This window comes from Gossypium hirsutum, chromosome A01 (assembly GCF_007990345.1).
Source record: "Gossypium hirsutum isolate 1008001.06 chromosome A01, Gossypium_hirsutum_v2.1, whole genome shotgun sequence".
NCBI classification, from domain to species: Eukaryota; Viridiplantae; Streptophyta; class Magnoliopsida; order Malvales; family Malvaceae; genus Gossypium; species Gossypium hirsutum.
The window spans coordinates 117617803-117689891 of NC_053424.1; the positions used below are offsets into that span (position 1 = coordinate 117617803).

The following is a 72089-nucleotide window of genomic DNA, read 5'->3' on the forward strand; positions in this document are numbered from 1 at the left end:
CTAAAAACCCATATATGATTTGCATAAGGAGATGCTCATGTACGTAATCTTAAATTTCTCTTGATTTCGATATTGTCATCATGGCTATTAGAACCAGACTGAATTGACTAATTAAGCCAGAAATTAGTTGTCCAATTGATATCGTAAAACAGCAAAAAAACGATTGAATCGTTAAAAAAATCAACCGAATTAATTAAAAAAACCAATTCAATCAAATTAAAAGTTTTTTTTGAAGGTAATTAAGTTAAAATTAATATTTAATTTTATCGCTATAATTTATAAAATAGAGATTTGTGTTTATATTATTATTTATTTGTGTTTATTATTTTTTTTAGAAATGCTTAATTCTTATAACATTACTTCCCATTAAGCTAAAGATTGATAAATATTATTTATTTTATTCAACTATTAATAAATTGTATAATTTTATAATTTAAAGAGAAATAATATAATATCTCCATTAGCAATTAAAAAAAATAAAAATATGATAAGGACAAAGACATGAGAGTGGGAAAATAACTCAACTTATAGGAAAAGTGGTCCTCGATTAAATCCAAATAAATCTTTTTATTTTTGTGAGAAATTATTTTTTTTCTTCAAATAATTGTTCGCTATTTTATTTTTATTGCTTAGATAAACATGTGAAAAATATATACTATTTTTGTTATTTGACCACATATATATATATATCTGAAAAAGATCTCAATTGATACTAAAAATACTATCTATTTAGAATTTTTTTTCCTCACAAAATAACTCCATGAAACTGTAATTATTAGATTTGTCAATACGTCGAGTTATCTGGCTTAGCCTGGAGACTTGTCTGAAAAGTGGGAGGGTTTGGAGAAAAATATATGCTTGAAAAATAGTTTGAACAAAAAAAAATGCATGTTTTCTAAATAGGTCAGGCCTCGGGTAAGTTTTTTTGGCTAGAACTTAGCCTGCCCGACCCAAATTTGAAGAAAAAAATATTGCTTCTATTTTTTTACTGTTTTTTTGTTGTTGGTATTTTTACTCTTTTTTTTCGTTGTTTTGCTATTATTTCGCTATTATAATGTTACTATTTTATTGTTATTGTTTGGATATTGTATTACTCTTATTTTATTATTATTTTACTATTATTTTAAAGGTATTTGCACTTATTTAAGTATATATTTTTATTTTTTTCATTTGTTGGGAAATATTTATTTTAATATTTTTAGTATATTTGATGTATTATATTTTTTAAATTTATTTTTATATAAAAAAATTAATATGGGTGAGCCGAGCTCAGGTTTTAGTATTTTTATTTGGGCCAAGCTTGAGCAAAACTTTATGCCCATTTTTATGGTTAAGCCAGGCTCGAGCCTAAAAATCATGCTTAAATTTTTTTACTTGGCACAATCCATGGAAAACTCTAGTAATTACAATATATTTTAATTTTTTAAATGTGTTTGACTGATATAGTGTAATTACATTATAATTTCTTATGTCATATTTGCAGTATAGATGGTAAATACAACCATGTAATTTTAAATTCTAAAAATTATTATAAAAAAAATCATCAATATGACTTGAAAAAATAGTTCTCTAAACAATTAACAAAACTTAAAATCAAATTATGATATGTAAAATTTTAGTCGAAGAAAGTATTCAAAAATATGGTTACTAATAAAATTAACAAGAAAAATAAATATCTTATTCAATTGTATCTAATTACTCTAGCATTTCGTATTTATTGGGCTATTTTTGCCACCATAGATTAATCCTTAGCCAAATATAAATAATTAATAATAAATATCATACAATTTAATTAAAATTAGTATAAATAATTTTATAATAAATATTGTGTAATTTATTATATATTTCATAGGTTAAAATGTATGCTAAATTATCTTTGGTCAAACAAAACTAATAAAATAACATATAATAATATTTTAAAAATAAAATTTATATCATTATTTAAATTACTATTATTATTGTGTAAAATTAACTTTTTAAAATAAACAAGTGTTGAGTGTAATGGTAAGATGCATTGCACTCCAAAGAGAGATGTAGGTTCAACGTTTGGAGATAACATTGTTTCGAGGGGCAACCTCGAATCTTGAACATGGATTATAAAACATTCTTAAACTTAAATCTTACGTGGATGTGTTTAAAAAAGCTATATGATAATTAAATTAAATTTGTATATTGGATTTTATATAAAAATATAAGCACCAACTCCGACAATCTCCCTTTTTAATTTATACTTGTGTTTTATTTCCATCTGAAGGTGGGGAGTTATTGCATATTCATATTGATTTACCAAATTTTTATATATTTTAATATTTGAATCGAACAAATCAAAAATTGATGATCTAAACAGTTAAACCATCAATCTAGTGTTGAAAACATCAATCCTCATGAAAGCATTAATTCAATTATATCTTCGTTAAACTATTCTGTAACTATAAAAATATTTTGTATTATGATCTCAATAATTAAACCATTGACATCTCGATTTCTGTTAATAGTATTGTAGCGACGTAAAAATTTCTCTTTCGGTCGTTAATTGAGGCGATTATTTGAAAATTTAAAAATCGACTTTCGATTTTATTAAAAAAGAGAGTCGCCACCGATCTTTTTTCTAGGTGTGACCGGACACCTAATAAATCATCCTTTTTTAGAAAAGAAAACTTATTCTTGCACAAAAATGAGGGTTGAATTTAGGTCTACGTCAAAAGCCAGAGTAACATTGGGTTCGGGAGTCGGTTACGCGCGAGGAATGTATTAGCACCCTCGCGACGCCCAAAATTGGTATCTTATTAAACACGTGTTGTCTTGATTTTTAAAAATACAAATTCAATTTGACATTTAAGTGTGATCCGATTGAAGGAAATGAGAAGTTGTAAGTTTTTGGTTTTTTAGAAGAATATCCTGTTTTTAACACGAGCCGACTAATTTCACCCAACATAGCGATGAAATCAATGACTTAATGTTAAAATCGGTACATTGCCTTATTCTTAAAATTAAAATGTAAAAAGTTTCTAAAATGATAGTAAAAAAAATCTAAGAATATTATTGTAAAAAATGTGAATAGTGATGTCAATAATATAAAATATTAAAATATAAAAATATTAGAATAATAATAATTAATATTGACAAATAAAAAATAAAATAGAAATAAAAAGGTGTACATAATATATATATTAGAAATAACAATGATGTTTAAAAATAATACTATTAATAATACTACATAAATATGTACATATATAAAAAATAAATACGTGATAATATTAAAAATATGTACATAATATAGTGTAAAAAATACATACATAATATAATTAAAATATATACATAAGATAACATGTAAAATATATATATAAATAATATAGTATTAAAGATATATACATAAAATAGTATAATATATATATACGTAATATAGAATTTAGAATATACCTAATATATTAAAAGAATATATATAATATAATATTAAGAAATATAATAATAACAAAAAGAGAGAGAGAGGGAGAGAGTGGGTGATTTCCGGCCACAAGGCCGGCCACCGTCCGGTCACCGGACCGCCGCTGGCCGCCATCGGTGCCACCGTACACGGCAGATGGACCTCAAAAAGAACTTTTTCGGTAAAAATGGATAAGCTTCCTCCTTTTATTTTTACTTTCGGATAAAAGAAACAAAAAATGATTGAAAGAAAAAATGATAAGCAAACAAAGAACTTAAAACGAGAATAGACTAAGAAACCTCTTTTGCTTTGATCTTTGATTAATCTCCAAAAAAACTACTTTCTCCAAAAACTAGCCTTTACAATAACTCTTCTCCTTGATTACTCTCAAAAAACCTCTCAAAAATCCTTTACAATAACTTTCTCCCCCAAAACTTCTTCCTCCTCTAAATACAAAATATGAGAAGGCTTATATAGCCATTTACAAAATATTTTTTATTGTTTATATCTTCATTTGTAGGTACAAGTGGTGGTGGAGCAAGTGTGGCTAGTGGAGTAGGTAGTGGAGCAAGTGTGGCTAGTGGAGTTGGTGGTGGAGCAAGTGTGGCTAGTGGAGTTGGTGGTGGCAAAGGCTAAGATTTAGTTGAGAAAGTTTAGGTTGTGGGCTAGGGTTTTTTTATTTTGATTTGGGCTTAGAGTTTGGGCCATTGGGGTTTTGATATAAATTGGGCTTTGGGTAGTTAAGATTTTGGGTTTTGGGTTTAATTTTGGTAGGTTAGGTAAGGCTAAATTGGGTTTTGATGTAAATGGGTTAAAATTGGCCTATAAGGCTAAATTGGGTTTTAATGTAAATGGGTTAAAATTGGCCTACAACAGCTGCCCCTCTTTGCTTATTATCGTGTAACGGGAATAAAGAAAAGACACAAAGAAAGGCCAATTTTGCCCGGTCTTACTAAGTATGGACTTTTTTGGTACTCTTCTCATCCAGGTAGTCTCTTTCCAGTCCACCGCATCTTGTAGCTTTGGTTCAATCCACTGCAAATTCGGAGATATGCCTTGTAGCTTCAATCTGTTCCAATGTAACTTCAAGGATATGAGATTTGTGGCTTTGATCCGCTTCACTGTAACTTCAGAAAGATAAGATCTACAACTTCAATATGCTCTTCTATTGCTTCAGTGAGATAAGGTTTTGGTCTTCTCTTCTGCCACTTTAGAAAGGCAAGATCTGATATCCTCAATCAACTCCACTGTAACTTCATGGAGACAAAATCTGGTGTCTTTAATCAGCTCTAATATTGATTCTTTACTCGGCATGTGATCCTGAGCTCAACTCATTTCTCGCAATATGAATTGACTCTTTAAAACTAGACATTAAAAATAGAAATTAAAAATAGCTCAGCACGTGAGCCAAGGCTCAACTCACTTCTCGCAATATGAGTTGATTTTTAAAACAAAATTTGTAAAACAGATTTTGAAAATACCTCGGTATGTGACCTGAGGCTCAACTCATTTATCGTAATATGAGTTGATTCTTAAAAAGCATAAATTGAAAAAACATTAATTGAAAATAGCTCAGCGTGCCCCGAGGCTCAATTCACCTCTCGCAATATGAGTTGATTTTTTTGAAAAAACATAAATTGAAAACACCTCAGAGTGTGACCCGAGGCTCAACTCACCTCTCGCAATATGAGTTGATTTTTTGATGAACAGAAATTAAAACTACCTTAACGTGTCCTGAGGCTCAACTCACCTCTCGCAACATGAGTTGATTTTTTTGAAAAATAGAAGTTGAAAACACCTCAGCGTGTAACCTGAGGCTCAACTCACCTCTCGCAATATGAGTTGATTTTTTTGACAAACAGAAATTGAAAAATACCTCAGCGTGTAAGCCAAGGCTCAACTCACCTCTTGCAATATGAGTTGATTTTTTGAAAAACAGAAATTGAAAACACCTCAGCATGTGAGGCTCAACTCGCCTCTCGCAATATGAGTTGATTTTTGAAAAACATAAATTGAGCAGAAATTGAAAATACCTCAACGGGTCTTGAAGCTCAACTCACCTCTCGCAATATGAGTTGATTTTTTGATGATAAATTGAAAATACCTCAATGTGACTTGAGGTTCAACTCACCTCTCGCAATATGAGTTGATTTTTTGAATTAAAACAGAAATTGAAAATAGAAATGGAAAACACCTCAGCGTCTTGAGGTTCAACTCACCTTTCGCAATATGAGCTGATTTTTTTGAAACACATAAATTAAAAAAAAAAGAAATTAAAAACAGAATTTGAAAGGACCTCGACATGTGGCCCGAGACTCAATCACCTCTTGCAATATGAGTTGATTCTTTTGAAAAGCAGAAATTGAAAATACCTCAGTGTGTCCCGAGGCTTAATTTTTTTGATAAAAATAGAATTTGAAAATATCTCAGCGTGTCCTGAGGCTCAACTCATCTCTCGCAATATGAGTTGATTTTTGACAAACAAAAATTGAAATTACCTCAGCGTCTTGAGGCTCAACTCACTTCTCGCAATATGAGTTGATTTTTTTTGAAACATAAATTAAATAAACGAAAATTGAAAATACCTCAGCGTGTCCTGAGGCTCAACTCACCTCTCGCAATATGAGTTGATTTGAAAAGCAGAATTTGTAAGGCAAAAATTGAAAAACAGAAATTGAAAATACCTCAGCGTGCCCTGAGGCTCAACTCACCTCTCGCAATATGAGTTGATTTTTGAAAAACAGAAATTAAAAATACCTCGGCGTGCCCCGAGGCTCAGCTCACCTCTCGCAATATGAGTTGATTTTTGAAAAGCATAAATTGAAATTACCTCAGCGTGTCCTGAGGCTCAACTCACCTCTCGCAATATGAGTTGATTTTTTGAAAAGCATAAATTGAAAAAACGAAAATTGAAAATACCTCAGCATGTGACCTGAGGCCCAACTCACCTCTCGCAATATGAGTTGATTTTTTTGAAAGACAGAAATAAAAACATCAAAATACCAAAAGATGTCATCTGGTAGAACTCAAGTGTCCTTTCCTTTGATTCAGTACAGCTATCATCGAAACCTCTTGTTCTGCTGAAATAAATGTATATGTCATGCATGATGTTATCATGATATGCACATGTTTGCCTTAAATGCCTTTATGCCTACATGATCATGCTATGCGCCTTGGGCTTGCTTGTCATATGTCCCTTTCCGTCATGATTTTTGATGATCTGCGTTTATTGCTTTGACTCTTGACTTTCTCTTTAGGCCCTGTACCCGTCCTCTAGCTTCACGACTAATCCGCGTTTCTCAGATATCGCTCTTTTGCCCCTGGTTGAACTTTGTCCTTACTTTGAGGCTCTTGTACTTATCAAATTCTTATTCGGGTAATGCTTAGCACTTCTTTCGTTTAGAGTATGTCATTTCACTATTTATCATGTAAATGAACCACATAATGAGATGCATGAAAATGGTCAGGTAGGGGACAAAAGGATACCTCACATTTATTCATTTCAAATGTAGCAAACAAAGAAAGTTAATCAATGATAGGAAAAAAAATGCCATAAAGAGAAAGGGGGTCGCATTTCAACAAATACAAATGCTCTAGATATTCAACGCATGAACTCTTCCACGTTCCTCAATCAAGAATCTTTTCGAGCATGGCTTACTTGCGTAAGAGATTTCGAGTTTTCAGAAATGCTTCAAATACTGTAGTCTCTCTGTTTGACCCACCGTTCAAAACGCTTTGCTTTTTATGCCAGTGCTTGCTTCATTAGAACGCCCTTTTGGGTTTTCATCCTAATCTTTTGTGTTAATCAAGACGCCCTTTTCGGGTTTTCACCTTGATCCCTCTCTCTTTTTCTTTTTTCTTTTTTTTTAAGATGCCTTTTTTCGGGTTTTCATCTTGATTTTCCTTTTTTTTAAGCATAATATTTCTTCACAGCATCTGAATTCACTGGATTTGGTAACTCCTTCCCATCCATCCTAATCAAAGCTCCACCCGATAATGATTTTTTTACGGCGTATGGTCCTTCCCAATTTGGGGCCTATTTTCCTCGGAAGTCCTTTTGTATTGGGAGAATCTTTCTCAGCACAAGTTCTCCTTCGTGGAATTTTCATGGCCGTACTTTCTTGTCATGGACCGCGATCATTCTCTTCTGGTACATCTGTCTGTGACAAATTACCTTTAGACGTTTTTCTTCGATGAGGTTTAATTGATCATATCGAGCTCGAACCCATTCTGCTTCTTCTAGTTTCGATTCCATTAAGACTCGTAGAGAGGGGATCTCAACCTCGATAGGTAGCACAGCTTTCATTCCATATACCAGAGAGAAAGGGGTTGCTCCCGTAGATGTCCGCACAGATGTACGATATGCATACAAAGCAAATGGTAGCTTCTCGTGCCAATCTTTATATGTCTCGGTCATTTTCCCAATAATCTTCTTAATATTCTTGTTGGCCGCTTCAACAGCTCCATTCATTTTCGGGCGATAGGGTGATGAATTATGATGCTTTATTTGAAATTGTTCACGCATCTCCTTCATCATCTTGTTGTACAGATTCATGGCGTTATCTGAAATGATTCTTTCAGGCAAACCATATCGATAAATGATTTCCTTTTTCAAAAACTTGCAAACTGTAGTCTTCGTCACGTTGGCAAACAAAGCGGCTTCTATCCATTTTGTGAAATAATCAATGACCACAAAAATAAATCGGTGTCCATTAGAAGCTTTTGGGGAAATTGGCCCTATAACATCCATGCCCCATATAGAAAAAGGCCACGGAAAAGTCATGACGTGAAGGGGCGAAGGGGCGAAGGGGCGCATGAATTTTATCACCATAAATTTGACATTTATGGCATTTTCGTGCAAAATTAATGCAGTCGCTTTCCATCGTCAGCCAGTAATATCCGAGTCTCATAATCTTCCTGGCCATAGTGAAACTATTGGCATGTGTCCCGCAAATTCCCTAATGGACATCTTTAAGTATTTTTCTGGCTTCAACAACATTTACGCATCTCAAGAGCACCTGATCATTTCCTCTTTTGTACAGGATGTCCCCATCAATAACGAATCCCGCGGCCATTCTTCTAATTGTTCTTTTGTCGTTCTCGTTTGCTTGTTCGGGATACTTTTGATTCTTGATATATTCTAAGACATCATGGAACCATTGCCATCCATCTGGCTCTTTTTCAATGCTGAAACAATGTGCAGGAACTTCATATATGCTCATTTGAAGAGGCATTATTTCTGTTTCTCTGTTTGCTTTGAACATTAAAGCCAAAGTAGCCAGGACATCAGCCAATTAGTTTTCTTCTCGTGGGAGGTAATTAAAAGTTATTTCTTCGAATTCTTTAATCAATTCTGCCACTAGATCACTGTATTTAACCAGTTTCGAGTCTCTCACTTCCCAATCTCTACGGATTTGGTAAATCACTAAGGCTGAGTCTCCGTATACCTCTAAAGTTTTGATGTTTCGTTCAATAGCTGTACGAAGTCCCATGATACATGCCTCATATTCCGCTATATTATTAGTACAGAAGAAGTTCAGCCTGGCAGTGACTGGCTAATGGTTCCCTTCTGGCGATACTAAGACTGCTCCAACCCCATGCCCCAATGCGTTCGATGCACCATCAAAGCTCATCTTCCATGACTTCTCTTTTGGTGACTTGCATTTTTTTCTGTAATGCACACCAAGTCTTCATCTGGGAAATCAAATCTCAATGGCTCGTAATCCTCCGTTGTTCAAGTTGCTAAGAAGTCAGCTATTGCACTTCCTTTTATCGACTTTTGGCTCACATAGACGATGTCATACTCTGACAGTAAAATCTGCCATAGTGCCATTCTTCCTGAGAGTGCAGGTGATTCCATCATGTACTTTATTGGGTCCAGCTTTGAAATTAACCATGTTGTATGATACAACATATATTACCTAAGTCTCCGAGCTACCCAAACCAGAGCGCAACAGTATTTTTCAATAGACGAATACTTTGCCTCGTATTCAGTGAACTTTTTACTGAGGTAGTAGATCGCCTTTTCTTTCTTTCCTGACTTGTCGTATTGCCACAGTACGCAACCCATTGAATTTTCGAACACAGTCAAATACAATATCAATGGTCTTCCCGGAATTGGCGGTACTAGCACTGGAGGACTAGACAAATATTATTTTATCTTATCAAAGGCCACCTGGTATTCCTCATTCCATTCTCCCGGGTCATGTTTTCGAAGGAGCTAAAAGATTGGGTCACATTGGTTGGTAAGTTGAGCGATGAATCGGGCGATGTAGTTTAACCTCCCTAAAAACCCTCTGACTTCCTTTTGCGTGCGCAGAGGTGGTAACTCTTGAATGGCTTTTATTTTATCTGGATCAACCTCGATACCTCTTTCACTGACAATAAAGCCCAACAATTTTCCCGAGGTAGCCCCAAACGTACATTTGGCCGGATTGAGTTTTAGCTAGAACTTTATCAGTCTATCGAACAACTTCTTCAGGTTCACTACATGCTCTTCTTCCCCTCGAGATTTAACAATCATATCGTCAACGTAGACCTCTATTTCTTTATGCATCATGTCATGGAATAACGTCACCATAGCCCTCTGATATGTTGCCCCAGCATTCTTTAGCCCAAATGGTATCACCTTGTAGCAGAATGTTCCCCACATTGTTACAAAGGTAGTTTTCTCCATGTCCTCAGGGGCCATCTTGATCTGATTATACCCCGAGAATCCATCCATGAAAGAAAACAATTAATTTTTTGCTGTGTTATCCACCAACGTATCAATGTGTGGTAAGGGAAAATTATCTTTAGGACTTGCTCGATTCAGGTCATGGTAATCCACGCACATTCGTACTTTACCGTCTTTCTTTAGTACCGGAACTATGTTAGCCACCCATTCTAGGTATTTGGAAGCTTGTAAGAAACCCGCATCAAATTACTTTTTGACCTTTTCTTTTATCTTTAACAACATCTCAGGTCTCATCCGTCTTAGCTTTTGCTGAATGGGTTTGCATTCTGGTTTCAGTGGGAGTCTATGGACTGCTACATCTTCATCCAATCCTGGCATGTCTTGATATGAACATGGGAATACATCTTTGTACGAGCAAAGCAATCAAATTATGCCTGGTGTCCTCTGAAATAAAGGTCCCAATTTTCACTTCTTGCTTCTTTTCTTCAGTTCCCAAGTTTATTGTTTCAACAGATTCTTGATAAGGCAAAATCTGTTTATCCTCTTGTTCCACCATTCTTAGCAAGTCAGGAGACGAAACATAGTCTTCAGCATTTTCTTCGGCTTCGAATTCTCCTAAACAAACAGCCTTCTCAAAATCGATTTCAGGACTCGTAATGGGTTTGTTCATGCAATTGATATCTGAGCACCTGAAAGTTGAATGGAAAAGGAAACTATAGAGGGGCATCTAAGTATTGAAACCAACAAACTGAATGTTATGGTATGGCATGAGGCAAATGTAAAGATAGGCTATGAAATGATTATGGAATTAGTGATAATGCAAAAAATTGTGACAAAATGCATCTTCATTGATATTCATTTAAATGATAAAGAGCGAATGCAAGCTCTTACAAAAGAATTCTATTATATCTAAGGACATAACAGAATGTTAACGTTTGAGCATTACTCTGAAGACTTATAAACTACAAGAAGATCCTCTGTAGTCCAATTGTTCAACATGAAACCCGGGAGACAATGGCGTATCTTTGAGACGTCTTTACTCGCGTTAGCTCATTTGTCAATGACATTTATACTAATATTCTGAAAACCCTCTTCGATCATTAACATTGTGCTTTGTGCACTATACTGCCCTGGGTATATCATTCCCGCAGACGTAAATGTTTTTGACAAAGGAGGGTACGTTATAAGCTCCCATTCTAATTCTCGGCCTAAGGCTCTTACAATCTGCCTTTCTTGATCTTTCTGTAACTATTTTCTTCTTTGTTGCATGTCTAGCTGGAACCCCAAACCGTATCGGACCTTGTGGTGGGTTTTAGAGCCCTGACTATTCCTTGCAGATACCTTTCCAAACCTTTCCTTACTCGGGCTCCTTTTCCTTTGACCAAAGCAGTCATCATCTCCATCATTTTAGCCATTTGATCCCTTTGCTCAAGCGATTCCTCTCGAGATCTCACCATTAAGTCTCTTATCTCTTGCTGTGACTTAGCCAGTTGTTCTTGTAATTCCCTTTGGACTATTTCCATTCTTTCGATTCTTTCATTGAACTCAACCTCAATTGTTCTAGCTTGTCGACGCGTTCTATACGAATGGCGTGATTCCAGATTTGAAGTGTTTTGACTGCGAATTAATATGATTTTAACCTTAGCGAATGATCATGGGATAGATATATGCAATGAATGAATGAGTGCATAAATGAACATCAATCATAAAAGATATGCAAGAAATGGGTGTTGATTTCAAGATAGCCCCTATTTAGGCATTTCATTCATCAAAAGAGTCTATTACACAATGCTTTGGTCACTCGTATAATTGACTCCTCCATTAGAAACCCGTTTTTGGCAACCATTCTCTAATCAACACATTCCTAACAAGATGCTATAATACATGATGAAAATAAAGCAAAGACGAACAACCCTGGTTTGTAGTCAAATATAGGCAAAAAAAATCATGGAAAATTTATCAAATTATGCTACCCGATCTAGTTTATTAAACCAACCCAATTCCCTTGCATACAAAGTGAAAGTGCAAAAGGTAAGAGGCGTTTCTCCCGTGTACTTATTTTGGTGACTATGGAACAAGCGGAGGTTCGGCATGGCTCTAGTTAGGGGGCTCATACGGTTCACTATATGCGGTTTTGGTCCTAGATAGGTACTCGAATTGTTCGTACTATCGTCTACTAAGACTAGTACGGAGCCTAGGTCATGGCCCATCATAGGCTTACGAGATCAATTCGAGGGATTACATTTACTTATGCCTATGCGGAGGGACGAGTTAACTCACGAAAGCATAAGTCATATGTAACCTGAAAGTATTCACTAGCCTGTGCAGAGGAACGAGTTAACTCACGAAGGCGTAGCGTTTACTTTCACCTAACAGGGACGGTGCCTGGGTATAGAGCTCATGTTATGCAACAAAAATACATGTGCACGGTGTGTGGGGAGAAACTTGCAAACCTTTCATTTATTTTAAAACTACAAATCTAAAACCATAAAACTTAAAGCTGAAAAACGAAAGATAAAATAAATTAGGAGATATGTATGTATGATTTTTTTCGAAAACAAAACTTAAGGATCATGATTAAATATTAATTTGAACAAGGAACTTTGAAAATTTTGACAACACGCGTTTAATTCAACTCGACTCTCAAAAATCGGTCCCCAGTGGAGTCGCCAGCTGTAGCGACGTAAAAATTTCTCTTTCGGTCACTAATTGAGGCGATTATTTGAAAATATAAAAATCGACTTTCGATTTTATTAAAAAAGGGAGTCGCCACCGATCTTTTTTCTAGGTGTGACCGGACACCTAATAAATCATCCTTTTTTAGAAAAGAAAACTTATTCTTGCACAAAAATGAAGGTCGAATTTAGGTCTACGTCAAAAGCCAGAGTAACGTTGGGTTCGGGAGTCGGTTACGCGCGAGGAAGGTATTAGCACCCTCGCGACGCCCAAAATTGGTATCTTATTAAACACGTGTTGTCTTGATTTTCAAAAATACGAATTCAATTTGACATTTAAGTGTGATCTGATTGAAGGAAATGAGAAGTTGTAAGTTTTTGGTTTTTTAGAAGAATATCCCGTTTTTAACACGAGCCGACTAACTTCACCCAACATAGCGATGAAATCAATGACTTAATGTTAAAATCGGTACATTGCCTTATTCTTAAAATTAAAATGTAAAAAGTTTTTAAAATGATAGTGAAAAAAATCTAAGAATATTATTGTAAAAAATGCGAATAGTGATGTGAATAATATAAAATATTAAAATATCAAAATATTAGAATAATAATAATTAATTTTAAAATAAAAAAATAAAATAGAAATAAAAAGGTGTACATAATATATATATTAGAAATAACAATGATGTTTAAAAATAATACTATTAATAATACTACATAAATATGTACATATATAAAAAATAAATATGTGATAATATTAAAAATATGTACATAATATAGTGTAAAAAATACATACATAATATAATTAAAATATATACATAAGATAACATGTAATATATATATATAAATAATATAGTATTAAAGATATATACATAAAATAGTATAATATATATACGTAATATAGAATTTAGAATATACCTAATATATTAAAAGAATATATATATAATATAATATTAAGAAATATAATAATAACAAAAAAAGAGGGAGAGAGTGGGTGATTTCCAGCCACAAGGTCGGCCACCGTCCGGTCACCGGACCGCCGCTGGCCGCCATCGGTGCCACCGTACACGGCAGCCGGACCTCAAAAAAAACTTTTTTGGTAAAAATGGATAAGCTTCCTCCTTTTATTTTTACTTCCGGATAAAAGAAACAAAAAAAGATTGAAAGAAAAAATGATAAGCAAACAAAGAACTTAAAACGAGAATAGACGAAGAAACCTCTTTTGCTTTGATCTTTGATTAATCTCCAAAAAAACTACTCTCTCCAAAAACTAGCCTTTATAATAACTCTTCTCCTTGATTACTCTAAAAAAACTTCTCAAAAATCCTTTACAATAATTTTCTCCCCCAAAACTTCTTCCTCCTCTAAATACAAAATATGAGAAGGCTTATATAGCCATTTACAAAATATTTTTTATTGTTTATGTCTTCATTTGTAGGTACAAGTGGTGGTGGAGCAAGTGTGGCTAGTGGAGTAGGTAGTGGAGCAAGTGTGGCTAGTGGAGTTGGTGGTGGCAAAGGCTAAGATTTAGTTGAGAAAAGTTTAGGTTGTGGGCTAGGGTTTTTTTATTTTGATTTGGGCTTAGAGTTTGGGCCATTGGGGTTTTGATGTAAATTGGGCTTTGGGTAGTTAAGATTTTAAGTTTTGGGTTTAATTTTGGTAAGTTAGGTAATGCTAAATTGAGTTTTGATGTAAATGAGTTAAAATTAGCCTACAACAAGTATTTTGTATCATAATTAAATGAATTAACACAATAAATTCTCTAATTATAGTTTTTAGATTGTGATATTTATATTGGTGATAGAGAAATAGAACCACTTTAATTAAACAAAAAATGTGGTCAAGACAATGAAATGATACTTATATTAACTAAATAAATATATATATTGATAGATATTTTCATAAATAAAAAATTAATTAAAAAATTATATATTTAGATAGTTGCAATTAAAAAAATATGAAATTAATTAAGAAGTAGACAAAAATTAGAAACAACCAATTAATTTCAACACTATGGAAATGGTCGGTCGCCGGCATCAAACAAGAGGGGTCACCAAGTTGGCAATGGAAAATTGGAAAATATTTCAAAAAATGACAAAAAAATATATAAACTAATTAATTACCGACTTTCTTTTTATTCTTTATTTTAATAGAAATATATATAGGTAAATATTATTTTAATCACTATTATAAATTTTATTTTAGTCATTAATTAACAACGAAATGATGACAGGCCAAATGATTAGTAAATTCGCATTATTTAAAAAATGTCGTTTTGGGGGTTTTTTAAATAATATTAAAAAATAATTAAATATAAAAATAATAGAAAAATAGATTAAATACGAAAATAGATATTTTTTGATACTGTTTGGTTGATTGGTGGCACCACTCTATTTTTTAGAAAAAGAATTTTTTGCAATTCAGGATGAAGTATGATCAATCAATATGTTCAGGGATCTAATATGAAACTTTTCATAAGAAAAAAAAATTAAGGGTGCTTCATAAACTCTACCTTATTATTTTTTTAAGGTAATTCCATTTAAAGAATTTTGTAAGTTCTATATTTTGGAGGTTACAATTAATAAAAAAACATATTCTAAAAAAATTATATATATTTATTTGATGCTAAAATTTTGAATATAAAATTATTAATTATAAAATTTATATCCGATATTTATATCCGTATTCTTAGTATTGGTTAAATAGGTCATATATACCAACAAAATTATTAATTGGCCAAATAAATTAGTTTTTTTGAAAATTTAAGGAAATAGGTTGTTTTTAAAGAGAGTGTGTGAAAGTTCGTTTAACTGAGCGAACTTTCTGTTGACATGTCAAGAAAGCGCGCCCTGCTGAAAGCGTTTTCTAAAAATTCAAAAGTAAACGCATCCAGTTGAGCACGCTTTCTTTAACATGTCAGTAGAAAGTTCAACCAGCTGGACAAACTTTCTTGCAAACTGTGCAGAAAACACACCTAACTAGATACATTTTTGCTCTCTCTCTAAAAATAATTTATTTCCCTAAAATTTTAAAATATTAATCTATTTGATTAATTAACTTTTTTTTTCGGACATATATAACTAACTTAGCCCTAAGTATTATATATAATGGAGTAAAATGTTTGGAATTGGAGGGTTGATTTGACCCCATTAATTAACATTTTTATCTGAATGGGAGTCGCACCAGTCTTAATCATTAGCTTTACCGACCCAATTTGTTCCATGTTTCATATTCGTCCCATGTGCTTTTGCCACATTATTATTTTATTGAAAATAAAGGAAAAAAATATCACAATAAAAAAAGAAGGTATAATCCTTTTGATAGCCACTTATCAATTAAACTTGTTTTAAGGGTCACGTAATAATATGATATATATATATATTAAAAATTCTTAAATTTTGATTAGATGGATCAATTTTATTAAAATTAAAATAATAAAATATCTATGATAATTTAATTTTTTTTAAATGATTTATTTTATAATTTTAACTATTATTAATATAAATTTAAATATTATAATTTGAATATTCAATTTAAAAATAAAAATTTTCAATACTTTAATTAAAATATTATTTTATAATTGAACTCATTTATTGATATTTAATTAAATTAAATGTTGAATAATGCATCCTATGAAGTTAAAATGTGGTGGGTATTGATTTGAAAATTCAAGGTTGGTCACTAGGAATAGGGTTTAGTCCCCCATGCAAATTAGTCAACATGATTGGTTTTATTTTATTTTATTTATTTAAAATGTTTTTGAGATACCGACACCAATATTTTAATTAAAAATTTAATTAAATACATAATAGATATGTAGAGTATGCCTCGTATTTCAGACAAAATAGGATTGACGTCGGAATAAGGAAGATTCAATGTCTTGATGACACGACGCTGACGTCACGGCGTGGCAACATGTTCCCACCTCAATCGAATTTATTCTCTTAGTTAAACTCTGCTATATTTTCTCAGTCTAACTTGATTACTTTAGGGATATTTTAGTAATTTTTGTACACGAAATTTAGTCTATAAATAGGTCTCTTAACAACTCTAGATAGTTTAGAGTAACAATAGGTTGAGAGAGAGTTTGTGAGAATTTTGGAAAATTTTTTTATTTCGAGTTCAGAGTTTATTTCTCCATCTTGTACTCTTTTTTCGATTTTTACCATTTTAATAAAATTTTCTTTACCTGTGATCTTTTATCCTCTTCGGAAAAAATTTTCTACTTAAATTTTTATATTCAATTTTCTCGATTTTCGTTGTATAATTTAGGTTGCACCGAACAATATTAATTTTCAAATTAAAGAATCTAATTTTTGAATTTCCTCTATTATTTATTAAAAAACAAATGCTATAGAAGATTTCTCAGTTTCCGTAAGCAAATTTGCATCAATATTATATATTCTCTACTTTATTTTTAGATAAATTTATATATATTCTCAACTTAGAACCACGTTATCTTGAACATGAAATAGACATTATAACATATGATTGGGGCAGCGGCAAACCTTTTTTATTTTTTTAAATTTAAGTATAATTACAATGAAGTTTTAATTCAATTGGTAAAAATTTACGATCCGAATTTTAAAAATTCGAGTTAAAGATGTAAAAGAAACTCTAATTTAATGGTTTCAACTCATCAATCCATTAGGGTTGATTTTCTTTTAAAAAATCGAAATTAAAAAAATAGTCAGATCGCGGTCAAGTTTGAAGTAAATATGCCCATCCCAAAATATTTACAAAAGTGTCCCTCATATATATATATAAATATATATATATATTAAATTTTAAGTCTAAACTAAAAAACTAATCTTATTGATTCAAAATAAAAAAAAATAAAAAAATTAAAACAAATTCGAATCTAAGTCAAGTTTCTTATTAAATTTCAGGTTTGGGTTCAGTGTGAATTTTTTCTTAAGAGTCAAAGTCGGAGTAAGGCAAACAAAAATCCACTCCGTTGCCATCCCTAGTTTGAATTTCAGTCTCATCATCCAACAATTGCAATGTATGAATTTCACTCTCACCGTATGCGTAATCTATACGTGAGTTTTATCCGATTCTTTTTAAATTGATCCAACTTTATCTAATTCTTCATCCTTTATATTTTGTACTATCTGGATTTTACATTGTAGTTGATCATACATATATTGTACCGGTAACTATACAATATTTATATTTGTGAAACTTTAAAAAAATACAATTTAAACAATAATATTTTTTTTTGAGCAAATTTGTGTTACGTGGATTGCATTGATCAAATCAAGAGACCAAAATTGACATGCACTATATATAGTATCTAAAGTGCCTTTCCACTTTATATTATATATTTATTTCCTCATGCATTCAATTTTTTTTCCTCTAAAAACTTGAAATTATTGTTCACTACTTTTTAGGATTTGGCCATTTCTCAAAAAGATATTATGTGTAACACAAATTAAAAGAAACCTACATAATATGTCTGCTCTTTTTCCTTCCTTTTTGTCCATAAATTTTCAAAGCCTTTCTTCTTCTTTTTTTTTTAAATTGTTATTTAAATTTAAATCTAGAGGTTTATATAGATTTTATATATAAAGAGAAACACAAAATAACATCATATATAATTGAATTAAAAAGATATAAATTTGCATTTCTTATTTTTCATCATATAATGATTTTACCAATTTAGCTATTCATAATCGCGGGTGAAGTTAGAAATTTTATAAGGACTAAAACTAAATTTTAATTTTTAACGATAATGAAAATGTAATTTTTAAAAGGATTAAATCAAAATTGTATCATTTTTAGGGGGCCAAAGTATAATTTTATCTCTACTAATTTAAAATTTTAAAGGGTTAAAATAAAAAAAATTTCCATTTTAAGAGGGTCGGGCCGTTATTCATAGGGTTTATGTGTGGGATTGATTTAATATTAAAAATACTAATTTTAATAAATAATTTTAATAAAAATTATTTTTGGTTAAATTGTAAAAAGTTATGAGATAAAAGTATCATGGAAACCTTTGTACTAGGGGTCAGATTATATTTTATCTATTTATTGAAAATAGGCAAATTAGTCCCTATACATTAGATCAAAAAGCAAATTGACCATTTCTATTAAAAATTTCATTCATTTGTACTGTTAAAAGCTGGCGCGACTAACAAAATAAACCTTATGTTAACGCATAGGAACCAATTTTTAACAATAGAAATAAATAGAATTTTTACTAGAAAGACCAATTCAATATTTGATTAAACATATATGAACTAATTTGTTTATTTTCCGAATAGAGGGGAAAAATATAATTTGACTTCTAGTATAAGGACTTTGGTGAAAATTTTACTAAAGCTATGATATAAAAGTGAACATTGGAATTTTACTGTTTAAGAACACTAACACCCACTGTACCAACGGACAAGTACCAAATCCACTACAAAACTTTATTCCTAGTTGTCATTAACTATTTTTTGACTAATATATTATAACCAATTATGATAGGTCCTATTTTGTTGGTTAAAATAAAATATGGTTGTTGACCAACAAATTTTTTTTCAAGTTTCCACCAACCGAACCCCTTTATATTATTATTATTTTAATGATTTCGTTATAAGTTTCGATCATATTCTTTTTTATAATGTTTAGAACTACTCAGAGTTCATCCTCAACTCATAAATAAGAGAATAATGTGTTTCAGTATACTCGAACCCACATTATCTTATATTGATAATAATACTCATATCAATCTAATTAAACCTCAATCAACAACCCTTTATATTATTATTATTCACATCCCCTGTTCTTTACTAGCTTTTATATAACTAATGCCTAGTTTTTTTTTAAATAAAAATTATTTTATATATTTCTTTAGAACTTTTCTCAAAGTTTGAGATTTGTACTATTATAATCAAATCAATTGGTAATAACAAAAATTTTATCTACCATAATTTATTTAAATCAAAATAGCTCCGAACAAAGACCTACGTATGCTTTACACAATGTGATATTTGAACTCAAGTTTTCAAGGTTCGAGATCTCAACCTTTACAACTGTGGCAAAACTTCATTGGCAATATTTATATTATTTAATCTTAAAAATATTTCACTATCAAGATACCGAATATTAACCCTTAGGTTAATTACATTATTTAATGTATAAACACACAAAAAAAAACTTAATTATTACGTAAGTATTAAAATAGTTTGTCGTAATATAAAGAATAATTAGTGTAAATTAAAACTTGAAATTGAAAAAGAAAGAGGAAAACTCTAGTGAATTAAAGGGCAAAGCTAGGAACTTTTTTTGGGGGTCAGATTTTAGTTGTATATTTTTACGAGAGTTAAAATGAAATTTTACTATTTTAATAGTTTACATCTTTATAATTTTAAAAAGATTAAATCAAAATTTTAACATTTTTAGGGTCAACATGTAATTTTAATATATACTAATTTAAAAGATCAAAAAGTAAAAAATTTTATTTTAGAGGATCGGAGCTCTTGCTATCCCCCTTAACACCACTCCTATAAATAATTTTCTTCCCTTTACTGAAAATAAATCATGTAAGTAGTAAAAAAATTATTAAATAAAATTAATTTATTGTTGACTTATGTACTAAGATGTGTTGAAAATATAATATTGTTAAATTAATTAATGAATTGTGTAAGAGAGTAAAGGTGGATTTAGGGAGGGTTGGTAAGGGCCAGGGGTTCCCTAAAATAAAAATTTTACCATTTTGACCCTTTAAATTTTTTAAAAAAAATTTAAATTAATAAAGTTAAAATTACACTTTTAACTTTTTAAAATGATAAAAAATTGATTTAATCTTTTAAATATTATAAAGATATAAATAATTTAATTTTAATGCCTAAAATTTTTTCTTGACTTCCCCTGTATAAGGGGGAATCCATCAAGGCCCCTAATTGGCTAATATGGATTACATCAAATTTCCACCTAATAATCCAATTATGATTGTCTAATTATAGTTAGCAGCCCTAATATTCAAAATTTCCCCTACAAATACAATCTAGTGTTAGATTTATCAAATTTATAATAAATATGACATGTTTTGACAAGATTACCCCAATGGGTTTAATATACATTAATAATATATAATTTATAATAATTCATGTTGTATATATATATATTTAAATGAGTGATTAAAAAACATGAAACCCTACATGCATGCATGAATTATTAGATGTATCTATCTATGAGTTTATTCTATTTTATTTTATAACAACATTATTATAATAAGAGAAGATTTGTCTTCACATAATTTTAATCCTATTATTTGTTTATTATTATTTAGTACATTATAGTTTTTTTTATAGGGTATTAAGTTACATTTTAGTCACTTTTATTTGAGATGTTATATTTTAATCACTAAACAATTAATTTCTATTAATAGTGTAACGGTAAGCTAATGTGGCACGTTAAATCATCATTTAAAAAAAGGGCTAATTTATACAATTGGTCTCCATATTTTTTTTGAGCAATTTAATTTTTTTCTTTTATGTTCTTTTAACTTTTCTCCCCTTTTTTTTTCATTCTCTTCTGCTTCTCCCTTTGTTTTCCTCCCTCCTCCATTTTTTTAACATAATTTTCTATGTTTTCCATTTGTTAAAACTAGTCCCTATACTTTTATTATTTTCAACAATTTATTTTTTTCGAGTGAGGCAAGCTTGTGGACTAGTTTTACCAAATGGAAAACATGGAAAAACTAAGTTAGAAGAAATGAAGAATGGAGTAAAATAGAGAGAGAAGCACAAGAGAATTCTAGTGTTAATTTTTTTTAATATTACAACTTCTAATATATATATAATTTTTTTTTAATTTATCAAACCAAATCAATATATTGAATATTTAGGGTTCATTACAGAATTTTTTTTGAATAATTTCATTATAGGTTCTAATTATATCTGTTTTTTTTACACAATGACTAGAACTGCTCATAGCCTTTTCCCAACTAATAAATAAAAAGATCATGCGTTTCAGTGTACTCGAAATACAACTTTTAAGTATTTTTTTAAATGTATCATTTTGACTGAAAATTATGCATCCCATTGTTTTGTGTGAAAATTTAGCTAAACGGATTCGCAAATTATGTTAACATTTAGCATTTCAAAAAAGGAATTTGAATGGTGAAGTGATTCAAATGGCTTATAAAATCAAATAGGTAATTTCTAGTTTTTTTAAATAATGGTTAATATACTAATTGGTATTTAAGTTTAGTTTTAATATTAATTTGATATCTGAGTTTGTCTTTAATATTCATTTTGGTACCTAAAATTTTTTGTTTAATTTGATCATTGTGTTTTTTTATCTAATTAAGTGTTTAAATTTGACTTTAATATTTAATTTGATACTCAACTTTTTTTTCCCAATAAAATACCTCTATTTTTTTACTAACACACATGCGCCAATCATTTATTGGGGGACATATTATTATTTGATCTTAATACTAAATTGAATATAAAAACCAATTCAGATATCAAATTAGAAAAATACCAAATTAACAGCGAAAAATCAATTAAAAATTATTAAAGAAAAACCGTTAAAAGAAGTCCCTAACCAATTAAAAACTTGCGATGTCTAATCCATCTTTGTCTAATCAAATTAATTTAAAATTAAAATAAGTGTACTCTTCTCATCTTAATTTAATAATAATAATAATAATAATAATAGTACAATCATCTTCCACAACACACATTTCTATAATATTTTAAATATATTTTAGAATTCCTTTTACCAAAGATAAAAAGGTGTCATCATTAACTAATTTTCATGTTCAGTATAGTTTATTTAATTTTCTTTTCATTTCACTTTATAATATTATTATAATATTTAATTTTATTACTATCATTATTTTTATATTAATTGTAAATAAACGTAGACTTAATTCTTATTGATTAAGATATAATATAATTATATTTTATTATTTTAAAATATGTTTCATGGATATTATTTACTAATAATATTATTTTAAATCATATTGGGTAAAAATAAAAAATAAAAAGGAATCGGATCTGAAGCTCACTTTTCTCGGGAAAAAAGATGGGATATAAGCAAGAGTAGGTTCTCTTCACACGTCAGCTAAAAAAAGATCACTAGCTTTACGAGTATCCCATAAATATATGGTAGTTCAGAGGTAAAAAATTTATAATTTAATGGTTTTATTAATTAATTTTATATTTTAATTTTCTATTAAAAGAATTTTACAGTTGGTTGATATGAAGTTTTTAAAAAAATTTAAAACTCGTAATTTTTTATATATTATAATTATTAAAAATAATTGTATTTTTTTCTGATTTATCATTTAAAAAAATAAGTTAATTCTCATGAATCAATTAATAATTTTTTTAAATATGACGTGGATTAATATATAAAATTAATGAGCTACCTATAATAAATGAGGATTTGACTTACTGGTAAAGTATAAATATTGAAAAGTATAAAAATTTGGACTCAAATTTTATTATCTTTATATATTTTACTAACTTTTTATATAAAAGATATAAAATGATAAAAATATTTTTAAAATAATATAACTTTTTTGACAAAATAAAATAAAGTAATACAATTTATTTTATAAAATAAGGGTACTTTTATCATTACTCAACTAAATTAATGTCTAGATAATCAGTGACATTAAATTTAGTAAATAATTACTAACATAAAAACAAAAAATGTTATGGAAATTATGCTCACATTATTAGTGGATTATATAGTAATACCTAAATCTAAAGTATAAATATAAGTATGAGAGAAGTATAAATATATGTCCAACCAATTACAACGTGGAATTTAATTAATACAATGCACAAAGTAAAAACCAGGCTAATCTGGGAAGAATCGGACAAAACCCATACAAAATATACGCATATGGTGACAGGGAGATCTATATATCATAATTGCAAGTGGTGAGATTTGAATTTGAATCTTCAAAGTTTGGAACCTCAACAATTGCCAATAATATTAACGGCGATAAAAGTATCATGGAGGTCCTTGTAGTAAGAGTTAGATTGTATTTTGCCCATCTACTAAAAGTGACAAATTAATCCCTGAACGTTTGATCAAATAGCAAATTGGTCATCCTATAAATTCCATCCGTTGCTACCATTAAAAATTGGTTCATATACATCAACATGAGGTACACATGACACGTCATGCGTAACTATTTGATTATTCAATTAGCCGCACTAGTTTTTAACAATAGAAATAAAAGAATTTTTTATTAGAAAAGATTAGTTTACATTTTAATTTAACTATAAAGGCTAATTTACTTGTTTTTTAAGTAAAAGGAACCTCCATGATATTTTTGCCTAACGATTACTACAGACTGTCAAATTTTTTTAAATCTAAAAGCTTTTTTTCATACAAGAAAACTAAATTAAAACTTAACTTAAAATAAGGTAAATTCTCAAAATAGTCACTTTTTTTTACCTCAAATTACATTTTAGTCACTTATGTTAACGTGTTGTAACATTTGAGTCACGGAGCTGTTAATTGTCATTAACAGTGTAACGGTAAGTTGACATGGCACATTAAATCATCATTTCAAACAAATTTTAGGTTAAATTATACAATTAGTCCCCATATTTTTTTTGTTTTGAGCAATTTAATTTTTTTTATGTTCTTTTAACTTTCTTTTTTTTTTCTCCTTTATTTTCCATTCTCTTCTGCTTCTCCCTTTTGTTTTCCTTCCTTCTCCATATCTTTTAACGGAGTTATTCTATATTTTCCATTTGTTAAAAGTAGTCCCTATACTTTTATCTTTTTGAACAATTTAAATTTTTTCTTTTCATTTCTTTATTTTCCTTTTCTTCTTCCCCTTTGGTTTTAACAAATGGAAAACATAAAAAAACTATATTAAAAGAGAGGAAGAAGCAAAAGAGAATTTTTTAAAAAAAGAAAAAAAAAAGAAAAGTTAAAAAGAACATAAAAGGAAAAAATTAAATTCTTCAAAATGAAAAAATATTAGGATCAATTGTATAATTTAACCTAAAATTTTTATTTGAAATGATGATTTAACATGTTACGTCAGCTTACCGCTACACCATTAACAACAATTGACGGCTCAGTGACTAAAATGTAACATTTCGAACATAAGTGACTAAAATATAATTTGAGGTAAATAAAAGTGACTATTTTGATAATTTACTTTTTAATATATTATGGCACTCACTTAAATGGTGTTACCATCAAACGGCAGCCATCCCCAAGTCAACCCCCCCGCGGCTGTAAACCTCAATTCACACGCGAGCTACAGCAGATCCGCAAGCGATGTTTTTCATCGTCTTCTTTAATTAAAACTAAACTAATTTTCCATGTAAATCCTAATGTTAGTCTTAATTAATTAAGATTAACTAAACAAATGAAGATTAATCAACCAATTAATTATTACCGTTAACTGTCAAAAAATTTCAAAAAGGGCAAGTAATTGGGTAAACTCGTCTTTTCAGTATGTCGTACTCGCATGCTTAAGATTTCATTTTTATTTAAAATATTTATTTGCATTTTGTTTTTTTTTATACTGAATTTTTTTTTAAGTTTTTTTGGTTCTTGTATGTTTTAGCTTTGGATATTCCTTTCAAAAGAAAAAAAAAATCGTCACCATCGAGAAGATTGATTTTCAAAAAAGCGAAACGCCAGAGATAAAGCACAATACACACACAGAGGAATAGCGGTTTCGATTGTCAGCTTTTTTAAAACTGCAACGAAACTTCTTCTTCTTGTTCGTCTTCAGGTTTTTTTTTTTGCAGCGACGACTTCTGCTTTTCGTCGCTGATTCACACAGTGTTTAAAGATACTCTCTGTCTTATCTTTTCATCACTTTTTGTACGTATATGTTGAGTATACTGCATAGAGATATTGTTATTTACAATGATGCTTCAATGTTTGAGTTTCAGTTGAGTTGATTTATGTACGGTAGAAAAAAACTGGTGAGATTTGTTGATTTCTGGATATATGCTTGTTTTCGTCTTGTTGTTTAAGTAGTTTTAGTTTTTATTTGATTTTTTTTTCTTTGCTGTGTGATAGATTTTGAAAGAACAGTAACTGGATTTAGAAGATTTATTATTCAATTTAAAAGAGTGGAGAAGAAAAATGAGCTAAAAGATCAGGTAGTGTTTTGAAGATTCTAAGCTAGGAATTTGTTTTTTTTCGTTGGATTAATTTTGCGGTTAATGAATTGAAGAATTTATAAGCTTCGTTTTTGTTGAAATATACTGCATAGAGATATTGATATTGATAATGATGCTTCAATGTTTGAGTTTCAGTTGAGTTGATTTATATACGGTTGAAAAAAACTGGTGAAATTTGTTGATTTCTGTATATATGTTTGTTTTCGTCTTGACGTTTAAGTAGTTTTAGTTTTTATTTTACTTTTTTTCTATGTGAGAGATTTTGAAAGAATAGTAACTGGATTTAGAAGGATTTATTATTCGATTTAAATCATTGGAGAAGAAAAATGAGCTAAAAGATCAGGTAGTGATTTGAAGATATTGTGCTAGGAATTTGTTTTTTTCATTGGATTTATTTCGCGGTTAATGAATCGAAGAATTTATAAGCTTCGTATGTGTGGAAATTTAGTTAATTTGAATTTATCATGTTTTATTTTGTGTATTTATTTGATTTTAGAGTTTAATTTCCACGAAGAATGTGCTATAGTATGATAGATGCTGCAATCAAGCACTCGGTTTTTGTTTCTAATGTTTTTATGATGCGAAGGCATTTTACAGTGTTGAGATAAGTTTTTTCTGATACTAATGAATAGTCTGGATTCATGATTCGATTTGTAGACAAAAGGAAAGAGAGTTTCAAGAGGAATTATCATCGGATCTCATTGTAAGAAGTCTTTTCATAGTATTCTATATTGTGGAAGCACCTTGGAATTGGCTTAATTTGATCTTGTAAGAAACTGTAACCTTTTGGGGCATTATGCATGTCTGGCCTTGTGGTCACTGTTGGTAACGTGGAAGAAGTACTTTCTCGCGCAGAAAGAACTAAATCTCTTGATGCCATCATTGACAAGGACAACGGATGTATACTAACTAATGGTGATGCTAACCATAGTTCCGAAACAGCTGGATTTAGAGTTGGAGAACTCTTGCTGCCGAATGGGGACTCTTATTCCGGGTCATTGCTCGGAAACATGCCAGAGGGTCAAGGGAAATATGTTTGGCAAGGTGGTTGTGTGTATGAAGGAGAATGGAGACGTGGGATGAGGCAAGGGATTGGCAAAATACAATGGCCTTCTGGAACTGTTTATGATGGTGAATTCTCAGGTGGATATATGCATGGTACTGGGACATATATTGGCTCTAATAAATTGACTTATAAGGGGAGATGGAAATTGAGTCTCAAACATGGTTTAGGATACCAAGTTTATCCTAATGGAGATGTGTTTGAAGGCTCCTGGATGCAGGGAACACCGGAAGGTCCTGGAAAATATACTTGGGCCAATGGAAATGTTTATCTAGGGAATATGAAGGGTGGAAAAATGTCAGGCAAAGGAACTCTCACTTGGACAAATGGAGACTCCTTTGAAGGAAGCTGGTTAAATGGAATGATACACGGATTTGGAGTGTATACTTGGAGAGATGGTGGTTGCTATGTAGGAACTTGGACACGGGGTTTAAAGGATGGAAAAGGATCATTTTATCCCCAAGGCAACCGGCTTCCAGCCTCACAAGAAGTTTACCTCAATGCTCTCAGAAAAAGAGGATTGTTACCAGATTTGAGAAAACAGAATCATTCTCATATCCACCATGCTGCTTCTGTGGACATGGGAAGTGTCAAGGTTGGTGGCAACCGGGTATCTGATCGTAATTCTGATAAGCTATCAGAAGGAAACTTATTAAATCTACAACAGTCTCGCAACAGAAATGTTTCCTTGGAAAGACGTTGGAGTCTGGAGGTATCCATTGAGAAAGTGATTGGGCACGATTCGTCATTAGAGTTATCTGATTCTTTTAAGGAAGGGAGAGAAAACGGAAGTGAAACAAATGCTCCAATCTTAGAACGTGAATACATGCAAGGTGTCTTAATTAGTGAGCTTGTGTTGAATAATAGTTTTTCACCACCATCTAGAAGAGCGAAGCGGAGACACAAAAAGTTAGCAAAAGAGGTTAAGAGGCCTGGAGAAGCAATCATTAAAGGTCACAGGAGTTATGATTTAATGCTTAGTTTGCAGCTTGGAATCAGGTCTGTCCTTTGTTTCTAACTCTAATGCTTATTTACCTTTCTCCTTATATCAGCCAATTAATTTTCCCTTCTGTATGTAAGTATTGCTTTTGTTTAGCATTGTATGGAATTTTCAGACTGGAGTCTGGAAAGCTATTGTAATCTAATCCTGATAGATAGTATTAGAAAAATGGAAGATAAGTCTGAAATGTTGACAAAATCAGTATTAACAACGCATCTAAATGGTCTTCTCTCTTTGGGATAGTAGATTAACTATTTATGTTTACTTGCTATTTTGAAATCCTCTGTAAAGAATGCATAGAAAGATACACTCATTTATCATGATAAAGAATCCATATCTGGTCCGCTAAATTTGCAGTTATGTTGTTTTTGGAAATGTAACGCTGAACATAGCTAGATATTGCCAGATACACTGTGGGGAAAATTACACCTGTGCAACGACGAGAGGTTAGAGCATCAGACTTTGGCCCCCGAGCAAGCTTTTGGATGAATTTTCCTAAAGTGGGATCACAATTGACACCTACCCATCAGTCTGATGATTTTAAGTGGAAAGATTACTGCCCAATGGTTTTCAGGTTAGGATACTTCCACTTTTATGTAATATGGAGAATTTCTGTGCGCTATATATGTTTCTAATATAGTCACTAGGAATTTCTTAAGACCTTCCTAGTTTCAGTGAGGTCCTATGATTCAGTTTGAAGGTTCAGTCGATCTACTATTTAAAACTCCATGGCCCAATGTATCTTGGATGATATTGTACTATGTTTTTATTTCCCATGTTGAAACAAGTATAACTTCTTGTAGGAATCTAAGGGAGATGTTCAAGATTGATGCTGCCGACTACATGATGTCCATTTGTGGAAATGATGCTCTCAGGGAACTTTCTTCTCCTGGGAAAAGTGGTAGTATCTTCTTTCTGTCTCAAGATGATCGTTTCATGATTAAGACACTCCGGAAATCTGAAGTAAAGGTGGGGAGTCTCCGTTTTTACTTTATTTATTTATTTATTTATATTCTCTAGGAAACTAGCTTGAAGTAAAGGTTTTTTTGACTAAATTCTTGCATATAGGTTCTTCTAAGAATGCTTCCCAACTATCATCATCACGTGAGATCATATGAGAACACACTCATCACAAAGTTCTTTGGGCTTCACAGAATCAAACCATCTAGTGGTCAGAAGGTAATAACAGTAATGTTCTTTCATATGCCAGAGCGCATTTTACCTCAATCCATACAAGGTTCCTTCAAAGACTGGAATGCCTTTTGAACTAACAACCATGAACCACGTCCTCTTTTTGCAGTTTCGCTTTGTAGTAATGGGAAATATGTTTTGCACCGAGTTAAGGATTCATAGAAGATATGACTTGAAAGGATCATCACAAGGGCGTTCTGCTGATAATGTTGAAATTGATGAGAACACAACGCTTAAAGATCTGGATCTCAACTACTGCTTTTATTTGGAACCTTCTTGGCGAGATGCTTTATTAAGGTTCGCAAATTTTATGCCATACTTTCACAGTAGTTAGTCCAGGATTTGGTTTAACTATACAAATTTGTTTCTTTTCTATCCTACTGAAAGAGCATTCTTATATAATTGGTTTACCTCTCAATGCATGATTTTATTGCATTTATATTATATTTTTGCAGGCAAATAGAGATTGATAGTAAATTTTTGGAAGCACAATGCATTATGGATTATAGCCTTTTGCTTGGTGTGCATTATCGGGCACCCCAGCATTTGAGGTCTCTCATGTCCTACAACAGAACGGACGGCCTAGGGAGTGTTGCAGAGGAAGGTGTGTATTATGAAAATTTGATCTTCCATTGGCAGTTTCTTCCAGCTCCTTTTAATTCTTTTCACAGATTTTATGAGTTAAGTATCTTTCAAGAATTCTCATCTGTTGACATACATAAGAGGTAGCCGAATCTTCGCAAAGAGAAAATAATTACTACATATTGATAGAAAAAATATTTAAGGTTAAATCACTATTTGGGGCTGAACTTGGCAACTATTTTCATATTGGGGCCTGAACTTTCTTTTGGTCTATGTTAGGTCTTGAACTTGACAATTGTTCCGACATTGTGTTTGAACTAGGCAGCTATTCTCACATTGGGCTTGAACTTTTTTTTTCCAAGTTAATCCCTAAACTTGGCAATTATTCACATATTGAGGTCTAAACTTGTTAACTATTCTTACATTGGGGCTTGAACTTTAGGGTTCTTAAGGAAATATCAAGGACTAACTTGGCCAAAAAAAAGTTTAAGCCCCAATGTGGAAACAATTGAAAAGTTTAAGGTCTAATTTGGAAAAAAAAGTTCAGGCCCCAATATAGGAACAATTGCCAAGTTTAGGCCCCAATGTGGGTATAGTTGTCAAGTTCAAGTCCTAAAAAGTGATTTAACCGAAAAATTTAAAATGTAGTTTGATAGACAAAAAAATAAAAAAAGAAAGATGAGATGGCAAACTAACAACAAACTATGGTAAATAATTGGTACATGTATATCATGCATGGTACATAGCCTACAGCCAAATAATTGGTCTATGCAGTAGTTATCTGATTCTGATCCAATTTCTTGAATGCCTACTTTTGCAACATCCTAAAGGACAGTGGACTGATTTTGTAATCTATTGGTGTTTATATTTCAGAGGAAGATGAAATCACCAACTATCCACAAGGCCTTGTATTGGTCCCTCGTGGAACAGATGACAATAGTGTTGTTGCAGGTTCTCATATACGAGGTCGACGTTTGCGTGCATCAGCTGTAGGTGATGAAGAAGTAGACCTGCTTCTCCCCGGCACGGCAAGGTATGATAACTAAACATGTCATGCCGGCTTTTCCCGTTCTTGCAATATCAGATGACCATGAATAAATTTCTTGATTGTTGCCATAGTTGGGCTGCAATGGACTCGAGCTGAGCTCGAATGGTATAAATGCGACCCTTGAGCTTGATTCGAAACTCACAGCTCAATACTTAGCTTGAGCTCAATCGAGTATCATTTTCTAAACTTGGCTTGAGATTGCATTTGAAAATCTGATGGAATGTGTTATTTAACTTGGATTTGAATTTTAATTCTATAATCTAATGCTAGTATTAAACATATTCAAATTTAAAGCAATTATGCAGTTCCGGATTTAGATAAAAAAATTACAGATGTCTAATCCAGGTAAAAGTACCATGAGGCCCTTATACTAGGAGTTAGATTGCATTTCGCCTCTTTTATTAAAAAAAATTGGTAAATTAGCCCCTATACGTTAGATCAAAGAACAAACTGGTTCTTCTGTTAAAAATTTTATCAATTTCTACTGTTAAAAACTGATCACTATACATTAGCATGAGGTACGCATAACACACCACGTGTTACCATCTAGAGATTCTATTAGTCATGTCAATTTTTAATAGTATAAATATATAAAAATTTTAATAAAAAGAATCAATTTGCTCTTTAATTCAATGTATAGAGACTAATTTTCCCACTTTTTGAGTAGAGAGAGCAAATTGCAATATGACTCCTAGGGCTTTCATGGTATTTACTGCCTAATCCACATTTATATCTATAAATAGCAATAAATTCTTAAGTCTAAACTAAGAGAAAAAGGGATAGTAGTGAGTACATACATATGCCCAAATAGGCTATTGTGAATCTCATGTAGCATGTTAGCTTTGATTCTTTATCCTTTGGGGTAATTTATTTCTTCTTTTGTTTATTTTTCTCGAACAGACTCCAAATCCAGCTCGGAGTGAACATGCCAGCAAGAGCCGAACAGATTCCAGGAAAAGAAGAAAACATGTTCCATGAATCATATGACGTTGTGTTATATCTGGGAATCATTGACATTTTACAAGAGTATAACATGACTAAGAAGATTGAACATGCCTATAAATCTCTTCAGTTCGATTCACTATCCATATCTGCCGTCGACCCTACGTTTTACTCGCAACGGTTCTTGCAATTCATTCAGAAGGTATTTCCTCTGAATTCCATGAAAACTTGATGAAAAATGTGTTGGGTCCATATTGTCTTACTGTGAGTTAAAAAAATTGAGTGATTAGGACCCATAGGAGACACCATTTGCAATACTCTCTATGGTGATATTGCTGAAATACTTTGTTGTTCTTAGGAGCCGATTTTTAATGATTATGTTTATAGTGAGTATAGTTGCCTGCCATTGTTTTTGTTTCTTGTATGATATATGTATGTATATGTACTATTGGAATACATGTTCGATGCTTTGTTCTTTTCTTTCGCGACTTTTTCAAACTAGTGGAAAAGGAATAGAAAGATAACCCAGCAAAAATGATCTGATCTAATAATAGTTCTTCTACTTTGAAGCTTAGACTAAAGCCATTGTTGACATTTGTCAGTTAGTTATTAGTTGATGTTACTGTTCTTTGTGGGTTAAACTATCTTATGGGCAGACCGACGACGAAATTAGTCTTAAAAAGATAATTTTTTTTTATCATTACATTATTTGAGGTGGGGAAAGAAAATGAATTGATTTCAACCTGTAAATTTTGATATAAAAAATAATAATTTAATCATTTGAAGTAAAATGGTACTATTATAAATTAAGAGTAAGCTAGTTAAAAAGTGACCTGAAATTTGTTAAATCGATTATCAAATATGTTGTTTTTCACTAAAAATTAATTTCTCTTTTTTAACGTTGAAATCAGTTAAATTGGTTAAAAATAAATTCATATTTCTTAATACAAAAATATTATGTGACATGGTCAATAATGAATTGTTAATTTAAACTATCCTATAAAATTTTATAATGAAATCTTTAAATAGATGTCACCTTTAAGTTAAAATAAAAAAAATCATACAACTTAAACTCATCACTGATTATAAACGAATAACTTGGCCAATGTAACTACAATAAAGTCCAATCCAGCTATTTCTAAAAACACAATGAAGACTTGATTGTTCCCTTTTCTCGTGGTACTTTATAACATGCAAATAAGTAATTTTACTATATGATTCAAAATTAAATGGGTTAATTGCACAAGATTTCTCAATATCATGATTCAAAATTTTAAATTAGTTTTAAATTTCAAAACTTTCTAATTAAATTTTAAAAGTATTAATATTGTATCAATCTCATCATTTCATTAACCTTTCCATTAGCTCAAGGTACTACCATGTATGAATATCTTAAATTTGACGTGTGAAAAAAAATACCCTAATTTTTAAGCGCATTATCTTTCAACACATCAATTCTAGTTTGCACTAAATTACAAAACGCCACTATGTAGTTTAACTATTTTTTTTTTCAAGTAATTCTTATGATTCTTCGATCTCACTACGTGAGTTCGAGGTAAACACCCTTGTTAATGCTAGGGTTTGTGACTTAACTATTGTTGCATGATTCTAGTAAAACATCATCCAAATCACTAAAAACAAGTAACTGCATGCTGTATGAGATTTTGTTCCTTGCAATAAAAGGGTAGATAATTGAATATCTGAATTTATAGAAGCCCCTCACCCTCCCCCCCGCCCCCCCCCCCCAAAAAAAAAAACAACAAGATAACTAGCCTATTAAATTCAATGAGAAGAAAGTATTTTGATCCTTAGCCTCAAAAAACCTTTGCTCTCAACTGCCTTAAAACACTGGCTAACCAATTTTCAAGAACCATTAGGTTTACTTTGTAGCTTTACTGGGTGGTGTGAGCACTAGCAGCTGCTTCAAAAACTCTCCAAGCCTCCGTTTCGGGTTCAGCTAGCTCCTGTGGGATCTGCATGGGTTTTTCAAGTGAGGAACACGTTATCGAAAGGAACATGTGAGATAGAAAACCTAGTGTGATGGCTAACCTTTCCGTATGTGTTAGTCTTTGTAGGAGAAGCTCCGTTTGCTAGTAACAATTGTATCACTTCCGCATGTTCACCTCGTGCTGCATGATGAAGAGGCTGACGAAAGAACACAAAGTAATCGTAAACGAGACTATGTAGTATGTAAAAAAGAACAACAATCTGGTCAATTTAAGGGTCATTTCAGTTCTGGTCGTTTCAGATTCAGGTTATTTGGGTTGGTTGAGTAATCAGGTTTGGATTTTATGGCTCGGGTCGTTTTGGGTCAGGGCCAATTTTGATTTGAGCTGGACAGGTTTTGGTTTGTTGAGTGCTAAACATTCGCATTTCCATTTAATAAATAAAAACTGACAGTAAAAGTACTATAGAGGCCTCTATACTAAGAGTCGAATTACATTTTATCCCCTCTACTAAAAAAAATGAACAAATTAGTGCCTATACGTTAGATCAAAGAGCAAATTGATCATTTTGTTAAAAATTACATCCATTTCTACTATTAAAATATGGTCCCCATACATCTGGTTATTCCATCAAACACGGCAATTTTTAAGATGAATATTTTAACAAAAATGACTGATTTACTCTTTGATTTAACGTACAGAAATTAATTTGCCCATTTTTTTAGTACTTTTCCGAACTTTGACCAATGTGCAAATGAATGAGCCAAATAAAACAGAATTAATACAAATGGATGCCAAATAAAACCGAATAAAAATGGGTGAAGTGCCACTAGTATCAGTACTCACAGTATCACCTTCGGCGTCAACTGAATCTAGCATCCTTTTAAGACATCCACTGTTGCTGGCTCTGTCGAGTAGAAGCTGTACTATCTCAATAAACCCTGAAAACGTCAATAGTAAAGGAAAGAAACAAAAGTCAGTACGCAATCAGATACGGAAGACTCTACACAAAAGTGGATAGCTGACCCCCGGCACAAGCATCATGCAGAGGAATAGCCCCATCTTCATCCTTGGGCTCCAAATTAGCCCCCCTTTCCAAAAGTAGCTGCAAGGGATTAATTCATCAATGATAAAGCTTTCAGGTTCGAACAAAGAAAACGACAACACCGGACGGACAACCAACCTGAACACAAGGCAGATAACCATAAAGGCAGGTAAGATGGAGAGCTGTGTCACCATCTTCTACAGGTTCATCAATGCTGCCATTAATGTTGTCTATACAATCAAGTGAACAATGAGACGTATTATTAGAAGATAAGTTAGACAAGGACATCTTAGTGTCCAAGTGAGTCCAACTAAATCGACAAAAGAGAACAACATATCAGGTTTTCCATTCCAAGAACATGTTCAGTACCAAACAAAGAGCATAAACACTTACCATCTCAAGTGAAATCTACATGCGAGGATACATTTCTGTCATCGAGTAAAACATTGGGAAATTTCTACTTTAGACCCACCAAAATTCATAAAATCATAAGTTAATAAATGGTAAAAATTATAGTCTCCCCCCAAATGATAAAATTTTGATTTAGTCCTTTTGCAAACTATAAAGATGTAAGCCAATAAAATTTTTTTGGCTTCGCCCCTGGAAATAAACCATAATTCAAACAACAAATCATCATACAAACTAGTAAGACACTTAAATAAACATTAGATATGCTTAGAATTTGTCTCAACTACTGCTTCTTCCATTTTTCATATATGTATTACAAGCAATGATCAATCATATTTGCAAAACTTTCATTTCTAAGTCACTAAGAATATAACAGTCACACACTTGAATCAACATCAAAGATGCTTCTTTACTTCATCTATTTTCCTACAAATATTTCCATCATTGGCCCACAGAACAAAGGGCAAAGGCACTGAATTTATAATCGGAGAAATGGGTTATCTTGAAGTCGATAAAAAAACCCAAAAAATTAAACATTTTAAGTTCCAAAGAAGGATAAGTTAGTGAAAAGGGGGGAAAGGAAACCTAGGGCGAGGCGAAGAGCGTTGAGGTCGCCGAGCTGGGCGGCGGCGGCGAGGTCGCGGAGGTGAGGAGGGATATCAGCTTCAAGGTCCATGTCGAGACCGTTTTCTTCAAAAAGAGGGTTTTCATCGTCTTCGTCATCTTCGAGCAATCCATTGCGTCTGCCTGGAACCGCCATTGTTTTTTCTTTCTTTTGATTTCTCTGTTTTTACTTTATTTTTTTTCCTTTGCTTCGGTTTATACGGGGAATCAACTTAGGTCTACTCTTTTTTATACTTTTATTTTTATATTAATATTTAGGATAAATTACACCGATATTCACTCAATTTTAATGTCAACAACAAAACAGTCACTCAATTTTCAATTCATTTACTTAATTTTAAAAGCAGTCCTACTAACTATTTTTTATTACAAACATAACGGAATTCATTTACTTAATTTTAAAATAAATCCTACTAAATATTTTTTTATTAAAGACATAAGGGAAAAATAACTTGACATTTAATCAGCTTCTTATTACCCTTTAATTGATCAATTGAAGGGTTTGTCGCCTAAGTAGGTAGGTAAAAGAAAAAATGGAAGAAAAATAAAAGTTTTACCCAAAAAATTCATTAACGAGACATAAAATCATCATTAACCTAAAAATTTAATTCATATCTCTTTTTCCATCTCTCTTCTATAATAAGAAAAAACGCATGAAAGCATTAACCCAAAAATTAAAATTCTTCATAATCTTGTCTCTGATTTCATCTCTTCTTATAGGAAAAAAAAAAAACCTAGAACATGTAAGAGCACAAGTTAATAAGAAATGATTCTCTTCTCAATTAGTGTCCAAATATCATCTTCTTCGCCTCTGAAAAGAAAAGAAAAATCGGAAAAACTCTTCTCAAACTTAGGTATGCGGGTTTTTTTTTTTATTTTGGTTAGCGAAGAGTATTTGATTTTTTCAAATGGTTGAATCAATTTTTATTAAATTAAATTAATTGATTATATTATAAAGTTCAAGAATTAATATAACTAAATTGATTTTAAGTTTGTCAATTTATTCAATTAATCGACTTTTAATTATTAGATTTTGGTAGTGATTATTGTAGCTATCTTTTGAGCCTTGATAAAGTGGGAAAACTATAATTAGTGTTGATGGAGTTGAATTTCAATATTCAAGTCCACGAGTTTGAGAATAGCGTGATAGATTATCACATTTTTCATGATTTTTTAAATAATTAAAGGTTTAGATTATTTTGAATTAGATTAATATAATTTTTAATCAATTTAAATTTAAATTGTAAACTTTTTATGATTATATCAAGTTAAATTCATTTTGAATTTGAATTTATAGTATCTCGAAATTTCGAATTTTGAAGTATAGGCTTATTGATTGAGTGGCCAGCATGCAGAAAAGGCCTTTTGCCCTCAACAACCAACAAAAACATTAACTATAATCTAATTTGTACATGTAAATGTAGACCTCCTATGAGCCATGAATATTAAACACTTTAAGATTGGGATTGCTTTTCTAATAAGGTGAGAGGTGTTGAGACCACCATACATGTGCCAATGCCATATCAAACCATCCTTTTATTTCTCTCCATTCTTTGATTTTGAATCCAATAGTCTTCAACCAAAGTGGGTCACATTGCTTGGCTCTTCATTATCACCAAATGACCTCATTTATCCTCGTATTTTTTTTTACAATCACATGGTATTTTTATCTGTTTTATAATTTGAGTCTAGTTTTATTCGAATCGAAATCAGTCGGTAAAAGTGGATCCAAATACTTACAAAACAAGTAATTTAAAACCATATATATATATATAAGAGTTTCTCTTGTCATCTTTTGTTGTAAAAACCTATCACGTATCAAGCTATTTAATGCAATATGTTGTCTTTAATTATTTAGACTTTTTTTTTTTGGTGAAGTTTGAAATAATATTGATATTCAATTTAAACTAAAATACTTTAGATAAAAGACTTACATGCCATAGAATTTAAATTAAAATAAATATGAAAAAAACCCAGGAATTATCTAAATTAAGTGGCCAATTTGTTCCCTTCCACATGGGGAATCACTAGATTAGCTATATGGTTTTAAAGCTGAAATGCATGGGTGGAGGTGGAGCTGTTATATGTAATTAAACTCAAGCTTACAACTTTAGCTTTCTTGTGAACCAAAGAATCTAATCCCAACATTGTTGGTTGTGAAATTGACGGTCGCTACCTCATGTAAATACCTTTAAAAAAATTAATTTGAATATTAAAAAGAATACCTAAAACATGCAATCACGAAGTTTAAAATAATAATTCCATAAATTGTAAATAAATTTAAAAGGAGAAATTATTTTATGGATCCTTTTCATTACATCATTTATTATCACTTTTCAATTATTTAATAACATTTTAGCAATTTTTTCCATGTTATTGACATATAATTTTGATAATTTGTTTTACTTTAAACCCCGAACTTGACCCCAAACCCTAAATCTTAAACATCAAATCTCAAACCTCAAACTTCAAACCCCAAACATTAAATCTTGAATCCTAAAACCCAAATCCCTAACCTCAAAATTCTAACTTAAACCATAAGTCTTAAACTTAAACCTCAAACCTTAAACCTAAGTTTAGGGTTCAAGGTTCATGATTAGAGGTTAGGGGTTTATGGCTCGGAGTTCGAGGCTCAGGGTAAAATAAATTATTAAAATTATGTGTTAATGACATAAAAAATTACTAAAATATCATTAAATAATTAGAAATGGACCATGAATAATTTAATTGGAGGATCCATAAAATAATTCCTCCAAAAAATACCTTAATTATCCAATACACCGTTCTTTCTTCTTGACTTATCTGCTAATTACTCTTCTATATTATTATTATTATTATTATTATTATTATTATTATTATTATTATTATTATTATCTGTCTCTTTCTTCCTATCACATTAGTTGTCACATGCTTCTCCAATTCATTAAGGAATAAAAGCTGGCCCCTAGAACCTAACCCCCCCCCAAAAAAAGAAAAAGAAATTTCATATGGATCAAACGACGCCATGAAAATACAAAAGGTAACATACTTCACCAAAGAATTTTCTTTCTTCATTAACATAGAACAAAGTTCAATTTAAAAGAATTATGAACAAATTTAGTGGAAAAAATAATTAATGTTGCACATTGAATTTAATAATGACAATCAACTAAAGAAGATGCTGAAAAAACCAGTAGTTTTCCCTTGGAAGCAAATGATAGTACTTTATTATTAGGTTCCTTGTGAAGATCATCTTCTGGGGCTGGAAGGTTAAGATCCAATTGCAGAACAGTCCTTGGTTTCTTCCGCTGTTCGCTTGTCCGGACGACGGTGTCTAACGTTGTTGTTGCCGTTGCCGGTGTCTTCGTGGTTGGAGCATTAGTTAATGTCCTATGCCTTCTCATATGACCTCCTAGAGCTTGTCCGGACGAGAACCCGGCACCACATATCGAACATTCATGAACCCTCGGTTTTTTACTTGTAATATGAAGCGAAAGTGTCGTAGCCATTTCGTTGAATTGATCATAATGACGATGATCTTCTTTGTTGTGATTGTTATTAATATCTTGATCGTTAACTACCTTGAATTTTTTGTGGCTCGCTCGATGCCCACCGAGTGCTTGGAATGAAGGGAAACACCGGTTACATGTCTTGCACTGATGAACATCCGTCTCCACCGCCGCCGCCGTGGACGGTTCCGATGGTGGTGGTGATGGTGGTTTCACTTTCCTTGTTTGACCTTGAGATAAAAGAAGTAAACAATTCGCCATATCTTGTTCTCGTTCTTCTTCTTCTTCTGTACTGCTTTCTGCTAAATCAAAAGATGTTGTAATTGTCGGAGAAACACCAACAGCTCCGCCACCACCTCCACTAGAAGTGGTGGTGGTGGTGGTTGAAGCCACCACCGAAGTGAGAGGAGGAGACGAAGGCGGTGCTCTTGGACGTTTGGTGCGTTTACCTTTGATTATCTGCAACTGATGATCATCATCTTTGCAACAAACACCATCATCATCTTGACCCTCCATCATCATCATCATCATATCCATGAAAAGGGTTTGTGAAACACTGAGGCTGGTATTGGGTTTTGGTGACAGTTATGAGTTTCCAACCATGGAAGCCATTGACCATATATATATAGGTGTATGTATATAACATTAAAATGAATAAATAACTAAAAATGGGGAGAAGATACAATGTTTTTAATATGTGAGTAAGAGAAGGGTAAGAAAGGAGTGAGATTCGGTTAGCTTTGAAGCAAACCCATTACTTTTTTGCGACGATTCCTTGCATTAGAGTGGGAGAGGATTGGATTGCAAGCCTAGAACCACATAATTTACGCCTCTCCACACTTTTATTTCACTGATATATACACGTTACATTTACAAATATAATGCAAGCAGCAAAAAAGAATTACTTTAGAGTTAGTTTGATTGGTATGAGTATTGTTGTCAACGTAGAAGAACGTGGGTTTGAATATGTTGAAGCGCATTATCTTCTTATTTATAGGTTGAGGAAAGGCTTAGTAGTTTTAGGTAATGTGTCAAAAAGAACAAATACAACCCGAACCTATAATGGATCAGAATTGAATCATAAATTTTTGACAGGTTGTTGAAAATTTATCATTATATTAATTTTTAATTTTTAAAATTTTAAAAGAGCTACAATACAATTTTACTATTTTGAGAGGAAAGGCTACTTCTTGCAATTCCTTGTCTACGCCTTTGAGTACAAGTATAAATATATTTTGAGCATATGCAAGATAAAATCAAATCAATATAAAACATAATGAACAGAAAACTGACAAGAACCAAATAAAACTCACACATGGCATACGCACCAAGTGGAACTAGAGACCCACACATAAAGGTAGTAGTTGGGCGGGTTTGAGTGAGTTTAGGTCAGGTTATTTCGGTGTTTGAGTCTTTTTAGGTTTAGGTTTTTTCGTGTTTGGGCTTTTCGAATTTGGGTTATTTTGAGCTCAATCTCAAGTTCGGGTTTATTTTACATTCAATGTATTCATATTTCATGACCTAAATAATATGTTTTAAGTATAAAAATTTAGAATTAAAATTTTGTTAACTATAAAAAAGTTAAACCCTAATTCTTTTAAAAAAACTATTTTTTCTATTAAATAACACAAGTTTAAACTCTAATATGACTTTTAATTTTTATAATTTCTCTGATATATAAATATTTCTAAGATCTAAATACCTAAATTAGTAACTAAATTATCAAATACACATTTACATTCCAAAAATTAGAAGCTAAATACAATAAGAAAGAACATCAAAATTATGTACTAATATCATAGAGTTTTTGGTGTTTGTGTAATAGTGGTAATCTCATTTTCTCAAAAAAAATTCATTATATATAAAATAAATAATTTATTTATTAAGGAAAAAATATTTGAAGAAAATTAATAATGAAAGATTTTATAAAAATATGTAATAATGTTTGATTCTTTCTATTACTAAATTTGGGTTCAAGTTAGTTTCAAGCTTTTTTATAGTTATGATCTTTTTGAGCTCAGGTTTGATTTTTTGGTCAAATCAAGTTTAAAATGGGTTCGAGATTAGGATTTTAGAGTCGGGTTCTCGAGCTCAGGCCCATTTTTCCACCTCTACCCACACAAACACAATTGCACATGATGGAACAAAAGACCTAAGGCCTCAACCTTTGCTAACAATGTCAATTGCCAATGCTTTATCGATTTTGGGATTATTTTGGATTGGATTAATCTAATTCATTAATTTGAATTTTAAATTTTTTATCTCATTTAGAATTAAGTGAATTTCAAGTGTGATTGTTTTGAGTTCAAATCCTTCGAGTTTTTTAAATTGAGTTATTACGAATTTGAATCATTTTAATTTTTGATCATTTTAGGATTAAATCATTTTGACTTCAATCCGGTCTAAGTTTAAATCATTTCATGTTTTAATCATTTCTCGTTAGAAAGGTTATTTTAATGATTTTTTACTGTTAATTTGGATTAAAATTGGGAAGGGAGGAAAACAATCAAAATATAAAATTAAACACTCATTCCCATGCTTCATATATAGTAAAAAGAATGTCAACTATAAATTAGTAGGTAAAACTCCCTACACTAAGGTTATCTTAATATTAATGTTGACTTAAAAGCATAGTTCAATGTCGATTGAGTTCTAACTTGATTAGTATGGACATTGTTGTTAATATAGGAGGACGTGGATTCAAGTGCGTTAAAGTGCATTATTCTCCTATTTATAAGTTGGGGAGAGACTATGAGTAGTTCTAAATATTATCTCAAAAAGAACAAAACCTATAATAAAATTAAAAAAAAACCTCAATGATTAATTAAACAACAAAGAGAATTATTAATTAAATAGGGGTTTTGGACTAATGATGTTGAGTTAAGCCACTTAATGAAGCAAGTTCATGTGAAGTTGACCCACCCCCAAATTGTGATTATTTGAAGACTATGAACCCTACAATCACGCCATCAATATGATCCAATAATATTTTATGAATCTCATAATCCCTTCACTCAATCATTCGCACTCAAGAGTTGGTATATGTGAACCAATTGATTTTTTTTAATTTATTGATAATTAATACAATTTTAAAATTGCATTAACTAACACATACCAATCTATATAGTCCATACTTATAGAGTATATAGTGTGAAATGGCATGTTCCAATTGTTCAAAATGGACTGGTTGACCTTAGCAATGTAAACAAAATCATGATTTTAAGAAATAAAATAAAATAAAAACTCATGCATTAGGCATTATTCATTTTTTAATACTAAACCTAATGTTAATTTGCTTTTTTATTATTATTTAAGATCCAAATACGTATAATTTTTGGTATATTAAACAATATATGAACATGAAAGAAGATATGCATAATCACATTATGTCTTACTCGAAAAATACCCTTCCATTGTGAATATAATTTATGCAAGTTATTTTGAGAAAATCCTTTTCATCTTAAGTAATAAAGAACAGATTATGGCATAGGTGAAAAAAATTTAATACATTTATAAAAAAAATTAGCATAAAAATCATGTATTATGATGTTTTGGGTTCAAATCCCGTTATATATATGTATGTATTTTTTTTTTTGACATAATGTCGAGAACTATCTACAACCCCTTTCCTACCCATAAATAAGAAGATAATGGGGCGGCTTCAACGCATTCGAACCCATATCCTCCTGTATTGACTACAATGCCTATAGCAATCGAGATAAGAGTCAACCCGCATAAAATAATACAATTATACGATTTAAACACCACATAAAAAATTAATTAATAACATACAATACAAAATGAATATCTAAATATATAAAATAAATATTAATTTATCAAAATTTATAAATATATAACACTTTAAACACTAATATTATATATAACATTATGAGCAAGTGTAATGTGAAATGAATAGATTTGGAAGTCATGGGAGAGATCCTTGGCGTAAGGAAATTAATATTTTTGGAACGAGGGAATTGAGAAGGGATTGAAAGAGGCACGTAAGGGCAAACGCCAGCATCACCAGTAGTCACTGACCTAAAGTAAAGCATCAAAATAATGCTTTTCTGGTTTTTCTGGTTAGATTATTTCGGTTTGATTAAATAAATTAAAAAAAATTTAAAAGTAAAAAAATTCAATTTAATTGTTGGTTCAATCAGTTTTTTAGTTTGGTTCAATCAGTTCGTATCGATTTACTAGTCAACTAATTTGACTTTTTTTTAGATTGATGTATCAGTCGGTTCCTCGTTCAACCAACTGATCTAGTCCGATTTCCAACAACTCTGATCAAACATTCACAATCAAATATTTTTTTAATTTGTCAATTGAGTCTTAACTAAGGGCGGAGCCAGAAAATTTTTTGAGGGATGGTAGAATAAAGTTGTATATTTTTATGATTATAAAAGTGAAATTTTACCATATTAATAGCCTACATCTTTATAATTTTTAAAGAATTAAATCAATTTTTTCTCATTCTTGGGGAGCCAAAGATTTTTTTTTAATTATAAAAGGACTAAAGGTGAAAATTTCTATTTTAGGGGACCCTTGCCAACCCCCTTGATTCCGCCCCTAGTCTTAACTCGATTTGCATGGGTATTGTTGCCAATGCAAGAGGATGAGGATTCGAGTGCGTTGAAGCACATTATCTTCCTATTTATGGATTGGAGAGGGGCTATGGGTAGTTCTAAACATTGTGTCAAAAAGAAAAAATATGATCAAAACCTATCATGAGATTATTTAAAAAAAAATTTAAATTTTATTATTTATTATTGTGGGAAATGTTTGGTGAAGTGCTTAAAAAATAATGGAATTTCTTTTTCTTTAATTTTGTGCTTTGCTTTGCTTTGATATGCTGTTTTCTTCTACTACTACTACTTCTCCACTTCCTTTAACTTGCAATATGTATTGGGTTTGAAATATATAAAAAAAAGAGAGTAGAGAATTAGGGTTAAAATAATGCAATTTGTTTAATATATATTTAAGTTTTAAGAAAAATGGATAACAAGTCTTCCTAGTTGGTGATGTATGAAATACTACATCATATTTATTGACTAGTCAATATATTTATATAGTTTTTAGTAGTATGATTACACCTCATATATGTGTAAGATTAAGAAAACATTTAAGCACCTCATCTAATATATATATATAACAAAGTTGAACATCCAACTTCATTAGTAGGATTAAGTGTTTATGGGTTAGATTTAGTTGTGGAGTCTGAAATTTATTCTGGGATGGAATTAAATCGTATATTTTTACGATAATAAAAATGTAATTTTATTATTAATAGCATGTGTCTTTATAATTTTTAAAGGGTTGAATTAAATTTTTATCATTTGGAGAGCAATGTGTAATTTTACCATTATTAATTTAAAATTTTATAAATTATAAAGGGTCTAAATTAAAATTTTATCATTTTAGGGGATCATGTCTCCACTACGCTTCGCCACTAGTTGGATCGAGCTAATATTTAGTATTAATAATATATATATAGTTATTTAAGTCCACTTTGATTTAAAATACGAGTCTTTAAATTCTACTTAAAAATTTTCATATTTATAAATAATTAATGTAAATTTACTTAAACTTAATGATATTGTTTTAATTTTTTTTATAAATATATACATGTTATTTTCATTTGATATTTATTAATTTTTTAAATATAAAAAAGTTAAATATTTTTAATTATTTTTTTATTAGTCATTGAATTATATGTAAGTTGTGGTTTTAGTCTTTTTACTTTAATTTTGTTATTTTTTAGTCATTGTAATTTTCGAAATTTGAAATTGTAGTCTTAATTAAATGGTAGCTATTAAATTCATTAAGTTTTGTTATTTCTAAAATCTAATGTAACAAACATATTATTCACAAAAAAAAGCTAGTTACGGATTTAACGGTTGTTATTTGTGTCAAAATTAAAATTTCAAAATTCGAAAAGTATAGGGACCAAGAATGATCTAATTGGATAACATGAACTCAACCTACAACTTTATGCACAATACCAAGATTTATAGCAGAACTTAACCAAACATATATAATTGCTATCATTTGAGTTATGACTAAAATTTTAAAATTTGAAGAGTACAAAAGATAAAATTGATCAATTTTAAAAAATACAGGGACTAAAACTAATCAAATTAAAATATAAGGACTAAATACACATTTTACATATAGTAGATGGGATAATAGCATAATTTGACTTTTTAAAAAAAATTAATACAACTATAATTCAAACCCATATTATTCTTGAAAAATATAAACACTCGATTAATAGATACAACTTTAAGTTCATTTTTCAATATTTATATTGTAATAAATAGGAGAATGCTTTAAAAAGAGTGTAACAGCCTATGGTATTTATAAAACCCTTAATTTATTGATGAAACAACATGATTGATCTGATATTAATTGAATGAATTATTGATGAGATGGTGGTGCAACACTAATAAGAAATCTCCTTCATTAAGGGAAGTTTCATGGAGCACTAATGGGAATTTAATTTAGGAGAGTTTTAATGCTGCAAATGATCACATACATTGAGAGAGGGGAAAATTATTTGTTATATATATATATAATTACTTCATTACAATAGATATTGTTGAGTTGGGTTGGGAGTCAACTCAATGCAGTATTTGATTTTAGTGTTTATGGGTCGGGTTGGGTCGAGTTTAAGTATGATATTAATTTATTTTATGTTTGTTTAAGTCTGGTTCGGCCCGAAATAGGAGTTTAAAATTTTGTCTAAATCCACTCATATTTGTAAAATATTAACTCAAGCCTAATTTAGACCTGTCCATATTATATTTTAAATATTTTTTAAAAATATTTATATTATATTATATTATATTATATTATATTAATATTAATATTTTTTATTTTTTATTTATTGAATTTTTTATATATTCATCTTAACATTATTTTAATGTTTACATTAGAGTAGTTTTTTATATTTAGTATAAGTTTTTTTTTAATGTGTTATAAATTATATAAAATATAAAAATGACATTGTCGAAACCATTTTTAAAATTTAAAGAAAAACGGGGAATCGACTTTTTAAAAATAAAAGGTGGAGCCGCCACCAATCTTTTTTGTTTAGGTGTGATTGGATCACCAAGAATTTTGGTCATTTTAATAAAACATTTTGGTTTACCAAAACAACGATTTTGGTCTACGAAATTTTGAGAAAACGGGTTCGGGAGTCGGTTACGTATGAGGAAGGATTAGCACCCTCATTACGCCCAAAATTGGTACCAAATTAATTAAATACTATCCTTATGTCTGAGATTTAAAAGAGTTTTTGAAATGTGATTTCTTTTGAAGCATTTGAACGGCTCGAGTTGGTTGTCAAAATTCTCTTGTTTCGGAGGAATGCAGCATCACATCCAGCACGATAGGACACGATCCTTTATACCCCCGAAAACAACGATAAATTTTGACTTCCGAAAGTTTAGACATTGAAAATTACAAAAGGATGCCCAATTATTAAGTCCAACAAAAAATCGAAACCCAGCACAGTAGGGCACGATTCCTCGAATTTCCAAACTTTGAACATTGTCTTATTTTAGAATTTAGAAAACGTGAGTGAAATTCTAAAGGGATATTCGATTGTTTTGAACAAACGGGAAATTGCAACCCAGCACGATAGGGCACGATTCCCCAAATTGCCAAACATTAAACGTTGCCTTCGTTTTAAAAATTTTTTAAAGACATGAGTGAAATTCCAAAGGAATACTCGATTATTTTGAACAAACGGGAAATTGCAACCCAGCACGATAGGGCACGATTCTCCGAATTGCCAAACATAGAACATTGCCTTCGTTTTAAAGAATTTTTAAATGAATAATTATAAAACTAGCTTAAAACGCATTAATTTGACTTGAAATAGAATAGAATAATTAGTTAAATTTTTTTTAAGGAAGAAGTTGAAAATCATAATGCGACATTTGTAGACTAAAGGAAAAATAAAACTTGAGGTAATATGCACACATAAATACAATGCCAATTGACAAACTAATAACTAAGCATAACTGATCAAAATAAATATAATCAAACTCGCAAGCATGGATGACAAACAATTAATATAACAAATAAAACAATAAATAAATGATATACAACAATTTGTGGCACCATATAAATCAATCCACAAAACATGTACAAAACAAAATAGAATTTAGAAGTTGATGTGATATAAGACATTTTCCAACATAATGATGAACACATAACTTATAATATATGAATTGAAGAATTTAAAATAATTTGTAAAAATAAACTAGAGATATACATACAAAATTGTTAAAATACGTGTTATAAAATAAATATTTTAAAATCAAATAATGTACAAGGTGTCAACATAAAAAAGTACATACAATAAAGGAGAACTTAATAATATATAAACATGAATGGGTGACCAAGATGCATGATAAAATAGAATTTTAGAAAATACACACAATAGATGTACAAAACATTTGCTTAAATAGATTAAGAAATAATTATTTGTAAGAAAAACTTGTACTTAATAATGTATTTAAGATTAAATTAATTTTATTATAAATTATATATGATAGATTAAAGAAAATACTTATATATAAAGAAAACTATATGTACAAAATGCATGGGTTTAGTAATGTATATAGATTAAACATAGGCATCAATAAATATATATACATATATAATAATAATTTAAAAGATATATTATGTAGTATTATGTAATACAATATAAGAAATTTTTAAAAAAAATATATGTATAAAATAATATAAGATTAATAATATGCATAAAATAAGATTAACTTTATTATAAAGTATATATATATATGATAGTGTATAAAAAGAAGCATTACAATAGTGATTTTACAATCATGAAAATAACTTAAAATGTAAATAATAAGTAAACAAGGATCAAAAAGATGTTGAATGTATCTAAAAAAAAAAGGTGATAATGAACCACAAAATAAATAAATAAGGGAAACTCAATTAAAATAGAATTAAAATGGAAGGGACAAATTATAAATGTAATAAACTGTTAAAAAATAAAAAAAGAACCAGCGTACAACATGTGCGAATGCGCAGGGACCAAATCTGGAAATAATCCAGACCCCAAAACGCAGCGCTGAAGCACAGACCAAAGTGCAAATAAGCGCAAGTTACAGGGATAATTTAAAAAAAAGAAAGGAATACAAATGTAAGCTGATTGAAATGCAGCGCAAAAGGAGGAGGGCTAATCTTGAAATAACCCATCACCGCAAAAACACGCGGGTCCTGAGGGTATTTGGGAACGGATCGGGTCGGGGCTTTTATCAAACGACGTCGTTTTTGAACCATTTAGATTGGTTGAAACGGCGCCGTTTTTGTTTCCTTAAAAAGGCCAAATCATGCCTTCATTCAGCCAAATCTCTTATACAACCCTAGCCTTTTCTTTCTCCCTTTTAGCCGAACCCTAAGTCCCCTTCTCAAGCATCAAACCGCCATCAAGAACGGCGCCTCGTGCTTCTGGCTTCGACTTGTCGCTCTTTGGCCTCAAAATCCCCCATTTAGCTTCGATTTCGACGAAGCAAGAGAGGATCAACAGCGGATTTGCAAGGTCAGGTCTCGTTTTCCCTTTTCTTTTGTTTTTAAATGCAAAAAATGAGAAAGAAAAAATGAAGGAAGGAAATAAAGAAAGAACGCAATAGATCCAGAGACTCAAAACAGAAATCACCTTTCTTTGCTTTTTTCTATTTGATCGTTTCGTATGCGTAGTGTGTCTATATTTCGTAACCCCTTACAAAGATTAAAAATCTTGGCTTTATAGCCGAAAAGAAAGAAAGAAAAAAAGTAGATAAAAAATTACTATATTTGTTCTTTGTTTTGCTGTGCGTTCATCCTTTTTGCAGGTACAGGTGTGCGTGGCGAGAGTACGGGGTGTGCTGGCGTACGGAGGCGCAGGCGTGGCTGCTGAAATGCTGGAGCGTACGGAGGTGGTCTGGTTGCGGCGCAAGCATTAGGCTAGGGTTTGCCTTGGCTGAGATTTGGTTTAGGCATTGGGCCTATTGGGCCATCAGGGTTTTGGGTTAGGGATTTGTAATTAGGCTAGTTATTTTTTTGGGTTTTGTTATGTAATTGGACATTTAATGGACTATTTTGGCTTTTTTGTTTCTTTATTTGGTCTTGATGTGAACCCGGGCTGACATGCTTACAGACATAATATAAAATATTATAAACTTAAAATCGGGTCGTGCTAAGCTTAAGGCCTAAATGTTCAAGCTCGGGCCCGACCCATATTTTAAATGGGCTATTTTTTCTCAAACCTTTTCAAATTTCAAGCGGGCTTTCGGACCTAGAAAAATAGCCCGATCCATGAAAGTATATTTGAGTCCTACTTAATACTCCTGTATGGGTTTGGTTTGCTTAATTTTCACTTTTCTTATTTGTCCTTTGTCTCATTTGGTCATTCACAACTTTTTTTTTGGTTAAATCATCATTTGGGGTCTAAACTTATAAATATTATCATATTGGGATTTTTTTTAGTTCAAGTTAGGCTCTGAACTTGGCAATTATTTCCGTATTGGGGCATGAACTAGACAATTATTCCCACACTGACACTTGAACTTTTTTTTTGTCCAAATTAGTCTTTGAACTTGGCAATTGTTCTCATATTTTAGCCTAAACTTGGAAATTATTCCCACATTGGGGCATAAACTTTAAGGTTTTTAAAGACTAACTTTGATAAAAAAAAGTTCAAGCATTGATGTGTGAATAATTGCCAAGTTCAGGGCCTAACTTGAATGAAAAAAATTTAAGCCTCAATGTTGGAACAATTGTTGAGTTCAAAGTTTTAACTTTGATAAAAAAGAATTCACACCCTAATGTGAGAAAAATTGTCAAGTTCAGATCCAAAAACACTTCTAAAAACACTCTTTCTAACACATAGTGTTCAAATGAATCATTGTATGATGGAAGTAGTTGTTTTTAAGAAAAATCCATGTCAATGTTTTAACTGAAATAGTTAACGGTGCTACCTATTTAGACTAACTAAGCATTATAATCAATCACACTAGATCACTTCGAATTAATGTGCTATATGACAAATAAAAAAAACTATAATTAATGTGAATTTTGAAAAAAAAAGCTATCTTTGTCAGTAAAAATATCATGAAGGTCATATATTAAGAGTTAAATTACATTTTATCATTTCTACTAAAAAAATAGACAAATTAATCCTTCTACGTTAGATCAAAGAGCAAACCGGACATTCTAGTAGAAAGTCCATTCGTTTTTACTATTAAGTGTAAGGTGACTAATGGAGCAACTAGACATTGACGCTTGGCATTTCACATGTACCTCGTGTTAACAAAGAGAGGCTAGTTTAAGCAAAAAGGATGAAAATTTTAATATGGATGGACTAATTCAAGCAACTAGAAAGTAATACATAATCACGTAACAATAGATATAAATATAATTTTTAACAGAATGACCAATTTACTCTTTAATTCTTGAACGGCAGATTCTAAAAAACATCTAATCATAAAACATCATCTCTTGAAGTTTAAATTGCATGGTGATTGGCTAACAATCACTTACAAAGCCGAGTTGTTTGACTAAATTATTATGTAGATGTGTTTTTCAATCTCAGCCGCAAATTATTATGTATTATTTAAAATAGAGTGCCTATTTTTCTTTTGTTTGATTGCATAATATCACATGGAATTTACAAGAATCGACTTATTGTAATATTTTCATTTTTCTTTAGTGATAAGTAATTGGGTATTAAAATTATGATTTAAAATTGACATTTCTTGGACGGTTGTTATTAAATATCAAGATTAGACACTCTCTAGAACTTATAATATACAATTTGGTTAAGTAAGTTTGGAGGTTGTCACTTTTTAAGTGTCTACTTAATCGAGTCACACTTATTCATATGCCATTAATTAAGGGGTTGAATGAATAGTGCGGTACGTCTTTTTAGTTTTATTAGTGAAATTTTTTTAAAAAAATTTATCATTAATATATCAAATAATTATTTTTAAATATTATATATAAAATTATAATAATAACTACTAAAAAAAGAAAGTAACATGGTATCTGTATTTTTTTTAATATAAAATTTATATTTGACAAAAATTATATATTTTGGTACTTAAAGGTACTAGCATTAAGTTTTTAATTTAGGTTTTAAAGTTAATTTGAAGATTCATAGTTAGCTAATAATATTACCAATTATCTATGATCAAATAAAAAAAAGCTAAAAATTGAATTTAATCACATCTATCGTACTGTATTTGACAAATTAAGTGTAAAATTAAATAAATTCATAATTAAAACTAAATTTATTCTTTTAAATAAAATCATGAAAAATTTATTCTTTTAAATAAAATCAGTAATTAACTTTCATAAAAATTACTTCTAAAATCCATATTAAATACTAAAAAGATACCAAAATATATAGTTTTTTGTCAAATACATATATCGGAGACTTCAAATAATACAAGTATCACATTAAAAAAATAACAAATACCGAATGATGTATTAAACGTTTATTTCTCCATTGAAAATAAAATAAAAGATAAGTTTGTACTGAAATTAAACTGTTTTTATGTTTAAAATATTTTAAACATTATTATCATGAATATAAAAAAAAAATTAATTTTTTAAAAAGAATTTGCTAGAAGAAGTATAGATGCAATCATAAATAATATATATTTAAATAATTATAATTAGAATCAAATTAGTAGAAAATACGTAGGAATTAAAAGCCACATTATATTTACATATGATGGTTATATCGAAAATTTTAAAATCTCGATTTCAATCAAGTCTTCATTGAATATAAAATTTGAATTTTAATAACTCAAGTTTGTTATAATATTAAACACAATTTTTTTGGTCGATTGAACCTTAGTTTAGTAGGTATTAAAAAAATACAGTTTGTTTGGTCACATAAGCCTATCATCCAGCCAAATAGAATCCTATCCAAACTAGAAAAATTAAAGCTAATTTTGGGTTTATATACTATTCGATATCTGAATTTGACATCAATGTCTAATTTGATACCTGAGTTTGGTTTCAATATTTATTTTAGTACTTAAGTTTTTCCAATTTGATACTTTAATTTTTTTCTCCCAATTAAGTATCTGAGTTTGGTTTTAATGTTCAATATTTATTTTAGTACTTACCTTTTTTTATCAGAGTACACGTGTCAAATATTCATTAGATCACATGATGCAATTTAATATAAATACTAAATTTAACGTTGAAACTAAACTCAAATACCAAATTAAAAAATAAAATAAAATAAAATAAAATAAAACTCAAAACTAATAATTTTCAAACAAACAATTAATTTCAATTCCATCCCTTTCCATTTATGTTCATTTATTGCCTAAAAGATAAAAAAAAGCTTCAACATTTTATGAAGAGAATGGTTTGCAGCCGTTAAGATCACACAATCACTGGGTCCTCATTCCACGTGTTACAATCATGCCCTTCTAAGTTTCAAAATTCTAATTTTTTAAAATGCTAAAAAAGGAATAATTTCGAGTGTATCCATGTTTGACACGTGGCAGGTAATCATTCACCTGAAACTCTCCCTCCTCGCTGTGATATGTGGATGACCGTTACCTCAGGTAAAACGTATTTCCCGAAAATTCCAAAAAATAATTATTTCACAGCCTGTCACTCACCAATACCTTCCAAATAAAAATATTCCAATTTTAGTATTTAATTTAATTTGGGTTTAATTATCACTTAAATGTAATTATGTAATATTTTATTTTTATATTTAAATTAATTAAAATAGCTTAAAAATAATATATAAAAAATATCTATATTATTATTTAAACTATTTATTGAATTAGTGTTATGAGCGAGTTAGATATTAATAATATTACAAAAATTGTTTCACCTGCATTGTTTGTATATATATTGATAATATCGTTGATTAAGTTAGTGTCACAAGTTAACTTGATATTAACTCAAGAAAAATAACAATACATTTAGGAGGTCGAAATTAAATTGAACTTTTTGTGAGATTAAAATATAATTTTTTTAATATGATGTATTCATTTATTTAAAAATTTTCATTCATAATTAGAAATAATTTTTATTATTTAAAATATTATATTCTAAATACACACGTGGATTTTATAAAATATTTTTTAAAAATTGATTTACCGAACATCTAGCACCTTCAATAGCCACAGTTATTTTAACCGGTAACGGGCTATTCCCGGTGACCAAGGACCACTCCTTCCAAATATAAGTAAGGCCTTAAGCTGAGAAGTGGAAAACAAGAAATACTCTTGTATCATCACTCTCCCACCCCGACCGCTTGATTTTGATCAGACGGTAATCATGCCGATCAGAAACATAGCCGTTGGCCGGCCTGAAGAAGCTACTCATCCAGATGCTCTTAAAGCAGCTTTAGCTGAGTTCATATCAACGTTAATCTTCGTTTTTGCTGGATCTGGTTCAGGCATGGCTTTTAATAAGCTGACCGACGGCGGTGCAACAACTCCGGCTGGTCTCGTTGCCGCCTCTCTAGCTCACGGATTTGCGCTTTTCGTCGCTGTCTCAGTCGGTGCTAACATCTCCGGTGGCCATGTGAATCCCGCCGTTACATTCGGTGCTTTCGTTGGCGGGAACATTACTCTTTTACGTGGTATCCTTTATTGGATTGCTCAACTCCTTGGCTCAACCGTCGCTTGCCTGTTACTTAAGTTCGCCACTAGTGGCCTGGTAAAATTTATCATAGCTGCCTTTCCCTCCAAATCCTACGCAATTTCGTTACTATTTAATTTAGTTTAGGGTTAATTACATCATATGCTCTCAAACTATGGGTTAAATTCTAATTTAGTCCTTAAATTTCAGAATACACAAACTAAAGTATTGTTTCGATCAGGACTTCTCGTTAGATCTGACATTTTCAGAAATATTTATTAGTTCAATCTTCGCTCGTGAAAATAAAATATATGTTAGTTTATCTCTTCGACGAGCATCTCTAGAATGATCATTGTTATCGATAGTAAATACACTAATTTCAAAAAAATAAAATAAATTTGAGATGATATTTTGACAACTAAATCAACAAAAAGACTTAATCAGATTTCAAATTAAAATATGATTTCAATCAGTTTCTTTTACTGATTCAGTCATTATCTTTCGCAAAATACCAGTACGTATTTATTAATTCATTTGCGTTTTGTTATGGTGCTTCGCAGGGAGTACCAGCTTTCGGACTATCATCCGGCGTGGGAGCATTAAACGCGTTCGTTTTCGAGATCGTGATGACTTTCGGACTGGTGTACACCGTTTACGCCACAGCCGTCGATCCTAAACGAGGCAACTTGGGAGTGATCGCACCGTTGGCGATCGGTTTAATCGTGGGAGCCAATATTTTAGCTGGTGGGGCATTCGACGGAGCCTCAATGAACCCAGCCGTTTCATTTGGACCAGCCTTGGTTAGCTGGTCCTGGGAAAACCACTGGGTGTATTGGGCTGGACCACTTATTGGTGGTGGGCTCGCTGGTCTCGTCTATGAGTTCATCTTCATTAACCAGACCCATGAACAACTCCCCAATTATTAGTCAATAAAATTTCCGGTGTATTTAATTTTTGTTCAGCTTTCTTTTGTGCTTAATTTGTGGCCGTTGATCTTGTTTACTTTTTTTATTATAATCTTCTATCAATGATCATCGTGCATGGCTGATGGTATTTTCAATTTGGAAAAAAACTGGTATTTGAGTGATAATATTTATTTATGAAAAAAAAAAACCTTGGCCGTAAATGTTTTAATTTGTGTTGGTCGTTTCTTTTTTTTTTTAAAGATATATATTTTTCATTTTAATTTAATTACATTTATAAAATCATAAAAATCATAAAAATATTAACTTTGTTAACCAATGAATGATATTTTTAAACTGTAATTAACTCTATTTCAATTTAACTTTATCTAATCCTTTAAATTAATCCTTAATTAAATCCTTTTATGATGAATGCTCTTGAAGGCTGTAGAAGCTACATAATATCACACATACCTTATATGATGACCAAGTACACCATATTACCTTTTATTTTATTTTATTATAATTTAAGATAAGCTACAAAATAGTAAGTATATTTTAAATTATGTTTTGATCATTAAATTTTAATTTATTATGTTTTAATTATTAATGTTATTAATTTATAACATTTTAATCATCGTGATATGATATTTGTGGTGTAATAAAAGTTTGATGTGATACAAACTGTATCGTTAAATGCTGACATATCATCATGTAATCACCATATAATAAAAACATGTTTTTTTAGATGAACTTTTTGCTGATTTTTTTCTTTAATTCTCTATTTTTATATTTTTTTTCCTTATTCTCATCGGTGTTCTCTTATCTCTCGAACTCTCCCTCTCTCAAAGCTACATTCATGATCATTGGTCGCTCGCTTCGGTGCTGTCATCGACGTTGCCTCTAGTGAAGATACACTAAATGCTCCCTTGACCGCTTCTCCACAAATCCCGATCCAGTTTTCTTCAAAACATACTAAAATCGTTAGATATAAAACTGAACTTTTGGACTATCCAAGCCTAAATCTCCATCATCTGTTGTTAGATTGACTCGAATTTTTTATATGTGCTCTTCACCGATGCCTTCTTCACTATCGGGATCAGCAAGCAAGTTGTCAAAGTACCTCAAACCCCTTGACCTGAATCTGACCCCTTTTTTTGCTTCGTTGTTCTCTTCCATTTTTTTGACACCTTTTTCTTTGTTGCAAGTTTGATCTTTGACTCAATGTGGTGTTTTTGTGTTTATTAATTGTTGTTTGTTTCGAGGGGTTTTGGTTGATTTAAATATAGATGATGTTGTTGGGGGTTTGCTGTGAGTGGTGCTAATAATCTCTTGAACTAGTGATAAGAATAATTTTTGTAAATATAGAGTTTGGGTTCAATACTAAGTAAACTCATTTCACACATCCAATTAAAAGGAGATTAGGAGTAGTGGTGAAGGTGACATTGTTGGAGAGGTTGCTCGTATTGAATAGTGGGGAATTTTGTTGCAAATTCAAGTTGGACTTCGTGACTGTCCCTGTGACGAAGCTGTCATTGTTTTGTTTCCATCTTGTTTGGTTTGATAGATTACGAGGGACTTATTGAATTCATTTTTTTATAGCTCCAAGATAAAAATTAAGATTTATTTTTAAATTTATATTTAATCACTTTGAATCATATCCATTAAAAATGTAGATGAAGCTTGAGTGAGGAAGTGTGTTTCGAGAGGGTGAGTTGGAAGAGACAAGAGAACCATAAAAAGAATGGAAAGAACAGGGAAAAAAAAAGAAGGCAAAATAAGAAAAAGGAAATGAAATAAAAAGGGGAAAAAGTTCGTTTTTTTTAAAATTGTATTTAAACTATGTGGTGATACGTGAATGACATGTTAATATTTAATGATATAATTTATGTCACGTTAGATTTCCGTTACTCCACTAACGTCAGATAACGATACTGTAATAAAATATTACAAATCAATAATATTAATGATTAAAACATAATAAATTAAAATTTAATAATTAAAATATAATTTAAATAATACATAGCGATTATTTTTATAATTTCCCCTATAACTTTAATCATTGCTTAGCAAAATCAATACAATTGTGGATTGATGTTAAGTGTGTCCCACATAATGGTGAGCATTGAGGACATAGAGATTCTTTGGGTCTCAATAATGAGAGGACAAATGCAACAAGGCACGTGAAAGCTTCAGAAAAATCTGGACCAATGCCCCATTTTACTGAATTCACTTTGTTACCAGAGGAGAGGACCCAATTTTGTTTGTCACATTGCTGCCATTTCCATGCCACTTTTTCGGGTGACTTGTTTTCAAACCCGTAAAGCTGAGAGAACTATAATCACTAATTCAACTTTTACTATCACTCTGTTAAATTATTTGGATTTTTATTACTATAGGTTGAAAGATTAGTCTGTATTGCTGTTGGTGCAATAATTAAAAATGTGAATTCGAGCACGTTTTAGTTGAAATTTGAGGAATGATAGATAATAGTAGAAATTGTATCAAAAAAGTTATAAAGTGTATTAGGGGTTTTTTTTTAAGAGAAGTATTTGAAGTGTCATTTGTTGAATAGTAGGTTGAAACCCCAACAATGGTAGGTATTATTCTTGTAGTGGGGGATTTGTCTCCTACCTCTACAGAGAGCCTTGTAGGGTTTAAAGAGGGAGAGTACTTTGATTGGTGGAGATATAAAGATATGACCTACCAATTTAGTGCATAATATTAATTTTGTAGTCACATGTGTGTAGGGGGATTTGAATCAGTTGGTCTATATGCCATGCATATGTGATTACATAATTAATGTTGCGCACAATATTGACATATCTCCGGTGAGCCTTGTAGATTGTATCTCTCTATCTCTACCCCCAATATATAGGTGGTTTTTTTAATTAATGTTATGCACTATATTAACACCTCCCCTGTGAGCCTTGCAAGTTGTATCGCTATATCTTATAAACTAAGACGCTTTCTCTCTATGACCCTACTACAAGACTCAAGGCGAATGTAGGAGACAAAAGCTTGACATCAAGACAATACCTTTCATTATTGGGGGTTTAATAAACTATCCAACAGATAACACTTCAAATATTTCTCTTAAAAGAAACAACCTCCTCAATAAGATTTTAAATTACCGTAAAATTAACCATTAAAAAGTATGAAAATTTAACTTCCTAATTTTTTCTATGTCATGACAAGTCATCATGTTTAATTCCTTACCATTTATGATTTTATCTATTTACTTTAAAAGTAAATGCATAACCATTAAATTGTTCATTTTTGTAAATGTGAATTTAATTTATTCCTAATCTTATAATATGGAGACTCACAAAATAATTTAACCCCCTCATGCTTTGCATCTTTCCTAACACGAAACCCATATTTTAATTTTACATTTTATATTTAAGATTTGCTGTAGCCTCCTTTCAATAACCTATATTCTTTCTTTAAAAGTGCAAAATATTTTACCATTATACCAATTTTTAAAAACTATTATAACACAAAAATATATATAATTATACTCTTTGACACTTACCAATACAATTTAGAGGTGTGCATGGGCCGGGCTAGACCTAGACAAAATTTTAGGCCCATTTTCTAGGCCTGGGCTAGGCCCGACCCAAAATATGGGCCCGGGCCTAGAAAATGGGCCTAAAATTTTGTCTAGGCCCAGCCCAAAATAAAATTGTTAAGCTCGAGCCTGGCCCGACCAGACCCATATTAATTTTTTTAGCATATTTCATTAAATAAAAAATTTTAAAATATAATAAATCAAATATATTTAAAAACATAAAAAAATATTAAAACAAGAAACAAATAAAAAATGAGATTAAAATAATTCTTAAAACAATACACAAATTGAAAATATAAAAAAAAGTGTTATATTAAAATTGAAAATAAAATTTAAATATGATTAAAAATAAAAAAAAATATATTTAGTATATAATTTGGGCCGGGCAGGGCCGAGCTCGAGCCAAAAAAGGTTTACCCAAGGCTCGGCCCGTTTTCTAAACTGGCCTCATTTTTTTGCCCAAACTCATATTTCGGGCCAATATTTTTACCCGAACCCTCTCATTTTTCGAGCGACCCTTCAGGTCAGGCCGGGTAACTCGACCCATGCACACCTCTAGTCCTATTTTTAGTGCCTAATAAAGTAAACAATCTTTATCTCCTAACCCTAAAAGCTTTAAAGTAGCCTTTAGGGACATTTGACACCTTGGTATAGGACCCCTTTTGATTCCTTTTTTTAATTACTTGAAGCAAATGGGTGGGATATGGTATAAAGGTGACATTAAATTGGAAAGGGCCATTGTCCTTGAAAAGGATGATGAGGGTGGATTATGGAGCCTAGTGTACATAAAAAATTTCATATAGTATGGTGTGGCTGTTACAAAATAAATGTCTTTTATCACACAATGTTGTTGGGACACTTTCAATGAAGGATAGGCCATTGTTCCCCAAGTTTTAAATATTTAACAATATGTACACAATAATGGTACCTAAAAAGGTATATGTATTTATATATATAATGCCGAAAGTTAATGGGAGAAAAAGACAACTTCATTTGAGGTGACCCTTACTCTATTTTCACATGGAGTGATGACCCAATGACTTGGATTTGTGAGGGAGTGATATTGAATTTAGCTTTGGGAAGCTGGGATGAAATTGTAGTGCAAAGGTTAGAGTTGTAATATTATTTGAAGAGGTAATTATGAACCTGAAATAAATGAGTTTTCATGGATCATAAAATAAATATGAAGATAAAAAAAATCAGTCTATTTGTATATTTATGTAGATTGGGGATCAACTCATATAAACAACGAATAAGAAAAATTCTTCTAAAGAGGATAAAAATTACGGGCAAAAGAGGCTTCGCTATTACTAAAATTTGTATTGTAAGGTGAAAAGAAAAGAAATATAAATAAGCTAATTAAACCTTAACTCAATTGTTAATATTGTTATTGTAAAAATAAGGACGTGAATTCAAGCGCGTTTGAATTACATATTTTCTTTCGATGAGGAGATTATGAGTAGAAATAAATATTATAAAAAATTATTTAATTAGAATTTAATATTCAAATATACCAACATTTATATAGCATATAAGATACGTAAAATGATGTAGTATATACAAAGTTTCAGATTTTCAGCTGTTGGGACTATGAAGTTCCATCTCTCGTTCATTGTGTGGCTGCACTGGTCTTGCATTTTGTTCTGCATACTGAAAAAAAAAAAAGAAAAAAAGAAGAAGTTAGAATTGCTTTGGGAATTTTAAATTTCAAATAATGTTCATCATGGTTTAAGTTAAATTCATGCACACTTACATCATGAACAGCCTCTCGAATTGTATGTACTTGTTCCTTCGAAACAGTTGCTATCTGGTATTATAGGATCGCATTTTCAGACAATAAATTAAAAAGGAAAACCAAACATGACTAAAAAACGCTTTAAAACATGACAAGTCATTATTTCTTAAGATTGTACACCCTTAACTAATAGGCTAAACCCTAGGGTCCAATTTGCTTCTATATTTATAGTATTTTTATTCAATGGTCGAATCAATTAAATCATCAATTTTCAGTTTGATTGATTTGATTGGTTTGTCTAATTTAACCATCAATTTAATTGATTGTATTCACAAATCAATTAATATTTTATCTTATTTCAAATCAATATATCAATAGATTTTCAATCTAACTAATTTGATCAACTAATTCAACCTAACTCTCGAAACAATACTTTTACCTTCTTGTTAATAATCCAAATGACACTTTCAGTGCAAGGAGGGACAGTCAAAGAACCAATGTATCTATAATATTCCACGCCATCAATTTCTATAAGGTTTGGATCAGTCACCCCCATTGATCTTTGTTGGACCTCATCAGTCATATCTGTAATGTTGCTTATGAGCTGCAAAATTTTTCATAATCAAATTAATGATAAAATCATATTTCCATCATCTACTAATTCTCTATAATCATCATGGAAATTTTTTTTTCACCTTGCATAGGAAATCATTAGGTGAACCATCTTCGTAAAGTAGTGCAGAAACAGCTAATCCGCTCTTCACATTAGGGTCCGCGGCTTTATGCACCATATGTGCCTCCAAGGCATACCTGATTATACATATATATATATATATCAACGATATGAACTTTGTGAATTATATAAAAATTAGGCCACATTATCACATAAAAAATATATTTTCTCTAAAATAATTTAAGTGATAATATAGCACAATATTAAAATGTTACATCATCACAAGGACCAAAATTGAATTTTTTAAAATCAAATTTAAAGACTAATATAGAAAAAAAAATTCATAAACAAAGTATGGGAAAGTTGCCAATTAAGGGATGTGACCTTTTGCCATTAATGGTATGTTCAGAAGGTGAGTGCCAATGAACTTGTAGGAGAACATATTCGATTCCATCGATTGTAATTGAACCTGCTTTATGATCCGGCCATTGAAGCTACATATTCAAAGAACAAAATTGAAAAAAAAATATTTCACAAAGTTTTATTAATTCTCTATTATAATTAATGCTATGCTTTAGTTCAAATCAAATAATTAATTAAATTTCTTTTAAAATGATAAATTGGTAGAAAATAATATTTTGATATGTATAATTTCACAGCTAAAAGTATCAATGGAGGCCCACAAAATTTAATAAATTAATTCAAAAAGCAAACTAATCATTCATTTTTACTGCTCAAGACCAATCTCTATATGTTAGAATGAGTTATACATGGCACATTACGCGCAATTATTTAGTTATTCTATCAACTAGACCAGTTTTTAACAATAGGAATAGATGAAATGTTTAACATAAAAAACCAGTTTGCTTTTTGATCTAACATATATATAGGCTAATATTCTTATTTTTGTTTTTTGAGTGAAGGAGGTAAAATGCAATCTAATTACTTTACCTAATTTTACATTATAAACGACATAGGAAATATAGTGACTAAATCCTTAAAACGAATATAATAGGGACTAAAACCAGAATTTGACCGTTTCTAGAAACATGGAAACAATGATATATATAGTTTATCGTGTGTGTGTGTGTGTGTTGGATTGTTGAATTTGTTACCGAAATATCATGGCCTCTGTTTTTGATAATTGATTCTGCAGGCTTGTAATTCTTCTCTATCTTTACAGATTTCGTTATTATTTTCACTCTATCATTTGTTAAATCGATTGGAGACTGTATAGCACCATTTTTGCAAGCAGCCCATTCTTTCTTAAGATCTCCCCAATGATGTGGCCCTTTCGCACCATTCTCATTGTAATCGAATTCCCTCTCATCCTCTGCAATTCATTTCATTCTCACACATATATATATACAATGTATGCAATCCAGAAAAAGAAAAGAAGAAGATAAATGTAGTATGTTTTTGACATTACCTACTTCTTCGTCGTTGTGGGCAACAGAAGCAGAGAAGCAGAGAAACAGAACTGAAAATCTGAGAAAAAGTGGAATGAAAATGGGTTGTTTTTGGCCCTTCATGCTTGATCTTTTTGAGCCTAAAAAACCCATTGATTCTCTAAAAATGTTGGGTGAGATGGTTTGTGGGGAATGATTATGGACGATATTTATAGTTTTCTTGGGAAAATAACAGAAGGTGAGATTTCCTAGGAGTTTCATGGTAACCAATTATTGTTATTGATTTAAGTGGACCTCAACGAAGATAACAAAAACATTTGCCAAAAAGATATACATGGTTGTTACCATGGCCAAAGATAAAAAAATTTATAAGGGGTAAAAATTAAATTGCATAATTTTATGATAATAAAAATATAATTTTATTGTATTAATATCTATAATTTTATAATTTTTAAAGGATTAGATCAAATTTTTATTATTTTTAGAGGGGTCAAAGTGTAATTTTATCTTTATCAATTTATTTTTTTTTAAATTTTAAAAGGACCTAAATAGAAAATTTTCCACTTACTATTAATAGAGAAAACTTTAAATAATGCAAGAGGTTGTTTGATTTTGTTTTTTATTTTATTCAATTTTATTTAAGTACAAAGGCAATTATAGAACCAGTGGAATGATAGAGTTTTTATTTTAATTTACCACAATGGGGCATGAGTAAATACAATACAATAGACCCGTAAATTTTAATATAAATATAAAAATTAGAATTTAAAATTGTTCCAATCTAGCTAAATCTTTAAAAGTCAATTATCCAAATTCGCTCAATTCAAACTTGAAAATGATTAAAACCAGGAACAACTTGAACTTAAAATTGACTTGAATGGACTTCAAAATTTGTTCCATCTATTCATAGGAAAAAAATCTAGTTGCTCAATGATGTGCTATAATTTTACATATGCAATTAGGCCATTTTTATGCTTACTTTAACTTGTTTTTAAATGGAATTGAGTCTTTTAGTTGTTGGTAATTAGAGACGTTGCATTTAGCATTAGTTGCGTTTCTATGTTGTTTTTAGTGTTTTTAGGACTATTCTAGTTTTATGTAAAAAATGGTACTTATGTCGTGCTTAAATTGGTTATGTAGGAGAGCTAGGAGGATCATGATAAGCAAGGCTTGAGATATTTTGGTGAAACAAGACAATGTCTCGACTTGATATAACACCTTTAATTTGAATTCGTCGCCGGAACAGGGTTACGAAGCATTACCAAAGGTTACAGAACAAATAATAGACATTTCACATCATACAGTGTTCATATCAGAAATCAATCATAAAGTCCCTTATAAGAGCCCTCGAGGCCCAAAATACGCGCTAGAATCGAGTCGAGACTAAACCAGGAACTTAGAGAACTTTTTGTAAAACTTCAAAATTTTTCCTAGGTGCAGAGGACATACGCCCGTGTGCTAGTCCGTGTGAACATTTTAATTTACATTAATTAGGTGCAGGGGCCACACGGCCAAGTCACACGCCCTTGTGCTAGGTCATGTGCCACACACGACTGAGACACATGCTCGTGTCTCTGCCCGTGTGAAAATACCTGAGCATTTTGTTTTGCAATTTTAAAGATGCAGGGGACACACGGCCGAACCACACGCCCGTGTGTCACACACGGCTGAGACACGCCCGTTTGGACAAAAATAGGCCATTTCCAAGGCCACATTTCTCACCCAATTTGTCTTGTACCTACATCAACACTTTAACACATTCACCAACCAATTCAAAACATTTAAACCAAGCCAAAGCCAAGTCTTATGCATGACATATCATATATATTCAAATATCCAACTTAGCTTTTTTCCAAACAAACCAACTTACCAAATTGATCAAATATTCATTTAAACATGTTTATACCTAATATACTAATCCAAACACACACATTCCAAACATAATGTAATCTCTTATATATACATTAAAACATGCCATCACTAGCCATTCTAATGGCTAATTACAACAAAAAATTTCATTTGTCAACATTGGTCTATTAACCTATACATGCCATTATACCTAAAGGAAATGTTGCTACTTATACCGAAATGAGCCGATGGACGGTGTGATGTAACTCTGACCAAGTTCCAACCTTTATGAGCTTCTGAGTACTATAAAACAGAAGAAATAAAATAGAGTAAGCATTTAATGCTTAGTAAGTTTGTATAACGGGAAATTAACTTACTATTCATTTACGTTTAAGGTAAGCATACAAACACATTCCAAACAACTTGCCTAAAAGCCTAAGCACATAATTTCACTAAACATGTTAGTTATTTATTTCACATGAATATCAAGAACTTATATGAGCTCATAACATATCAATTTCCATGTATTTCATGTATATGCGGGTAACGATTCATTTTGAATTCATATGTTCTCATGTCAAGAATTTCACCTGTTGAATCATTTGAAATCTCGATGGATACATGGGTAGTACACATAAAGTGTACAATGCCGTAAATCTTTTAATTCATATTTAGGAATGCTCATACGAGTACATAAACAGACAGCTCACTCTCAAGCCATATAACAGGAAGCTCATGTGAGCCATGTAACAAGAAGCTTATCTGGGCCATATAACAGGAAGCTCTGAAGAGCCATATTCAGAAAGCTCATTCGAGCCTATAATAGGTAGCTCCGAAGAGCCATTAATCGGAGAGCTCCAGATAGCCATATATCGAGAAGTTCAAGTGAGTCATATCGGGAAGCTCACAAAGAGCCTTTAATTGGTAAGCTCGCGAAGAACCATATATCGGGACGCTCATAAGAGCTGCGGTGTGTCCACAACACATGTAAGATCACAACCGATTAGGATGCTTCAAAGAGCTATTAACGGGAAGCTCGTAAGAAAAATATAATGGGAAGCTTGAGAGGGCTTATAACGGGACGCTCTTTCGAGCTATGGTGTGTTCGCAACATATGCTAGATCACAACCAATCGGGAACTTTGTATCCAATCGAATTTCATTCATTCAAACGAGACATAATATTTGTCGGATATTTCCAGATATGTAATCAAATTTCATATACATGGCCATTACACAATTTGCATGTTCAACATTCAATTCAAATATATAATTGTACACAATTTAGTACGAACTTACCTCGATAATTGTTCGTGTTCATAAGCTACTAATTCGATACTTTTTATTTTTCTTGATCCAATTCTAAACTAGGTCTATCCGAATCTATATGAGTAAATTTAACTCAATTTAATGCAATTCACATTCAATTCAATCCAATTCACGTCTTAGGAAAAATTACCATTTTGCCCATATATTTTCAATTAATGACGATTTCATCCCTAGGCTCGAAAAATGAAATTCATGAAATTTAATTCTTGTTACAAGCTTAGCCGATTTTTACATATAACATTTACAGCCCATGTATTTCAAAAATTCAGAATTTTTTCATGAATTTTACATCTTTGCAATTTAGTCCCTAAATTATAATTTCATCAAAATTCACTTTACAAAAGTTATTTATCTATAAAAAATCCTTTCATTTTCTACCATAAATTTCATAATTCATCTATATTTATCCATGTAAAAACCCTAGTATCTTGATAATTTTGCAAATTAATCCCCGAGATAGCTAAATTAAGCTACTACGATCTCGGAAATGTAAAAATCATTAAAAACAGTACAAGAATTCATACCTAATCAAGCCAAAACAACTTTCTTGAACTCAAGTCTCTATGGATTGGGTTTCCATTCTTATTTTAGGAAAGATGATATTTAATGATGATATTTTATTAATTTAATCATTTATCATCTTTTATTTTTCATCTTTCCAATTTAATCCTTTTACTTTTCTTAATTTCCCATGATGACTAATTATCCTTATCCACTAACTCCACTAAATGGTCTATTTTCCATATAAGGACCTCTAATTTTGAATTCCATAGCTATTTGATCCTTTTAGCTACTAGAACTTAACTTTTGCATTTTATGCAATTTGGTCATTTTTATCGGATTAGACATAAAATCAGTAAAATTTCTTTACGAAATTTTCATGCAATATTTTAATCATAATGCAAATCATGAAATAATATTAAAATAAATTTTCTTTCGGACTCAAATTTGTGGTCCCGAAACCAATCTTCTAATTTCATTAAAAACAGGCTGTTACACTTGACATTGGTCAATGTTGCAACTTAAGTTACTTTTTTGGAATGCTAGGAGATCCTCAGATTGAACGTCATGACATTGACGGAGATGAGGTCACGACTTGAAAGATTGTCGAAAATGAGGAGTTGATTTTCAAGCCTGACATCACAACATGATTTGATCGAAGGTGTGATATTGATTGGCCATAACTTGAAGGAGACATGGACAGAGAGTTAATTCACGACGTGGAAAGCATTGAATTCTTGAATTTGGGCCGCAATGTTGTGACATTATGCTCCATGAAGTCGTGACATCGATACCAAAGATTAACCAATGAGGAGTCTTTCGAAAATGTCACAACGTTGTGAGGATGGGGGTCGCAATGTGTAATAGGGAAAAAATAGCCATTTAATATCTTTTAGCCTCCTACTATAGATATATGGTTTGTATCAGAATTAAAGGGTTTTTGGAGAAAAAGGGAGAAACTTTTAAAGACTTTTGAGAATTAAAAAGAATAGAACAATTTCTGAAGTTTGTTGAGGTTTTCATTTTCAACTCTTTCTTGTGGATGGCAATGTGATTATGGATATCAAAGCAAGCTCTCGCTCTGATTGTGGATTCTTTTTTATGAATGAGCAATTCCAAACTCTTTTCTTTGATTCATTTCCATTCTTTTAATGTTTTGAATGGTTGCATGTGCTTTGAATATCATGATGTGATTGAAATATTTGATGGTTGATTGGGATGGTAGTTGTTAATTGTAGTTGAAATGCATGTCTGATGGTTGTTTGATTGTATTAATATGCTTAGTAAGCTAGAATTGGTGGCTTTAGTTGAAAAAATGGGTAGATAAGATCAAACAGAGAGTCTATTGTGTAAAATCTTAATACAATCATACCAAATAGTGAGACTGAGAGGTGAACTATTAACTAGGTGAAAACACGAGGAGATCCTAGGTGATAATTATTAAGAGTGATTGAGATTGAGAGGAGATTTCCATTTAGGAATGGAAATCAAGACAATCTTACATGTATGTTAGCTCAATTAATAATTGCACTAATAATCCTTAAATTAAGTTAGTAATTGGCTAGCTAGTAAGTTCATAGCAATCCATCAATCCCTGTGGAGATGATCTTTGGAATGCTTACAAGAGTATTTCATTGAAAAAATACTACTATATTACTATTTGACACCATTATGCTTGTGAATATTTCATGTTGAAAAGTGAGAAATATGTGTTTTAGAAGTGAAAAGTACATGACCTTCGTTAATAATATTCTCTCATTTTCTTTTGTTTTTAATTTTAGTCCATTTATCATAGTTTTTGTCTACACTTTTTGTGTTTTGTTTTGTCCACTTCATTTTTTTTTGAAAATAGTGGTGGTTTTAATTTTAGTTTTAAATTTTTAGTCATGTTCTGGCATATATATGAGATTTGTCAAGGTAAGGGTGTCGCCAAACCTATTGAGAACCAATCTTTATTGGGCTTTAGCTTGATAGAGCACAATGATGCAATAGGTCTCTTAAGACTCTTGGTAGTGGTTTCTTTGGTGATCAGAGTTTATAGTTAAGTTGGTCTAATGATGTTAATGCTAGGATGCAATTTTCAACCTTTTGATTAAGATGATGCATTTCTAAATTCTTGCAGTGTTGCAGTTATTACCAATTTTTCTTTCTCCATTTTTGGGATAATTCAATAGACGTGGCATTTATGCATCAATTTTGTAATGTCATATTTATCATTTGTATTATGTGTCATGTCTTTGTATTTTTATTGTTCATGGTTCCTATTAATGGAAATATTTTCTTAAAAAAGAAAAGACTTGAACCCAAAATCACTTGAATTATAAATGACCCAACTCAGAAAACTCAACTGACAATTTAAATGAACCGAACCCAAAATAACATGAACTTGAAATGACCTGAGCTAATGATAACCCAAATTCTAAATTATCCTAACTTGGACTTGTTTGAAAATTTTAGAATCAGAACTGATGAAGTTGAGATTGACCTAATCCATAATCAACTCAACCCACTCAATTAACATGTTCACAATACATTTATTTCTCACTATTTATTTATTAAGTGTGTTAGTTGACTAAATATGAGTTTGATATGTATATTAAATATGAGTTTTTTTTTTGCAAAAAACAATTGGTTTGGGATTTTCCAAAAAGAAGAAGGGAAGTTAAAAAGAAAAAAAATTGTTCAAAAAGAAAAAAAAACATAGAGATTATTTGTGAAAAATGACCAAATTTTTTCATTTGAAATTATGATTTAACGTGTCATACCATGTAACATCCCTAACCCGTATCTGTTGCCAGAATAGGGTTACGAAGCATTACCATAAATACATAACTTAAATCATACATTTCCAATCATTTCATTAAACATAGAAAATTCCATTCATACACATACGTATCGTCCTATAATCGAGCCTTTTCGGCCCTAGAAACACTTTAAAAATGATTCAAGACTAAATCGAAAACATTTGAAACATTGAGGAAAAAATTAGAAAATTTTACACTGGAGGGGTCACACGGCCATGTGACTCACACGGTTGAGACACATGCCCGTGTCTCAGGCTGTGTCACACTCGAAATAGGGACACACGGCCTTGTCTCAACCCGTGTCCGTGCTCGTGTAACTCACTGACTTGGGTCACACGGCCAAGCCACATGCCTGTGTTCCAGGCCGTGTAACTCTCGAAATGCAACCTTTAAACCAGTAGGGGACACACGACAGTGTCACATGGTCGTATGTCACACACGGCTGAGATACACGCCCGTTTCTTAGGCCGTGTGGACAAGAAATAGGCCAATTCCAAGCCATTTAGTACACACCTACAAGCCTTTTTCACATACAATCAAGCTTCAAAACATACCTAAAACATGCATAATAAGGTGAATTCAAAATGACATTTATTCATACAACTAATATGCCAATAGACAACTCAATCATAACGATCAAATATACTTAAACATATGCATAATTTAGCAATTCATCAACCATACATTACTAACCTAATTCCATACCAATCTTACCACAATGACCATATGCCAAAATCACATTCAAACATACCAAATTGGTCATTCAAAACATAAATTAAATTGACCATTTCAACACCAACCATTAAAGCCCTCAAAATGACACAAATCTAGCCATTTCCAAATGGTTCCAACAACCAACATATATACAAACCATATTTCAATCATGCTCATCTATTTAAAACGTTTCCAAAGCATACCATAACTTGACCATGTAGGTCAATTCATTATCTACCATTTTTGGCCATTCAAGCATGCATTAACACATTGTCAAAATAACACACATCGATAAGGCATTAAAAGTACCAAGGTTACAACAACCAAAATGACATATACATGCCAAACTCATTAACTAATATAAATCATAAGTCCACCTATACATGCCATTATAACCCTGATCAAGACATCAAAATCTACCAATATAATCGCTGGATAGTGTGATAGATCTCCGATGAGCTTCCAAACTGATCGAGCCTTCGATAATTTGTAAAGTAAGAGAAAGATTACTACGTAAGCAATGAATGCTTAGTAAGTTCGTATAAGCTTTAAATATAACATTTCATTTTAACAATGAACTTTACAAAATTGGATAAACCTTTACGAATGTCATAAGATTGATAAAGCCTATATAACACCATCAAACTCATAAGCTAGCATAATTGTTCAAAATACATATGAAATCAATTGTATATATATATATAAACATAACATTTAATTCATCATTGATACCATATGATCATGTTTCATTCCTTTTGCTTATTTGACGTTTCCAATACCAAGAGTTTAATATAAGCCTATTCAAGCATCATCAAACTCACATGTTAGAAAATTCATTGACAATCATATAAGCTCAATTATAACACAAATTAACTTTCAAAGGATACATTACATAAGCACCACAATTTTCCTATAGTTATGAACCTTTTCATTAAGTCACTTACTGTTCTATTCCTTTTCTTACTTATCTCATTGGCATAGTACAAAATCAAAATATAAAATTTACCTTATATGTTCCTGTCATCCACAATATCATCAGGTGAATTGAAATATTCAATTCAAACTCAAATATAATACAATTCCATTAAAATTACTAAACAAGTTACCTTACCAAGATTTAAAATCAGATGAACGACTTACGGATAAGAGTACATCGTCAGTCCAACCATAACACGCTGACACTCATAAGAACTGGTCCAACTGAATCACGCCAATGCTCATAAGAGCTAGTCCAACCGTAACATGCCAATGCTCATAAGAGCTAGTCCAACCGTAACATGCAAATTCTCATAAGATCTAGTCCAATCAAATTACGCCAATGCTCATAAGAGCTAGCCCAACTGTAACACACCAATGCTCATAAGAGCCAATCTAACCAAAACACACCAAAAAGAGAGTATAACATAAGAGTTCGCAACAAATGCTGAACCTCGGTTTACTCGAGAAATAAATATATACATCCTCCAAACCATCTCCACACCAATCCACTACAACATACCATATCACGATTGTACTCTATCCCGCGTTCAATCCAATCGGAGCAATCAAATTCAATAGCATCTCTCAAATAATAATTCATTATCAACAATTGAATATGTATTTTATATCATGTTATACTATTCAAAAATTCCTATAGATGTTAAATTTTAACCGTACGAACTTACCTGGCTAAATTGCAGAAATATCAAAGTATATGGGGCTTTTTGATAATTTTTCATTCTCCTCGATTTTCCACTTGATCTTGATCTAAATTAATAATTCCATTCAATTTATTAATTTAGATACTAAAAAAATTTATTTCATATAATTTAGTCATTTTGACATTTTTACAAAAGTACCCTTAACATTTTACTTTTATTCAATTTAGTCGCTGAGCCTAAAATATTCAATCCAATCGGAGCAATCAAAGTCAATAGCATCTCTCAAATAATAATTCATTACCAAAAATTGAATATGTTTTTTATATCATGTTATACTATTCAAAAATTCCAATAGATGTTAAATTTTAACCGTGCGAACTTACCTGGCTAAATTGCAAAAATGTCAAAGTATATGGGGCTTTTTGATAATTTTTCATTCTCCTCGATTTTTCACTTGATCTTGATATAAATTAATAATTTCATTCAATTTATTAATTTAGATACTAAAACAATTTATTTTATATAATTTAGTCATTTTTGACTTTTTACAAAAGTACCCCTAACATTTTACTTTTATTCAATTTAGTACCCCTAACATTTTATATAATTTAGTCCTTCCTTAGTTCCAATTCATGAGGGGCTAAAAGATTAGAACCCGAAATGTTCATTTCCTTCTGAACCGTAGAAAGTTTATGAATCAAGTTTATCCTACGAGTAATGAGTGGCCATAGACCGACTTATTCCAATCCTTTCGATCATCCGTGAATACGGCTAGAGATTCTGACATAGAACCTCTAAAATCCCACCGACCTTTAACAAATTCCCCAAAAGCTGGATGTTCAGTCCACCCCGCAAGAAATCGAAACGGTCTTCCTCTAGGCAAGGTGAACTCTGGTTTTAGATTTAAGAGAAAGGGTCTATGGTCAGACTTAATCTTTGGCAAATGAGTAATCAAGCTACTTGAGAAGTTTTTAAACCAAGCTTCATTTTCCAAAGCACGGTCCAACCTTTCAAAGAGACTGCCCTGGTGCCAAGTAAAAGGAGGACCTTTAAATCTCAGGTCATGCAACTTAGACAAGTCCATGAAATCACCAAAATGAGGA

General features: G+C 31.0%; 5 protein-coding genes across 10 annotated transcripts; 2 read left to right on the forward strand and 3 right to left on the reverse strand.

Moving 5' to 3' along the window:
* Positions 1-25276: 25276 nt before the first annotated feature.
* LOC121230398 (phosphatidylinositol 4-phosphate 5-kinase 9) lies at positions 25277-32196 on the forward strand. 6 transcript variants are annotated; one of them, XM_041115083.1, is made up of 10 exons: positions 25277-25689; positions 25787-25869; positions 26548-27952; positions 28360-28527; positions 28757-28922; positions 29022-29132; positions 29254-29441; positions 29600-29748; positions 30600-30759; positions 31675-32196. In XM_041115083.1, the coding sequence occupies exons 3-10, from the start codon at positions 26691-26693 to the stop codon at positions 31946-31948; spliced, it is 2478 nt and encodes an 825-aa protein (XP_040971017.1). In that variant the 5' UTR covers positions 25277-25689; positions 25787-25869; positions 26548-26690; the 3' UTR covers positions 31949-32196. The 6 variants fall into 6 exon arrangements, with proteins under 6 accessions (XP_040971017.1, XP_040971007.1, XP_040971014.1 ...); XM_041115073.1 differs by lacking the exon at positions 25787-25869; XM_041115080.1 differs by lacking the exon at positions 25787-25869 and having other exon boundaries at positions 25278-25493.
* Positions 32197-33206: 1010 nt separating this feature from the next.
* On the reverse strand, positions 33207-35959 carry LOC121230403 (poly [ADP-ribose] polymerase tankyrase). The gene is made up of 6 exons (XM_041115094.1): positions 35701-35959; positions 34846-34937; positions 34689-34767; positions 34509-34603; positions 33766-33861; positions 33207-33689 (listed from the first exon to the last, which is right to left on the reverse strand). The coding sequence occupies exons 1-6, from the start codon at positions 35873-35875 to the stop codon at positions 33609-33611; spliced, it is 618 nt and encodes a 205-aa protein (XP_040971028.1). The 5' UTR covers positions 35876-35959; the 3' UTR covers positions 33207-33608.
* A 2808-nt stretch (positions 35960-38767) lies between these two features.
* LOC107902626 (zinc finger protein ZAT5) lies at positions 38768-40001 on the reverse strand. The gene has a single exon (XM_016828774.2). The coding sequence runs from the start codon at positions 39762-39764 to the stop codon at positions 38871-38873; it is 894 nt and encodes a 297-aa protein (XP_016684263.2). The 5' UTR covers positions 39765-40001; the 3' UTR covers positions 38768-38870.
* Positions 40002-53507: 13506 nt separating this feature from the next.
* LOC107905326 (aquaporin TIP1-1-like) lies at positions 53508-54973 on the forward strand. Its single transcript, NM_001326950.1, is given in 2 exon segments — positions 53508-53939; positions 54422-54973. Coding segments are annotated over 2 exon segments (750 nt in total). The 5' UTR covers positions 53508-53555; the 3' UTR covers positions 54788-54973.
* A 4833-nt stretch (positions 54974-59806) lies between these two features.
* Positions 59807-62338, reverse strand: LOC107905325 (alpha carbonic anhydrase 7). Its single transcript, XM_016831957.2, has 7 exons — positions 62172-62338; positions 61858-62075; positions 61127-61236; positions 60765-60879; positions 60509-60673; positions 60088-60141; positions 59807-59984 (listed from the first exon to the last, which is right to left on the reverse strand). The coding sequence occupies exons 1-7, from the start codon at positions 62302-62304 to the stop codon at positions 59910-59912; spliced, it is 870 nt and encodes a 289-aa protein (XP_016687446.2). The 5' UTR covers positions 62305-62338; the 3' UTR covers positions 59807-59909.
* Positions 62339-72089: the final 9751 nt, after the last annotated feature.

Bases quoted from the DNA above. Each gene is read 5' to 3' on its own strand.
- LOC121230398 (XM_041115083.1), top strand. From the start codon at position 26,691: ATGTCTGGCCTTGTGGTCACTGTTGGTAACGTGGAAGAAGTACTTTCT. The intron at 29,133-29,253 runs GTAATAACAGTA...CTCTTTTTGCAG, and splicing joins AACCATCTAGTGGTCAGAAG to TTTCGCTTTGTAGTAATGGG. The intron at 30,760-31,674 runs GTATGATAACTA...TTTCTCGAACAG, and splicing joins CTTCTCCCCGGCACGGCAAG to ACTCCAAATCCAGCTCGGAG.
- LOC121230403 (XM_041115094.1), bottom strand. From the start codon at position 35,875: ATGGCGGTTCCAGGCAGACGCAATGGATTGCTCGAAGATGACGAAGAC. The intron at 34,768-34,845 runs GTTGGTTGTCCG...AATCCCTTGCAG, and splicing joins GTTATCTGCCTTGTGTTCAG to CTACTTTTGGAAAGGGGGGC. The intron at 33,862-34,508 runs GTGAGTACTGAT...TTCTTTCGTCAG, and splicing joins TTGACGCCGAAGGTGATACT to CCTCTTCATCATGCAGCACG.
- LOC107902626 (XM_016828774.2), bottom strand. From the start codon at position 39,764: ATGGATATGATGATGATGATGATGGAGGGTCAAGATGATGATGGTGTT.
- LOC107905325 (XM_016831957.2), bottom strand. From the start codon at position 62,304: ATGGGTTTTTTAGGCTCAAAAAGATCAAGCATGAAGGGCCAAAAACAA. The intron at 60,880-61,126 runs GTCACATCCCTT...ATGTATAATCAG, and splicing joins CATACCATTAATGGCAAAAG to GTATGCCTTGGAGGCACATA. The intron at 60,142-60,508 runs GTAAAAGTATTG...CTATAATACCAG, and splicing joins TTTGGATTATTAACAAGAAG to ATAGCAACTGTTTCGAAGGA.